Raw genomic sequence first — 71,868 nt, forward strand, 5'->3', positions numbered from 1 at the left:
TGTCCTTGGGTCGGGTTTTGAATTTGGTGGAATTGGTCAGATTTTGGAACATGATTGTTATTATCTTTTTTTTTTTCATTTTGCTGGGCTGGGTTGTTATTGGGTATTCCTGGATTAGGTCTAGATTGAATATTCTGGTTTTGGACAGTTTTGGGGTTTTCATGATTTGGGCCTTTACTTAGTTGGTCGTTGGGTTTTTCATTGGGAACAGAAACATTTTGATTACTCTTTTCAGCATATTTAGGAGAATGTATTGCTTCCTTACCCTTGTCCTTTTCATTTTTCTGAGTAGAAGCTTCGCTGCCCTCCAATTGTTGGAGAACGCTGAATCTTAGATTGATGTGCTGCAGTGTCCACTCCCCTCTGATCCTTTCCTTCTACTTGTACATTCACCTGCCTTTTGTGCCCTCCTGCCACATGGATTTCTTTGCACAAGCATCCAAGGTCCGTATGGTCCCTGGTTCTCCTCATTTACCAACATACCCTTCTCCTTCTCCGATTGTGCCCTCCAACTGCCATGGTGGTTTCCTCGGACAGTTGCTACTTTCATACTTTATCCAGCTCTACCTCAACACAAATTCTTGCAAACGTTTCTCTACAAATTTGGGAAGTGTTGGTATCTACCTTAATCTTCCCAAAATATTTTCTATCTTCTCCAGAATCATCCTATTGTAGTATTCTATGGCAAGTCCAGGGAGCCTGAGTCCTGACTCATACTACTATCTTATCTATGGACGTGTTCATAGGGTTGAAATCTGGTTGCCATAGTCTAATAGGCAGATAATGATCCAGCATCTTCCAATGGCCCTCCATTAATGCAAAATCCAGGTCCTCTGTTATAGAACCTTACCAAAAAGAAATCATTTCCAATATCAATGACATCAATGCTGCCCTGTTTTGCCCACATTATCTCCAAAAAAAAAACTTGAATGTATAGCAGGTCTCAAATATTAAAGCATATAAGCCACACTAAATTTTCTGATAAATTTATTTTAATCAGATTAAACATCAAGATAACAAAGAAGATTAACCACTCAATCTGCCGGTAATGCAGGCAATACACTGATACATATATACACCCAAGAACTGATACTGTTACCTGTTAAAATATTAAATATAACTGACTCAACGTAATTCAATCTCGATCAATTCATTATAGAATACAATCCTAAACAATTACCAATTAACCAATATATTGTTTTAACTTCGTAGGTAATGAAGGACCTTGACCCCAAAAAAGAAATTAAAAGAAGAAAACTCATTTAATGGTTTCACATTTGACCTATAAAACGAGCTTTAAAAGAAGCAAAGCAGGGTGTCTGCTTCCAAATGTAAGCCTAATATCTTGGATAAGAAACCCATATCCTGGGGCCAAAAAATCAACTACCCAATCAACATGGAACTTCTCTATCAAAATTTTCTCCAACTTGCCGCAAAACTTACAAGCCATAATCAGTTGGTAAAAATGAAACGGTCAATGTCATAAGCCATCCACAAATTCGGCTACTTTCTCATTTATTCCTCCTTTGCCTCAATGTTCCCTTTACTTTTACTTTTACTTTTGCTCTTTCCTTTCTTAACCTTTTCCTCATTTTGATTTCCATTGGAAAAGTCATGAGCACGATCTTCCACACTCCTGCAGTAGAATTTTTACGAAGATGATTGCAGGGAAAAGGTTAGAATTTGTCACACATTGGAGCCATTCATATTCCCTCAACAAGATATAGAATAAAGGGTATCCTTAACAAATTTAAAAAGTAAGAACAATTCAGGTCATATTACTCATAGAATTTGCCAATTTTATGTATTGTTCAGCACTGAAATTTACCAAAATCATATTATTACTTTGCAAATTCATTTTTCCCACAAGTTCAGTTTAGCTTTAAAGCATGATAAAGTGTATTGGGCTGCTATATCGAAATATAAGGAAAACAAGTGGACTTACCCTTCACCAAGATGTGAATCTTTGTTTCCTTGTTCTTTCTTTCTCTTCTTTGTTTTAGCTTTTCCAGCATCCTCTATAGTCTCGACATCTCTGTTAATTTGCCAGTCCATTAGATGACAAATTTTGTTTAAAAACCATTTTGCATTACTAATAATACTAAATAAGCGTCTCTGTTTTGCATAAACAGAAGGATAAGTGAGTTGATGTTGCATATGTACAAAGCATGAAGGTTATTATCAACTTCTCAATGAATGCATTCAATATGTTGTGGGTTTATACTAACAAAAAAGTGTACTAACTAGCATTAATTATAAAACAATGGATAAAGAAAAACTCACTCATTATCTGTAGGTTGTTTGATGTGTTCCTTTTGCTGCTCTTTCCTTTTCTTCTTGGGTTTTTCATCTTGTACATGACCAACCTCAGAGGAGGGCAGATTTTTATCCACAGTTTCAGTTTGTTTGCTTGATATACGTGTCAGAAAAAGATCAACAACCAAATCAGAAACCTTTGCCTCTAAGACAACAAACCTAAGTACACGGAAGACATAAGAACTCACTCGTCATCAGCGCCATCCTTCATTTGTTCTTGTCCTGCGATAATATCCAGGGTAATCTCAATTTTTGGCTTATCTTGCTCACCTTTATCTAGTTTTATAGAACGCCCATTAGGGGAACTCTTGATTTCTTTTTCCTTCTTTTTCTTTTTTGATTTTTTAACATCCCCAACATCTTTCTTTTTGTCTGACAGAGCTGCTTCCCTGTTTCATAGAAAAAAAATCATGAATAAATTAAAAAACTAACAAAAGCTTAAAGCAGAGAAAACAAGCATGCATACAAACTATAATTTAGAATTAATGATATCACCTATGCGTCTGGCTATCTTGAAGAACATTGTTGGTTTTCAAAGCTGTTTGAATAATACTATCGCCATCATTATCATCATTCTTGGTTTCTTTTTGCTTTTCCTTCTTTTTCTTTTTTGATTTTTTAACATCCTCAACATCTTTCTCTTTGTCTGACACAGTTGCTTCCCTGTTTTGAAGAAACAAATTCATGAATAAGGTGAACACTTACAAAAAATTATAGCCAAGAAAAGCAAGCATGCAAACAAACTATAATTTATAATTGGTGACACTCACCTATCCCTTTGACTATCTTGAAGGACATTGTCAGTTTCTAAATCTGTTTGAATATTACCATCACCATCATCTTCGTAGTTCTTGTTCCTTGCATCAAATGCTCCACTATTACTGGTGTTAATTTCGTCGACTAAGATCCTTTGACGAGCTTTACTCTTGTAAACAGATGAAATCAGCAGGCTATCTTCGTTATCAAATTCTTTTGTCTGGTCATCCATACTATCATTTACAATTATCTTTTCCTCAAAACCCCCATCACCATCATCATCTGACGCTACTGAACAATACTTCTTCCTAAGCCGTCCATGTTTGCTTTTCTTACCTTCTGGTTTGATATCATCAGAAGCTTCCTCTGCAGTGACAACAGAAACAGCGATACAAATATCAAACCAAGTTTCAAAAATGTACCTACCTACCATTTGTGAATATCAAAAGACATTGGAAGAATTGTAAAGGCATTGTTTTGGCTTTGTTTATATTTAAAGTATTTCGTTTTAAGAGTGCATTAAAACATGCTTCAAATTCCATTAAAAGTACTCTACAATAGCAATAATTAGTATCTTTTACAAGAAAACTTATACAAGATCAAGTGGAGAAAAGTTGAATGAAACAGAAACAAACACAAGGAAGATAGGAAAGGGATGAACATTGAACGTGCCTTCATTGGAAATAGGAGATGGCGGGAAAACCTCCGGATTAGGATTATCATCAATAAAACTATCGTCCAAATCATCTTCATCGCTGAAATCCGACCTCTCATTCTCTGTATCAGCAATATCCTCCCCGTATGACTCTCTGTCGATAGTAGCTGAGGAAACAAGAAGCATTTTTAAAAGAAAAGGAAAAAGGAAAGGCAAATGCAGTTGGGGAGTGAAGGATACGAAGAGTCTCCATGGAAGATGGCTGTACGAGAAGTTCTGCCAAGATAGTAACCGCAGAGATGAATGCTGCGAGCTCCGATGACGGTGAAGACAACTTGATCGACTTCCTCAAGCTCCAAATTCAACTGCAATGACTCAGTGCTTCCAGGATAGAGAGAGCAGAGATACACGGGGCTGCTATTGCCTACGTTACACTGCAGCGTGCTTCTTGTGGTCGCACTACCGAACCCTAATGTAGCCTGAAAAAATGAGAATGAGGTTGCTTGAATTGGAGCAACTCAAAATATAAAGGAAGATGTGTTACCATTGATATATGGAGGCGTCCTTTGGAATCATCATATTTATGGATAAAAGGCCTTCCAGATTTGACTTCCACTCCTACATCCAGCGAGAGTCAAAACAAACAGTTGAACAGCGTCGCAATCGCAGAAAAGAACAATCAAGAGTGAATTAACTTAACTTACCCCAGAAAGCCATGTCTTTTCCGCGTTTCTAAAACCCTAAGGGTGTTTGGAATCACTTTGAGCCAGGAAAGGCTGACGGTGATGACGAAGATGATCAACTGCGACAGCGGGCCTATGGATTTTTTGTGAAGCGAGGGTTTGAGGTGATCGATTGATAAAATTGGACGACAGTCACAAAGGAGGAGTATATAACTATATATATATCGCGCTATGAAAATGTATTTCCCGCACTCGCCTTAGCGGCTGTTATTTCAATCACTCTTCTCAATACGGTCCGGCTCAAATAGCCGGCCCAACCAGATATCTTGAATTTTATAATTCAAGCTTGAGGGGATATCTCTAGGATTGGGAGTTGTCCAATCCACCAATCAAAAAAAAAAAAAAAAGCTTGAAAGAGATATCAGTTAGACTAATTAGTATTTTTAAGCACATAGTTATTAAAATTAGTCATTAATATATTTGTATATAAATATATATATAGTTTAACTTAGTTTTAATGTATATTTCAGAATTTATATTTTAACATGTATTTTATATTGATGATTAATTTTAGTGTACACATAACATAATTCTATAGATATACACTATAAAAAGTAAATGAAGCATTAAGTTTTTTTTTTTTTTTTTAATGTAGTACACAAATTCAAATATTATGAATTTACGATGTTAGTTATAATTTTGAAAATTAATTTGAATCTATCAATCGAACCTATCAAATCGAAACTATTTAAAAAATTGATTCAAGTGACAAGAAAAACCACCAATTTTAAAAATTGCTGTTGAATTGGTAAAGTAGCTAGAAATTAATAATCAAACTGAAACTCGTTAGATTTTTGAGAAATACTCTAATTGATACTGTTTTGCGGTTAAGAGTAAAAAAAAAGTTAAAATAAAAAAACATTCCTAAAATAAAATAAGAAATCATCAACTTCCCTCTTAACTCTTCGTTTCAAAACTCAAAAAACAACCCTAAGTCTCCATCTACCCACTCTAGCACCCGTCCCTTTATGCTCCAATGTCCAGCCATTATTGTCTCATTATTCTCCAACTGTCGACGCCACCTTTGCTCCATTTGCTGTAAGACTTTTAGCATGTAGTTGGCAAGGTGGACATCTTCTCTCAAGTCGGTTGCATCTTTCTGTAAATTCTGTAGAAGCCAGTTCGTAGAACTTTCTTTGTCAATGAGCTTATTCCTTGATAATTTTCATAGATTTATTATGATTTTCATCTAGGACTTCTTCCATTTTTTAAGTCAGGACGAATACATTTTAACAATAGTGTAGATATCCTTCTTTTATAGAGGACATTATGAATCAATGTGTAGTTTTGAGCTTCTCTTACTAATCTTGCTTCCTTTTCTCCTTAAGGAAGGAGGTCAAATTTTAGGTATTCTATGATGAGAGTCATCCAACCCAAATTCATGCTGGAAACTGTCAGTCTATCCGACTTGTTGATTTCTTTCACTATTGATGGTGAGTACAACGTTTCTTGGATTAAGTTTTTATTATTGTCCCCCGACTTTGTACTGCTAGTTTGGATAAGGCATTAGCTCGACCATTTAATTCCTAATATACATAACCTCAGCCTCTTGAAATTTAGCCAATTGGACTAACATCTTCTCTAAGTATTTTTTTTATATTGGGATCTCTGACTTGATACTCACCATTTACATTTGAAGTTATTATTTGAGAGTTACTAAAGGCTATTAATTTCAAGGCCACGACCTCTTTAGTTATTCACAAACCAACAAACACTACTTCATATTCACCTTGGTTATTATAGAGGCCAGGATGTTGAACTTGAGGGAGAGCTCTAACCAAGTTCCTTTTTCATTTTCAAAGATGACTCCTGTTCCGCTATTAACTTTATTTGATGAACCATCCATGTACAAGTTTCAAGTAGTGGGCTCCCTTGTTGTTCTCCTATGTATTTTGCTAGAAAGTCGACCAAATATTGCGATTTGATGGTTGTCCGAGTTTCGTATTTGAAGTCAATGCGGACAGCTCAACAATCTATTGTAACATTCATCCCGCAATATGTGTTTTCTATAAGATCTACTTAATGGATTGATTAGTTCAAACTTTGATGGTGTGAGTTTGGAGGTAGAGTCACAATCTTCTGAAAGCCAAAACAAGGATATAAACAAATTTCTCAATTCTCTTATACTTCAATTCAGCCCATTGCAACATCTTACTTGTAAAGTAAATAGGTTTTTGTCCTGCTTCATCTTCTTGGACAAGAGTGAAAGCTACGGCTTGTCAACGACAGCTAAACATTGCACGAGTTCTTCCAACCTTAAGTTGGGTCAGAATGGGATGGTGACTCAAAAATTTCTTAAACTATTAAAAAGCTTGTTCACATTATTGAATCCATTAGAAATTGTGTCCTTTTTTAAGGATGACAAATAATGGTAGCAACTTCAATCTTGAGTCAGTTAAAAATTTGGATAGAACTGCCAGCTTGTCAGTCAATTGTTAGACTTCTTTCAAATAAATCAAATTCCTCATCTCCAAAATTGCTTTGCATTTGTATGGGTTAATTTTAATGCCTCTCTAAGTGAACATAAATTCGAAGAATTTTTCAATTTCTACTGCAAAAGCATATTTAGTGGGATTTAGGCTGAGTTTGGTAAAGCTTTTGCTTTTTAAAAGTAGCTTATGAAAGTTGTCTTTTAAAAGATAGCTTTTTAAAAGCTGCAGCACTTGCGTTTGGTAAAATCAAATTAAAAATGACTTTTAATAAGTACAAGCACCACAATTATGTTTGGTAAAACAACTTTTAAAAGTTGAAAAAATTATAATAAACATGTTTATAACAAAAAAAATTTTTTTTCAAATTTTTTAAAAATTTATATAATATTTTAAAATAAAATAATGTTAAAATAAAAATTCATAATAAACATAAATATAATAAATAAATTCTTTTATTTTTTAACTTTAAAATTTTATATAAGTATCATAAAAATTTATTTTATCCTAAATATCATCACTAAAAATAAAAAATAAAAAAAATATATGAAGATTAGGTTGAAAAATAAAAAATATATGAAGATTGTGTTAGAATTTGTGAAGGTTAGGATGAGAAGTTAGAAATATATGAAGATTTCAATGGCAATATAATAGCGAGAAATATGTGCGGGAAAATGAAAAAAATTTGGTAAGCATAAGCCAGCTTTGAAAAGCTCCCCCATAGGTGCTTTCAAAAGCACCCCTAACTTTTAAAAGCCGTAAGCACAAGCACTTGGGGTTTTTAATTTACCAAACGCAAAATGACGTGCTTGTGCTTTTAAAAAGCACAAGCACCTCTTAAAAAAGCTTTACCAAACTCAGCCTTAGTCTCATCTCATATTCTCTTGTAATGTTAAATACCTCGACATATTGGTCAGCAAGTTGGTCTCGCTTTAAGTTTTTACAAACATATCATTTACATAAATCTCTATCAATTTTTTTAAATAGAGAAAAATAATTTATTTATTAGTCGCTAATATGTTTCTCTTGTATTTTTCAATTCGAAGGGCATAACTATATAACAATAATTTTTCCTAAAAGCAATGAAAGATGTCTTTTCTTAATTAAGTTCATATATAAGGATTTGATTATATCTCGAGTAAGTATTCATGAGGAGAGAAATTTGTATCTTGAAGTTGAATCTACCAAAGCATTAGACAGAGAATAAAGATTTTTAGAATAAATCTTGTTGAAGTTGGTATAATATACACACATTTTTTATATAAAAATATTATTTGTACACCAAAATAATATTAACCATTAAAATCAGGCACCAAATACATATGTAATTGGAAAAGTATATAAAACCAAAAGATTATCAGCCAAAAATTAAACAAAACCACATTAATTTATATTAATAATTAATTAATTTTAGATTTTTTAAATTTAAAATTTAAAATTTAAAATTGATTAAATAAACCTAATTAAAACCTATAAAAACTTTCATCTTCTCTCTCACGTTAACCTACTCACCTCCAACAATCACACACCTCTCTCTTTTTCCGTCAAGCCCTCTCTACCTCTCCACTGCGATCCACTCCTCTTTTATCACCGACATCTGACTCGTCGAATTCCAATTATGAACCTGAGTTATCTTGGTAATAGAAAACATGCTTCTGATGGCGCTGGACTCATATCTTTACACTGCATTCATCGTTCGTTTTCCTGCAGTTCATGTGAAGAATTACGGATACTCCGTTCCATGTTGCGCACATCATTTCGAGTGAGAAAATCATCACGGTTTTGGGGTCCACCTTGCTTCTGCATCACCTCTACATGGTGCTGTATTATGTTATCAAGAGATATCCCAACATAAAGCATAGACATCACTTTCTGGCGTAACTCATCGGAAATGCGTGGAGCATACATAGCTCTTGTTCCTATTGCATCTTCATCCCGTTTTGGGATATTAGGTGCCGTTTTGATGATTAAAAAAACTGCAGACTATACAATTGATCTTAACTAAAAGAAGTTTTTGAACAATTACAGAAATATAAAAAAAACATTCATTTAATATGAAAAAAAAATATCATAATACTTAACAAAAGAAATATCCAGTTATATTTTAGTAAAAATAATTAAATATCTATAAAATTTTAAAAAATTTATGAATTTCTTAAAGAAATAGAGACATTTATATTTGTAATACAAAAAAATTCGAAAAATATATAAAAGAACATCCGTTTAGTATGAAAAAGAAACATTTTGATACTTAGCAAAAGAAACGTCCATATATTAACTCGTAGATATTTTGAATTCATCGAGAGATATTTGGCTGACTTTTGGTTAATACCCTTTTGATTCCCTAGCATTACTTAATTTATTTTTAATATGTATTTATATTTTAACATATATTTTATACTGATAACTGATTTTAATAACTAATTTTAATGTATATATAATATTATTTTTTTTCATATATTAAAATTATATATTGTTATAGAGTATTCAAATAATTGTTTTATACCCAAAAGACGCATCTAGAGTTAAAAAATAAATAAGGAGAATTAAAAAAAAATTAAAAAATATAAAAAGATAATTGTGAGAGTAAAAATTTGATAAACAAAAATAGCTCTATCACATTGTATTTAAATTACTAAAAAAGATAAATAAATAGTATTTAATAAATTTTACATAATTTATTTTTTATTTTAAAAAATAAATTAGGCAATTTAGACCATAAAATTTTTTGTAACCGACTGCAAAAGTAATATTGAATTATGTTAGTAGAATTAAATTAAAATAGGAAAGAAATTAGGCATTATAGATATGATATATTTTACGCCATCGAACTCATGGAAGACAGTGGGCGTGGCCAAGGAGACAGTTGGTAAAATCCGAGCCTCGTTTGTGACATTCATATACTCTCCAGACTCTAGTCTCCACTTTCCATTCCTTTGCGGCTTTGCTTCGCTTCGATTCGATTCGATTCTCTTGCACCCTCTCTCCTCTCTGTTTCTCTTTCGTAGCAATGTGAAATGTGAAAACACACCATTCAACACAAGTCAATTAACTTCTCTCTCTCTCTCTCTCTCTCTCTCTCTCTCTTAATTTTCAACTCCGTTTCATGACGTCACTCTGCCTGAAGATTCTCCCCGGCGGCGCCACCTCATCTGCCGGTGACGTCCGGTTCTGGCAACGGAGGAGGCTTTCTGCGATTTGCGGGGTCCCCTACGTGCACTCATCGCCGGGGAGGCCAGGGATCGTGCTGCGACAGCCGAGGCAGTGGCGGAGATGGGAGGCCGAGAAGGCGATTCAGAGCGGCGCGTCTGAGTGCTCCCGCGTTGAAAGCTCAGACGGCGAGAAGGCTGGCCCGATGTCGTCATACGCGCTAGGGGAATTTACGGCGGAGGATGACCGGACAATTATGAATCAGGCGGCGAAGGTGGTAGCAGCGGCGGCGGTGACGGTAGTGATGGGTGTAGGGAACAGGGTGCTGTATAAGCTCGCCTTGGTTCCTCTGAAGCAGTACCCTTTCTTCCTCGCTCAGCTTGCTACTTTCGGGTACTTCTTTTCACTTCACCGCTTCTTTCTTCCATGTTTTCTTCTTCTTAAGCTTCTTGGGTAAATGGGATAAGTGGTATGAAAATGTTACTTAAAGATTTTGTTATTAAACCGGAATCTAACTCTGGATTGCCGTATAGAACTCTTTTACACTCACTCGGGCAGAGAATTAAGCTAAACCATTAATGGCAGGTTGGGAAGGAGTGTTAACTACTAACTTTACAAAGCTAATTTATCATTCTGTGTGGTTCTTGTGATTTCGTACGTTATTAATAGTAATACTGTTTATTTATCTTAATAACCCGAACATGGTTGCTTTTATGATTTTTTTTTCAATTATGCTATGTGGGTATTAAAATTAGTCAATAAAATTAATCTCAAATATAAAATATATATTAGAATATAAATATATATTAAAAAATAAATTAAATTATATATATTTTTATACATAAATATATTAATAATTAATTTTAGTGTATAAATATTATTTTAATAATCGGGCGTTAACTTTTTCAATTTTGTTTTTTTCTTGCTAGTTAGCATAACTTAATAAATATTTGTTTGTTACCATTTGTTTTCTAGTCAATTGGATTTAATTTTATTGTAAAAGACAATATTTAATTTCTCTCCTCGTTGATGTAACTTAGTTTTTGTAAGGGTTTTCTTTTTCTAATTTTTTATATGTATATGTTTATTTTATTCTTCCTTTATGCGTTTTTTGGTTCATGTTGATGGGTTCTCCCAGAGTCTCACTTGAACCTCTTATTGTGGGGTCCGGGCATATTATCTGCTGATGTTTATGGTTCGCCTCCTCCTTTCCAACTTTTGGTTGGCGAACATTTGTTTTCAAGTGTACGCTTTTAACAATATAATATAGTATTTTGATAAAGAATATAATATCTATTTCCTCTAGCAATATGAGAATGCCAATAACAATCGTTATTATTTAAGAACTTTTAAAACTTAAAGGGTAAATTTTAATGAATTGCCAATTAGACCAGCTATGTTATATAGAATGGAGAAACAATAAGCATGAACATAAGTTTAGTGTGGCATAGACACACAGATGAGGATGTTTAGATGCATGAACAGCTAAACATATATAAACAAAATAAGAAATGAGGATGAAAGAAAGTTGGAGTAGCGCATATTGTTAAAAAGATAGTATAATCTCATCTTAAATGGTTTGGACATGTGGAGAGAAGATTGACAGAGCATCTGAGTAGAAGCGTGGATTTGAAAGAAGATAGACAAGTGACATAAGATAGAGGAAGACCTAACGAAATTATACACGAGGTGGTTAAAAGAGATCTATGTGTAAATAATCTTACTGGAAACATAGTATATGATGGGCACAATAGCATTGTTTGATCCATATAGCCGACTGCACCTAGTAGGATAAGGCTTTGTTGTTGTTGTAGTATTATTTAAAAAGTGATAATTGATAAGTACCTAACATTTTAAAAACAAAATGACGATATCTGAGTGCAATTGATGGCTGTTATAAGAGGTCATATATATTTCTTCCACTTCTAGTTCTTAATATTATCATTATTATAATAACCTAAGACCTTACAATTGGACGTTATTGGATGTAAATTACGTGCATTTTTTACCCTGGTGAATAGTATAAATTGCAACTTAAATGGAGTGGTATTTTCTTTCTTTCAGATATGTACTTGTGTACTTCTCAATTTTGACTATTCGATATCGTGTGGGCATTGTCACTGATGAGATGTTATCAATGCCGAAAACACCATTTCTAGTTGTTGGTCTCTTGGAGGCTCTTGGTGCTGCCACGGGAATGGCAGCAGGAGGTAATGCTTGTCATTTTTCTGGTTGTTTTTAGTTAGTCTTCCTTCATTGAGTTCCATCAAATTTGTACAAAATGCAGAAACATTTAAGGGGAGGATGGTTGGTACATTGACACTGGTCATCCCAGCTTTGAATCAACACGTCATTCAACTCCTTAGTAGAATATGTTAAATATCATGATCTTTAGATACTTAAGCTGTGACAGGACAGACAATGTATATATATATATCTCCATTGTCAGCACCTTTTATTTTGAAAATTATGCTGTACAGGTTCAGTGTTGCCAATTTTAGCTCTTTTGTACAGGTTCGGCGTTTCCAAATATCAAACGGCATAGATTTTAAACATTCTTAATTTCACTTTTATCCATATCTTATTGTTCTCTGTTTCATCTCGAATTTGTGATGGTTCTATGACTGTTTCATGTCTGAGGTATTGTAGGAGATAGATACCAATATTGTTGGGCTGTTCAATTTTTGGTTTGTTTTTAGAAACGGTCATTTAATTGTTTGTTTCCTGTATGTTGTATCAGCAATGCTATCTGGGGCATCAATTCCAATTTTGTCTCAGGTAAAAAAAACCATCAGCAGTCAATTGCTTTCTTGAATTTATTGTTTAATTATCTTACTGCTGCATTTCCGTTAATGAAATATGAAAATTTCAAAATTATATGCAAATTTCATACATGAATTAAAATGAATTCAAAAGGTAAATATAACTATGTCTTTGCAAATACTATCTCTAATTAAATAAGTGTCTGCCTCCAAAACATAGCTTGTCCATAATTATTTGTCATTTTAATAAATATTCTTCCATCTTATTCTACCCTTATTAAAGAATAACTGGGCTAAGTATCAATTAAATGAGAGAACCAATGAGATTAAGAGATGAGGGCAATTTTATAGAAGACACTCTAGTCTTTTCAACGTTGAGGTCTATTTAATATTTTCATTCATTTGTACATTCAAGATTGGATACATATTCAAGAATGGAGGTAGTATATACCACCTGACCTATTTTTAGAAATCAGCTAGTAAGTACCTTGCACCGAAAGAAGCACAGCTGATGTCCTTGGATATATGGACTGCTTCATTGCTGTCTAAGTGTTCCTCAGTGTAAAACAGTTTGCTAGAAAACATGGTGATAGTGTTGGGCTTGACCCAAATCTCAATTGAAAAATGTTACTATTGGCTTACTATTTTTGGCAGATTGAAACCTTAGATGAAACTACCAGTTAACATACTTGATATATTTGAGAGAAAAATGAGACGGTATGTGATAGGATACTAAGAAGTCTTCAATGATTAACATGGAGTGTGCCATTAGTAGATTGCCATGTAAATTTCTGTGCGTTGTAAATAGCTATAAGTTATTTGTGATAAAAAGTCATCTAATCTACATAGCTGATTTCATCTAATGTGACTCACATTAATGTGACAATGCTGAGTTGTTCTTGTATCTGTATAAAAACTTCCATTTGCAAATTGTTATCTGTGTGAGAATGAGGGAGATGAAGTTATAACTGATGTTGCTGGAGGGTGTGCAGCCTTGTCCTAAAATATTGTTGTGTCTTGAATTTGTAGTTTTATCCGTAAAAAGTTGTGATGTGGGCTTCTCCAGAGTTCTTTTGGCCAAAAGTTTTAATTTGATATGGAATTTTGTTACTTCTCAACTGCTGATTATTATATTTTTAAACCACATTTAGATGGGGTGGAATATTCATTCAACAAACGGAATGTAACTACCTTGATCTGACAATCAAAACAGCGAACATTGTGTGATGCTTACTCTCTTTACTTATTTTAACTCATCTATATGTTTAATGTATGAGTTAAAATTATAGGTGCACGAGTGGATCATTGTTTTAAGTTATTCTTTTCTTGCAGACTTTCCTTGTGTGGCAAATTCTCCTGTCAATGATTTTTCTTGGGAGACGATATAAAGTCAACCAGCTGCTTGGATGCTTTCTTGTAGCCACTGGTGTAGTTATTACTGTAGCAAGGTCAGTACATGTTAGTTTCTCAGATGTTCGACTATGTAAGCCTGTTCTATGTTGTTGTTTTGTAATTTAGATGTGGCCAGTACAACTTAAACTTTGTGACTATTCTGTATCTGGAATTCCAATTTTGTATTTATTGTCAATGAAATGCAGTGGATCAGGTGCTGGGAATTCATTGAAGGAAGCTGGTATATTTTGGAGTCTTTTAATGATAGTTTCATTTTTATTCCAAGCAGCTGATACCGTGCTGAAGGTTATTGTCTATTTTTATGATTTTCCCTAGGTTTCAAATAGTTCTCTCTGGTGATATTTGGCTTTTTCATACTTTGTAGGAAGTAATCTTTTTGGACGCAACCAGGAAACTGAAGGTGCATGTAGTAATGAATTCTTTTAATGCATATATTTCTGTGATTTAGAATTTGAAGGTCATAGGATCATTTGACGCTTCTGAAGTAAGTGATTTCACTTCCGGGTTTAAAGCCTTCATAACATTAGCTGCAAATTATTCATTGCATTATCTTAATTCTTCATGCACTTGGCCTTATGTATTCATACATGATAGCCTCATTTTAATTTGTCAAGTTAAAGGATATAGTCTTTTATTGTAAAAGATTTTGGTGAAGGATTCACTACTCCTACCTATTACCTATGTTTGGGAGTAACATTCTCCTTCCTTTAAAAATAACAATGTGTTCCTTTCTTTTCTTTGGAAAGAGGGATCCCTTGGCTTTTTTTTCTTTCTTTTCTATTTTTGCAAAAGATATCCTTTGAAGCTTCACTTATCCTGTGAGAGACAAATCACTAGGCAGTGGTGATTATTTCTGTTCACAGAGGCAGGGTCGGCCATCACTTCATCGTTCATCCTGACATTTTCTTGTTAGTTTTCTTCCTAATATGAAATTTCTAGGCTCATTGTTTTCCTCAGTCGCAAGAATATATACCAAGCTCAACACAGCATATATGATGAGAATTTTTATATGGATGCCTTGGGTGCAAAATCAATTTGTGATTCATATTTGTGTGATCCTTAGTATCTCACTCTAGGACTTGGGCAAACAAAACACCCTATGATGTAATACTTTCATGATTTCCAGGTTCTTATTTACTTCTTATATTTTTTTGGTAATTATTTCCAGGAGATTTTAATTACCATGAATTGGTGTTTGTCACACAAGTCAAGTCTAAACTATACTTTCCCCCTTTTAAATAATTATTCCTGTTACTTGAGTCCAGGGAACTTGAACAAAAAATCTTCCACAAAATCCAAATATACATAAAAAAATAGGAAATTTGTTCAATGGCTGCTGCAGCCACTGTGCAAGAACAAAATCACCACCGCCTTGTGATATATCTGTGACGGAGAAGATAAGTTAAGCATCAAGGAATATATCTGAAATAATAAATCACAGTTGGGAGTTACAAATCCTGCACCGTGATTATAAAGCTTCCAAACCATGCTTTTGATATGAATGTCAATGGAAACTTAATGCTCTTTTTTATCTTTCTTTTAAAAGAAAATCTGACATGGTAATAATTTTATAACGTTTTGTATTATCTGAAGCAGGGACGTTCTGTTGATCTCTTTGTCGTCAATTCCTTCGGGTCAGCATTCCAAGTAAGTATCCAAAAATCTCTTATGAATTTTCATCGTTTGAAAGTATAATGTTAGGTTTTATAAAGATATATACAAATAGATTCCTAAATACAGGAGTATATGCTTTAGTGTAGGCACTATTCATATGCCTCCTGCTGCCATTCTTATCAAAATTATGGGGTGTCCCGTTCAGTCAACTCCCAAACTACCTCAAAGAAGGAGCCGCCTGCTTTCTGAATGTTGGGAGTTTGTCAAGTGGTAAGCTGTATTTATTTTATAGAATTTAATTTTGATACATTGTTAGTCTAACAAAGTTTAACTTTATTATTTGATCTAGCATTGTCATATTAATAAAAATGTTTGGCTTATTCAGTCTTGAAAGTAACCTATATGCATATGATTGGAATTGGTTAATAGTATAGAATTGTTTTCACTCACTATGTATCTAAAATAATATCTTTTTCTAATGTAATCATAAGTGTCAATCGAAAGAAATATCTGTAGGATAATGAAAGTATTATCCAGTGTTAGATCCTGGTACCAATATGGCTAGACTAGACATATAACACAGAGAATAGCATAAAATATAGTGTGTGGTAGAAGATAGAGCAGAAAAATATAGTAGAGAGTAGAAGGTGGAATAGAAGCATAAAGGCTAAATGATATCAGTGAGATATCATTCTTACCTCTGAAAATGTATTAAGGAAGAAAATGGGTTCTGCCCCACATAATTTCCAAGATAAATCCCTCTGTTCTCTTCTCCTCTCTTATATACAAACTCATTTTCCTCTCTCTCTGTCCTCTAACACATGATTTAGGTTTCATATCCTAATTTTATATTCCCTTTGTAACTGTTTTGATAAAAAAGAGTTCATATTGTAGTACGATCTGGTTTCAGGATGTAATGGAGCCCCCCTGCTACCTGTGCTTTTTATCATTGTCAACATGGGTTTCAATATCTCATTGCTTTATCTTCTCAAGATTTCTTCAGCTGTTGTCTCCTGTCTAGCATCAACATTTTCAGGTATGTCATTTGTTTCACAGGAAATATAACATTGGTCAGAGGAGTATTCATGAGACTCTAAAGAGTCATAGTCTTGCAGATGAAGAATATTTTTTTATGGTTGAGAAATAGTTAGTTTTGGGACATTCAGGATTAGTTTCTGATTTAACTGTATCTTCCCTGTTTATTGGGATTTCAAGAATTGATTTTGAGATGGGATACTGGGTACAATGAAATGCATTTCCTTTAAACAACTTTTTGCAAGGACTATTATTGGGGGTTAGCAGTGAAATACATGTAGATTTTTGGAGGAGCAAATAAATAGGTATAATGGTTATCAGAACTAGAATGGTCGATCAAACCAAAATTGGCCTCATGGGCTAGTGCTTGAGCCTCCAACCTGCATGGACTGGTCATATTTTGCATGGGTAAACTTTATTTTCTTAATTTAATAAATAAACATTTAGCAACCTACTAGTCAAAAAGTAAAATACTTTGAACTATCCTATTAAATTGATTATTTTGTTTCTAAACTCAACTAGTCAGCTTAATTCTTATTAATTTGCCCAACATGGGATGGGACAAACAAGGGCTTTTAATAAGAAAGAGTTTGACTTCAAATATATAATGGGAGTGTAAAATCCTGATACCAGTATAAGCTAGACTGTTGATAGCACAGAGAATAGAGTAGCATTCAGTGTCTAGGAGAAGAAAGAGCAGAAGAAAATATGGATGCATTTCAAATGTTCCTGCAATGACCTGGGACATCTGTTTCCATCTTTCTTCAAGTCACAAGTGAGTTGTTTTTGGGCATGAAAAGACGAAAGAGACCAAATATTTTGATAGTATTACTGCTCTGCCATATCATTTATCCAATTCGGATCTAGGCTATACCTTAATTTATTTCTTGTTTTCTTAATGGGAAAAGAAAAGGGAAGAATGATTTTTTGGCTGCCAGATTTTATTTAAAAAATAAAATAAAACACTTCTACATTGGTTCAATAAAATAACACAAAGAATAGAATAGAATATGGTGTCTGTAGAAGGTAGAGTAGAAGAATAGATTAGAGAACAGAGAAGGATGGAATAGAAGTAAAGGAGCTATATTATATCAGTGAGATATTATTCTTGGCTTTGTAAATGTTTTAGAGAATGCTAAGAAATACGAAAAAAAGAAGAACAGCATTCGAGAGGCTATTGCTCTCATGTAGGGTTTTGTCCTGCCTAATCTCCAAGATAAATCTCTCTAATTCCATTATTGTCTCTTACATGCAATCTCATTTCCCTCTCTTTCTATCAAAATGGCAAACTGTCAACCTAGAGAGTTAGTTACAAGGACCCCCCCCCCCCCCCCAAAAAAAAAAAACCAAAAAAAAAGGGAAAAAAAACACTGTTTATTTCTTTTTCCCAAAACCACATATGGGGGGTAAGTATCAGAAGATCTTCAGCTTTTTTACCCGTTTCATATATAAGATGTTGCCAATATCCTTTTACACATTCATTTTGGAACTATTAGGTTACAAAATTACAGATGCTTTACATTTAATTCTCAACTTCAATTAGATTATATATATATGGGTTTAGCTAACATGTGCCCTAAGGGCACATGATAAAACTTAAATTTTTTATATCTTCAATAAAAACTTTCTTGTTTTGTAATCTTAACATGTGCCCTAAGGGCACATGATAGATAAACCACATATATATATGTCATATGTACGTGTTGATTATACTTTTTTTGTATATATATACCCTTACTGTATAAATGAAAATATTGGTAGTTAGTACTTAGTAATGGTAACTGGTAAAAGTTAAACAGTGTAATTCATTGTGTTGTAGATGTAGAAAAGCATGGGAAACATTATCTAGAAAATGTTGCTCAAAGTAAGAAGGAATGTTTAGTCTATGTTTAGTGGTTATTTGTTAGTTACCTAAAGACTAGATGGGTTTGTGTCACTAATGGTAGAATGGCTTAACCACAATACCTCTTTCATTGGCATTTAAACTTCTATTTTTTGGGATCTACAATCATAATGTAGCAGCTGTTTTTGTAGTTAATCTAAATGGTAAGTGGTATATCTAGTTAGGAAATAACATATTAGGCTACAATCATTTTGGCTTTCATTTGAAGATGCAATGTATGTCTGGCCACATAAAAAAAAAGCAGAAAATAACCTAGATAATCTTGGCAGGAGAAAATAGAAATCTTTTGCTTTTCTATGTGGCTGTGATTTTCATTCACAATAGAATATCTAATCACTTGCTCTATTGGAAGTGTTTTGTAAAGTCTTATTTAATTAAAGCAATCATTTTAGCCCTAGGAGGTTGTTCATTAACTTTGCTATTCAATTAAGCTGAAGGATGACAGCCTGTAATTTTTTGAATATCCTACTATCCTTCCATTCTTATATATATATGTATAATATCATTAAAACTTCATGCTAACTTGAAATTTCGATCTAAATCCAACTCATGCAATATTGTTTCTGTGGCAGTCCCTATATCCATCTATGTGTTCACGTTGCCATTGCCGTACCTTGGCGTTGCCTCTTCTCTTCCAACAGGCTTTCTTGCAGGGGCTGTCATTCTTATCACAGGCTTACTAGTTTATGCATGGACCCCTTCAACTGGTTCCTCCAGTGCTTCTTTAACGGCTTCTACCTAGAGGGAAGGAATTTGAGCTTCATGGGCTCGCCAAGCATAAGGATGAGGAGTAGTACCTGGCCTTAGATGATTGTTACACCAAATGGTACAACTTGTGGTTCAGATGTAGTCTTTCTTGATTCTAACAAGAGAGGGATCAATGGAAGAGTGTTGACATTTTTGTTTCAAAAAATTGCTAAAGATGCATGAAGAAAAGGAGATATGAAGTGAAATCCTCCTGCACTTTGCTCAAGTGATAAAGGTGTGGATAGCACTGTCACTTTTTTTTCTTTTATTATTGTAGAATGAGGGGGAAAAAAAGAAACACAGGAAGAAATTTTTAGGCAAAGCCATTTCATGAACCAAGGAACCGCGTGAAAAAGAAATGTTTGGGAGAGAATGATGTTATGATGTAAAAAAGAAAAGGATAATATCAGGCGTTTATCTTGTTTTGGCTGAATGAGTTAATATAGTTTAATGTATAAGGCATAATTTGCACATTTCTTGTGTACTAGAATGAGACCGCGCGATGTGCGGGGCGTTAAATTAAAAATTGTTATGTTTTGTAGAATTAAATTAAATATGTAAACTAAAGTTAAATTTAAAAGGTATTTTATTTAAAATAATTTGTAATACAAAAGATTTAGATATTAGAGTTGTATGTACAAAATTAAATGACATTTTTATTTGATGGTTTGATTTTTGCATTTGTTTTAGTTGATGAACTTATTCTTCTTATGTGGCGCTGGTCCTCCTTTTTTTTTTATTGGTTGTTGTTAGAGTTGTTACTTTCTTCTTTCTGTGTAAGTTCTTATGAATGAATGTTCTTTATGAATTATTGAGTTATATTTACTTTCTATTGTGTTGTTTGTTTCATTTTTGCAAGTATGTTCTTCTTCTGAAGATGTATCTTGAATTTGTATACTTTTCTTTCTCCTTAATCTCTTAATGGGTATGTGATCTTTGTCTGATGATATTAGTGTTGGCGAAGTTGGTTCCTATAATCAATGAATAATTTAAATTAGAAATAAAAATAATGTCTAAAATAACTAAAATAAGTGATTTTTTTTAGTATTATCTGTTTTATTTGTTATAATGTGTGTTGAAATTTAGTGTTTTTGGTTGGAACAAATGTCTTGGTAACAAATAGGTGTTAAAATTTAGTGTTTTTGGTTGGAACAAATGTCTTAATAACAGTGTATTGTTGAGAACTTTCTTTAAGATTAAAATCATTTACATTGACTTCAAATATAATGAGGTTGTACAAATTTTTTAATTGGGGTGGTGCTTCAATGTCATTACTTTTTTGGAGTACCATTAGATTTGAAACAGTTGTACCCAATAATTTTTTTGCTTCGCCATCAAATAATACAAAAGTTGTTGTACCACTTTGATCTGAAACCTTTAATTGAATTTTTAACCTAAAATAAGTATTGGGTTAGTAACTAATAATTTGATAGATGTGATTATGAAAAGTATATAGAGTTACCTTATTGTTGGATATGGTGGTGTTTGATTACATGTGCCACAAATATAGTTATCTCATTTTTCATATGCTTTCTTCGTACACTTTTCACATTCAACATAGTTATCTTCATTGAGTAAGTTTGAGATATTGTGTAGTTCGGAAATAAATTTTTTGTGCTAAATTTGATGTAATTTGAAGGAATAGTGATAAGAGACTTATATAAGTAGTTCAAATAGTATGGAATTTGAATATTTGTAACGTAAAATTTATTATGATTAATAATATTATTATAACATTTGTAATATGAATGTTTATTATTTATAGAAATTAATAAATTAATTATTGGAGTTATAAATTTCTTGTATTAGTTACAACGGTAAGATATAATAAATATAGGAATATGAATTTAATGTCTTTATAAGTTATAAATTTGGTTAGACACTATTAATTTCTAATTATTGTCATTGGTAATTGTTATATTGTTTTTTGTATATATATTTTTTTTTGCTAATTTGAAAAATAATAGATGATTTGGCAAAAATTGAGTGGTTGATTTTAAAATTTTGCCACGTAAGCGATTTTGCTGACATGACGTTAATAGAAAAAGAAAAATAACTTAAAAATAATGTGGGTAAATTTATGTATCTACTTTTATATATTAAGAATAGATGCTCACCGTAGATTGAATAGGTGTGCTAACTTTTGACCAGTTGGATATGGCAGGGTCAGTCTAAAATCAGCCCAAGCATTTTGGGCACATTTGATGCACCATGTAATTAAGATCATTGAATTATGTTAAAAAAAATCCAACGGTTGAGATGATATTAATTTAAAATTTTTTAAAAATTAAATCAAAGGATATAATATGTTTCAAAATTCTAAAAAGACCCCTCCTCTTCCTTAGAGTAAAATGAAACCCTCCTTGCCTGTGTCTGCTAATCTGGGTAAGGCAGACTAAAACGAAACCCTACTCTATCTCTGTGTGCTGATCTGGGAAACGCTTCCTTGAACGAATGCCGACGACATCATCCCGAATGCCAGCGTTACCAATTTTAGTGCCAAGAAGGCCATGACACCGATGTTGTCGAGGACAACGGTGAAGGGGAAGAGCAAGATTATATGGTTTAGATGACAACTGACAAGAAGACACGGATGGGGATATAACCATGTGTTACCGTGGTCATTGACGGCCCGTTGGTGGTTTCGAGCTCCTTCTCGAATCTTGTAAGAATTTTTTCAATGCCAATTTCTGAGAAACCACTTGTTAGATCTCAGTAGAACTACACTCAAAATTGTAATTACTATAATATGAAAAGCAAATTCAACAAAATCACAATTGCAGATTGTACGATAACAATTTTTTGTGTGCAAAGATTTAATTCTGGAAATTTTATGCTATATTACTGGAAGAAGGTTTAAAATAAGAATTTACATAGTACTTGCATTCAATTTCTGATTATGTGGATATCAAAGGGGGCTTCATGGGTTGCAATTTTGTTGATTTTTTCATTATGATTCTATTGTTTGTAGAAGACGTTAATTACTTTATTGTGATTTTCCTCCTTTGTGTTATAATAAATTGTAAATTTCTATGGTTACCTACCTACCTTGTTTCAATAGTTAAATCTGAACAGTCAAATATGACAACAAAACTATTCTGGTCAACTCCTTTGAGCCTTGTCTTGTTTCATTCTACTAATAAACTTTTGGCACAGCTGGAGCCTGAATTCCAACCACCAATATCAGAAGTGGTTAAAGCCTTAATACTTTTGGATCTGATCAAGGAGGATCCAATCGAGGGAGTGATGTACCCGCCATACATGATGATATGTGAATGGGAATATAATCCTTGTGTCATTCTTAAAAAGAAATGTAGTTATCACTATCTTCTGATGTACTAAGAAAATGGATGAAAGAATGTCTCAATTGTTATTTTATTGAATAATTTCATTTTATTTGAGCTAAAGAGTTCAGTTTTGTTATTAGTGAACTTAGATGATTCTTTTTGTTCCATTTTTTATTTTTTATTATATTGAATTGGTTGTTTATGATGTTATGTGTATAGCTGAATTCAATAAATTTGGATAACTTTTTTCTGTTGGCCAAGAAACTTGCTCTTTTTCCTTGTCAAAATCATATTGGATTTCTTGCAACTTTGAGGTTGATATCTGAAGAATTATTACTTTCATGCATATATATTAATGACATCTTCCAAATTTTTGAGCTATATTCTTCAGGTTTTCATGTAGTTAGTAGCTTTGGTTTAAACGAATCTTTGACAGACATAAAACTTTCTTGTCATGAAATTGTACGTAAAAAGCTTTTGATTATTGCATAACTGATTTGAATGGCAATTTAGCATAGCATAAAGCTTCGGTGGCTGAATTGGAGGTAAAATATTAACCAAAGTTTTCTTGATATGGTGTAAGATGTAAAATCAAAACACAAAAAAATCATACAAAACTGTATATTGTAAGTATAAAAAGAATGGTCAAGTTTCTTCATCAATTTTTCATCATTTAGGCTCCACGAAGGATTCAATATAAAGCAATGTTGAAGACTTGCAATATGATTAACTAAAAGTCTAAAATAGATTATTCATTCAACGTAACAACTTAATGTATAAAAAACTACTTAAAAGCAATTCGGAAAAGAAAATATCAATGATACATCATACTTCATCCAAACTATACCAGCATCAAATCTTATAAAAGAAGACAGCATGGTCAAACAATGACTATATGCCAAACTGTTTCATATGCAATGCCTTACTCTAAACTAAATAACACCACTAAAGCATGAATTCAATTGCAGGCCTATTAACAGGATCGTGAGCCAAATGCAGCAATCTCTTGTGCATAAGAACATCCACGGCTCTCTCAACATTCACATCCAGTGCTTACCTGCATTCAAATAGAAACCATCATAAGATTAAAAAAAATTCAAACATGATAGCCATGCATCCACATTATTCTATAGCCTTCTGAATGATTCCAGCTAATGATGGGCTTATGCTATACCAACCAATAAAGGATCTTTTCTTGCCTCACAAAGTATGTTCAACATGCCAAAATAAAAACTCTAGCAACAAAAAGTTCTGTTCTTGCCTTTAGTGTGTGATGTAGCTACTGAGAAGAATTTCAAAAGCTTCTATATTTTTTACCGATCCTACTTTCACCCTGCTATTATACACAAATGCAAAATTATATCTCACTATAGAAAGATAGCTAGAAAAATGCAAAACTACAAAATAGGAGAGAAAATAAACATATTTAGCATAACCAGTAAAAAGCATTTTTCAATTTTGATCATCAAGTATCGACCCCTTTTTAAATGTCATCTTCACATGAAGTCCTTCTTGCTTTGTTGTCCCTATCCCAATATGCAGGCATGTATTTGTCAAGAGATAGCTTCCCACTGAATGATTCAAGTGGCTCTTCTAACAGAGGACCGCTGTAATGGTGCTGCATCTGCAAACTCGTGTCCATGACCATGTCACCGTTCAGTATACGAAGAACCTTGAATAAACAAGCAGAAATAATTTTTGAAACAGTTAGGCACTTAGGCAGAGAACACAACCTCAAATGTCAGAGTTTCTATCCTGTCCTATAAATATTCTGCCGTCAGAGATCCGACTACTATGGAAAGAAATCCATAGGAATAATCTAGTTCCAAACTACACATTTTGGTACACTGCTAACTTTGCTAACAAATTTTGAACTACAAAAAATTATTAAGAATATGTTTATTATATAAATCAAACACAAGATTGAGTCAGGCCAGTTCAAAATTATTCTGTTACATCACAAACGGACCAGGCATAACTTTAAAGAAACATAAACAAAGGAATTTAAACTCTTCTTTGATTGATGCAATGGATGGTTCTGCTCTGCCTCATCATTATCATTTGCCCCTGAGATTTAAGAGACATAAACACAGAAATTGAACTAGAACATCATGAACAGAAACATAAACACAGAAATTAAAATCAAAATCATAAAAACAAATACCAAAATTTTTTAAGCCTCATAAACAGAACCCAAAAAAATTCAAACAACCAAATAATCAGAACAAAACAAATAATTGAATGAAATGAATGAAATAAACTCATACAAAAAACCTTAACAAAAAAATAAGTATAACAGAAAAACAATTGAATGAATTCAACGAAACAGATTCATACAGCAAGAACATAAAAGGAACAAAAAAAAAATGAAATCAATCAATGAAGCAAATTCATATATACCTAAGTCTGAGGCTCCATTGAAACTCTGGAAGTAGAGCACCACAACGCTGACGAGGATGCTGACTCGCTGAGACCCACGCCACCACTCTGAGGCTGAAGACGAATGACGCGAAGAGAGAAGAGAGATACGGAGAATGAATGAGACAATGAAGTACTGGGCTGAGGAGATACAGAAAAATATCACAGCTTCTTTCCACCATTTTTTTTAATTGCTTTAAGTTCTTAATTGAAAAATTCTATGCAATTGACAAATCCAGGAACTCATTGATCAAAGCCTAAATCAACTTCCAAACACAAATCACACTATTAACTCTACATTGACAAGTAAAAATATGATTTTTCTTTTCATAACATCGAAAAATCAAGTTAGAAATGAAGCACAATATTGAGAGAGGAAACCTGAATTATAGCTCCAGTTGAACAGAACAGAGCTTCAGGCGGCGGCGGTGAAGAAAGACGCAGTCACGGTGGCAGAGGATGGAGAAAAATGTGGACTTAGGGTTGAATGGAGTGCATACAAAGAGAAGAAAAAACGAAAGGAACTTGTGGTAAATGTAAAAAAATAATAATTACTATTAAAACCCCATATGAGGCATATTTATAAATTATTATTTGTGCCCATCAGAAAAGCTCATAAGACTTGAGCTTATTATAGACAAACCCGATATGGCAGCAGTCATATATGATAAGAAGAACGAATTTGAATCAATATGAGAAAACACTTATTGAGCGAATTGTGCTCTTTTCAAGAGTACTAAATGGTTCGAATGGATCTTTTCAATTGTTCAGTAAAATATAATTTTTTATCTTACACTTTTTAAGTAGAATCAAGAAAAAATATACGAGAAAAATTTTACTCAGTTTTGTAGAGTGAGCACTAATGCTTGAAAGTAGATTGCTTTATTTTAAAAATTTTATTTTATGAGCGAATAATGACCTTACTTCTAAACATTGTAACTTACTCTACAAAACTCAAATCACTCTCAACTTTAGTAACCTTAAACTAGAGTAAAAGTAAAGTTAATCCACAGTTAGTTCCACTAAAAAATTCATTGTGCGTTGAGAACTAAGCATGGCAAAATACTTATTATGGAGAAAAATCCTTCATAAACTAGAATTTTCTACAAACCTTAAAGATCAAGCCATATTCAGCAAATAAAAAAATTGTGTGCTAAATTCCAGTTCATCTAACTTCATTTAGCAGGGGATAAATTTACCAAAATACCCTTTCTAAGGAATTAGCCAAAACTCAAGGTTTTGAGTTTGCTACTTAATGAACGTACAATGACTAGTAGCACAAATTAACTCACAAACAACTTTCTAATAACTACTATAGTCCCGTGGTCTCACTCAAACTCATCTAATTAAGCTAATGAATATTAATTTTCTAGATCAACTAAGTCTCAATTCGTATTTCACACTCATACCCTCAAATTTGAACCAATTAAGTTCAAAGGAGTGAAAAAATCTCAAAAAATTCAGCCATAACATCATCGAATAAACATGAAAACTAAGATTCAACAGTATGCAATCATGTATATTAATTCTATACCACATGCAAGCTCATAAACTAGTATTTTTGGGTTTGCTCTTTGGTATTCATTAGGTACTAATAGATCGGATTACAAGCTTGTATATAAGGGTTTTGTGATATAAATAACATATTGAGTTTTGAGCTTCAAGATGTATTCTAAGTTGTAGGAGCACTCAATAATTTTCAATTTGGTTAATATGGACGAGAAGAGGGGAAGGATTGTTAAATTGTAGTTTGAAATATTTTTGAAATCACAAAAACTTTAAGAGCCTATCAAGTCTTAAGACTTGGGAACAACAAAAGATATATAAGTTCAAATTCAAGTCTGAAAATTAGGTTCAATTTTAAATACACTATCTGAATAAGTGTTTACAAGATATTCTTTTTTCAAGTCTTCTTAGACTAAGCTTGACTCCAATGATCATGAATCCAAGAATCGTGGACATTATCGCCTAAAGCCTTGCTAGGCTAAACTTGACTCAGATCTCGACAAAGAACAATCACTATTAGATCAAAGTACAATGAATACAATAAAGATGTATATGAGATCCTTGTTCGAAGATTTTATGAACCGTAAGAACTACTCAAATATGTGTATGTAAGTATGTTAATCTAGTATGACATATTACAAAAGGTAACCTATATTACATACAACTAGAACACTTTTTCTAAGATTTGAAGACAAGTTAATAATTAAAATGCTCTCTAAAGTTGCACTCATGACTTAATTTTAATTTACTCAATTTAGTTCAAAAAGTTGACATTTGTAACTCACGTTAATCCCTCGACTTCGATGACTTCTTAATTGCAACTTGACAACTTTATACGTCATCTGAAGTATTTTGCCAAACATTAAAAACCTCTATATATAACCACAAACGCAAAATTGTCCAAGCAATGCCTAAATCTATATTATACATGCTACATGGTGCTATACTTTAGCAAAAACTGTTTGAGCAAACCTAATATAGTAGAGAACACCCAAGGAAAAAATCAACCAACTAGCTGGAAAATTTTGAATCAGAGATAGATTCATGATTCCAGTGATCTATCTCGGGGTCCATCTGCAAAAACACACATTTACACTCTCCTCTTCCACTTGCTGGCAGGGAAAAAGAGGGCTATTGGGTAGTAGCACCCTTAGAATCATCAACACCAGGTTTACCATTGCCCCTCTCTAGATTCAGTTCGCTGTTAGATTTAAGTCCATAAACATGACCCATTTTCACACGCTTTGTCTCCAAATATCTCCTGTTTTCCTTTGTAATAAGTGCTACCAAAGGAATCCTTCCAGAAATTGTCAAACCATAACCTTTGAGTCCAACATATTTTGCTGGATTGTTTGTCATCAGCTTCATTGAACGAACACCCAAGTCCCTCAGTATCTGTGCACCAATTCCATACTCTCGAGTCAACAGGCAATCCCAACTCTTCATTGGCTTCTACGGTGTCCCGTCCATCATCCTGCAGGTTATAAGCGCGAAGCTTATGACCCAATCCAATCCCCCTTCCCTCATGTCCACGAAGATAGACCAATACACCTCTACCAGCAGCCTCAATCTGCTGCATTGCAATAGCAAGCTGGCTCCCACAGTCACATCTTGCAGATCCAAATATATCTCCCGTAAGACACTCTGAGTGTACTCTCACGAGAACATCTTGTCCATCTCCAACGTCACCCTTAACCATTGCAATATGCTCCACGCCATCTATAAGTGATCTATAACAGCAAGCATTAAATGGTCCCCACATTGTTGGTATAACAGCAGCACCAGCACGTTCTACTAGTTTATTTCTCTTCCTTCTATATCTAATCAAATCAGCAATAGATACAATTTTCAAATTTGTGCGCTCTACAAACTGGCGAAGCTTAGGCAATCGTGCCATGGAACCATCCTCATCAACAATTTCACATAAGACTGCTACTGGATTCAAACCAGCAAGCATGGCAAGATCAACCGAAGCTTCTGTGTGTCCTGCTCTCTTCAACACACCACCTTCCCTGTATTTTAGTGGAAAAATATGGCCTGGGCGATTGAAATCACTTGGTTTAGAATCACTCGAGGAAAGAGCCAAGACTGTTGTTGCTCGATCACGAGCTGACACCCCTGTTGTGGTTCCATGTTTAGCATCCACTGTCACGGTGAAAGCCGTGCGCAGTTTTTCATCATTGTCCTTGCTGTTTACCATGAGTGGAAGATCCAGTCTCTGGAGATCTTCCTCTTTCATGCTAATGCAGACTATGCCAGTTCCATGCTTAACAATAAAAGCCATGGCCTCAGGTGTTACTAACTCTGCTGCCATGATTAAATCTCCTTCATTCTCTCTGTCTTCGTCATCTACAACAACTACCATCTGAAGGTTCACACTAGTGAGAGCGAATAACCTAAGGTTAAACTAAATTGAATGGGCAGAGAGAGAGAAAGAAATAGGAACCTTTCCGTTGCGAATGTCTTGAATGGCCTCCGGGATGGAAGCAAAACCTTGTGTGGGAGTGTCAAGATCAAATTCATCATCTTCATCAGAAAACCGATTGATTCTCGTAACTGATTCAACCTTTTTGGCAGCATCAGAGCGTAGCGAATTAGAATGCAGTTCTCCCCCTACAGCAGAGAATTTAGAGGAGAGTCGGAGAAACACAAAATCGGACGCATGTCCATTTGTACGGCGCAATCCATTGAACAATTTGAAGCGTTGGGATGCAGAAGCACGTGGGTGGAAAAGAGGTGGTGCGGAGGAATACGAGGAGATATTGATAGAAGAAGAAATAGAAGAAGCCATGGAAGTACTATGTTTTGAATGGGAGGGATTGGGTTTGGGTTTGGGGTTGAGGCAAGTTGGTTGGAGACAAAATATATCTATTTGTTTGAATCGATCTGATGTTCCAAAAGAACGTATATGTTGCTGGTATGTCTAAAATGAGTACAATAAATATGTGTTTATTGGATGTGTCATGTTTATATAGATTGTTAAATTTTATTAGATAAAAATTAAAGGTATTATAAAAAAAGAGTATTGATTGACTCTACTAAATACAAAATATCTTAATATATAAATAAATACTTTAAATGATAATACTTCAATATACAAAACTTTAAATAATAAGAAAATCTTATTTTTAAATAATTAATTATAAAATATATAAATACAAAATATATGAATATTTTTTATTCATTAAGATTAATTATTATTATGTAAAAATTTTTTATAATATTAAAAATTATATTAAAATAATATTTTAAATAGTAACATAAAAATATAAAATAATTAAAATTTTATTTTATATTACTTAACAAATAATTAAATATTATATTTAAAATTTATTAGCTAACTAATTTTATTAAAAATATCATTATATAATATAATTTTTTATTAAAATATTTTTAAAATATAATTTATTTAAAATATTATATATAATACATAAAAATATTAATTTTTTATTTTTTTTTAATTTTTTAAACAAACTAAATAATATAATTTTAAATACATATTTGGTGGCCAGTAACCATTTGAGTATATATGTATTTGTCTGTTTATTTGTTTTTTTTTTTTTTCTTATAACTAATAAATTAAAAATTTAAAATTAGTTTTTAAATTTAATATTTATAGTTTTGTATATATAATATTTATAATTATATATTTTAAATACATTTTTAGTAAACTAAGTTTTAAATATTGTGGTAGCTTCGTTCAATGGAGTGTACCTAGTAAAGTGCTAAGTAGTGAATCTTCTCTCGTGAGGAAAAAAAAAGTTGATTTTGTGATAGCTAATAAATGCACATTATTGGATATCTATATATATACATGAAGATTAATTACTTGGTGAACTTGTGATAGATCTGTTAAGAGTGGCGACAAAGAATAATGAATTATAGATCCTTGAAACCTACGTTAATAATTAATCAAGTTATGTACACTCAAGTTCTTGAAGTATATGACCAATAAACTCATCATTTTTCACTGTCACCGAACTATACATATATATATATATGTTAGGAATATAGAAGAGCCCTAGGGGCTAGCAACTTTTGGTATTTGTAGTTATTAAATAGTCATCAATGATTATTTTAATGGTGTGAAATTGATGTGAGATTTTATCCAATAGCTCACTTTTTCTTGCTAGTTATATACTGGCCAGAATTTAAAAAAGTTGCTGACTCCTTAAACTTTTCCAATAATATAAGTAGGGGAGATCTATACCTTGATTAGATGATGCATGCATGTGAAATTGATATTCAAATCCTGTACAATCAGCAAATTTATATAAATGTTAATTCATATAAATAATTAATTAATTATAATAATAATGCATGTGGTCTCATTTTATTTTTTATTTTTCAAAAAAATTAAGATAACAATAATAGTAATAATGCTTTGTTATGTGCTTGAATAATGTGTGAAGGAAGAAGAAATTAAAAAAAACGATAATGTTAAGAAGATTAAAAAAAATAAATTTATCTTATTTAATATTTATTAATTTTATTAATAATTAATAAATATTAAATAAAATAAATTCTGACTATTTTTTTATTAATTTTTTTATTATCAAATTTTTAGTGTAAATATATTTTTATATTTTCAGTGCATCAGAATTTGACACATACATCATCTATAATACATAGTTTTTTAAGTTTTAATTTAAAAAAATATATTTGCATTAAGAGAACAAAATTAAAATACTATTTATTTTGATTAATCTCACATTATTACTATGTATTGTATATATTTAATAAATAAAATAATGAATTAATAGACACTCTAAAAAGTCTATTAATTTATTATTTTTTTAATAATATAAATTTTTTAATATTATTTTTTAATTTATATTATTTTTAATAATAGACACATGGAAGCATTAAAATAAAATAGCATTGACTGTAATTGACGCGTCAACAATCAATAAATATTACAACATGCATAAAAATGTAAAATTCAGTGATTATATGGTATAGATTTTATTCAGAAACTATCTAATATAATATAAATTTATTTTAATTTGATATCTGGTCAGCTACATAGGAAGATTTCAAATTTCAGAAATTGGTTAGTAGTGGCACACAATAATGTTAACACGCTAGTGTTCATTCATGTCAACACGGTTTGTCTAACATAGTCTTCATTATTAGAAGTTTAGAACTTAGTTTTATGGTACATTCATTGATTTTGTCTAACATAGTCTTCATTATTAGAAATTTAGAACTTAGGTTCATGGTACATTCATTGATTAATTTTTATTTTAAGTATAACTGTGTCTCACTATTTAAAGCTAAGGTAACATTTTTCCTCAAACAAAACTTCACTACCAAAAAGAAGGGGTTTAGCTATGGAAAAATCTGTGGCTAAACTCCAAAAAAACTGTGGCAATTATGCTTTTGCAACAAATGAACATCCGTGGCTAGGGAGGGCGACGCGTTTTTAGTTAGCCACGCTTTTTACTCCAATAGCCACAGCTTTAATACCCGTGGAGACATTTGGTTAGCCACAACTTTAGCACGTTTAGACACACTCTTTTCCGTGGCAAAATAAAACATTTACCTGTGATAAAATTGACCAGGCCGGACTTTTTTGCCATACTTTTTTCCGTGGCTAATGATAGAAGTTAAATTAAAAAAAAATATCATAATAAAAATGCTCTTTAATATAAAATTACATCATATAATATTAAAAAAATTAATCACATTCCTATACGTATTATCCATAGTATAAAAATATAAAATTAACAAATACTTAGTATTGAAAAGCAAATATCCTAGATTAATGGATTTAATGTTAAAAAAATATTCAAATAAAACTATTACAAAATAAATATCAAACTTTGCTAAAATGATACAAATCTTGAAAGTATCAAAATAATGAATTTATCAAGCTCTCCATTTCTTGTTACACAGACAATCCACATGCAAAAATATTTACAGGTAAATAGTAAAAAATACATATAACTTCGGCCACTAAATTATACACCACTGAATTATACATCCTGTAGATACTCCAGTTGCTTTGTGTACTCCAATAAAATCTGTTAAGCAAAATAGAGATCAAGAATTAAGCTAAAAAATTAATAGGTTATGATTTGACTCCTTCGAAGATGATAAAAAATTAAGGTACAATACTTACTTTCGGATGTAATTTGCAGCTGCTTTGCGGCCTTCAATTGTCAGTTGCATAATATCTTTCAAAATGCCAATTGGTGATTTAGAATCTATCTACAACCAGTAACAAAAGAAAGAATGCATGTTGGAATAAAAAAAAAAAAAAAAAAAAGTCTAAAATTAACTTTCATTGTTGACTAAAAGAAATATAAAAAACAAAATGATGTCATGAAAATCTTCTTCGCGATTCGGGTTTACATATAGAATTCTGATTCCACCGATTTTGCTTGCTTCTTCGGCGACTCAAACTGACGTTACTCGAACTGCAAATCATGGTCCCTGCTCTTTCACAGAACGTCCGGTGTGATCGTACCTAGAACCTAACCAGGAACGTCTTGAGCGAATTGCTCTGAAGGTTAGCTGAATTGATCTGAGTGCAGGAGTTAAGAAATTACGACCGGGAGAAAATGTTATTAACGAAAAGGTTGGCTGCATGTTATCAAACTTGAATCAATTGCAGGAGCTAACAAACAGGGATTTTGGAAATAGTGGAAGGAAGTTATTGTTAAGACTGGGTGAGTGGGCTACTTAATAAAAGTTGCGCTTAACATTGCCGCTCAAAATTTCATTCATCTTATTATAGATGTTAATTTGAATTTTGTTTAGTGAACTAACTATAACTTTTTAATTTAGAGTAAAATTTAATTTTAATAAAAAAATCAAATTGTAAAATTTACAACTTTAAATTATATTCAAAAATTTCACATATTAATTAGAATTTAAAATTTTTACTCGTTGAATTTAAAAAAAATGGCATCAATAAAAATTAAAATAAATAAACTTAAAACTTAAGAATTTGATACCTTTAAATTGAAGAAAAAAAAAATTTGTACATAATTAAAAAATGAACTCCCATAAAAATAATTTTAATTTATTTTTTAAATTAAATTAATAAAATATAGGTATAAAACTAATATTCTAAATTTTAAAAGTTAAAATTCTGTTTATTAATGTTGCCATAAATTAAGAGTGAGTAATTAAATAATGAATAATTAAATTAGTTATTATTTCAATAAAATCATAGTTAGTATCTTTTACTTTCTAAAATTAGTTAGAACTATTTTATCAAAAATAAATATGTACTCTTTTTATAAGTACTCTTTTTTATAATTTTAACATTTATTTTTAATTGAATCATTTTATTCTATCACCAAAGTCTCTAAATAATACATACGGTAAAATTGGACACTAAAACTGCATTTGACCAAAAAGAACACGCACAAAAAATGTAACAACTAAAATATAAATATTGAAATTGTATGTATATAATTTAGTCTTTTTCGTTACATTACAATCTGATTTAGTAACAAGTAATGAATAATACAACCACGTTAAAAAACTATAGTTAAATCAAAAAGAAAAAATTAATCAAATCAGCGCATAGCTAATACTAAGTAAAAAAATACATGATTCAGAGATATGGCTAAATTTAAAGATCATACGAAGTGAGAAAATTGTACATCATCAACAACATCTAAAATCAAACCATTAGCATACTTTATTAATTTTTTATGGCAGCACTCAAAAGGAGGGAGAAGAATTCAACAATTGAAGAATTGGAAAAGTCTGCACATGATAAATCGAATTTACCTTTAAGTTACGGTTTAAATTTTGAAAAAGTAAAAACTGCATAAAAATATTTTGAGAGGGATGGAGGACAAAACTAAATTAAACGCGGAATTTAAAAGTGAAAATCGTTCGATTTTGCCACGGTAATCATTGAGTCTGTGGTCATTGAGAGAACTCATCTCAAGTTAGCCACGAACAAACAAAATCGTCAAAAAATTTCACAAAATTTGGCCACGGAAATACAAGACGTTGCAAGTGATTACCACGATCATATAAATTTGCCACTCTTTTTAGTTCGTGGGTATCTTCCCGTTGATAATGTCCGTATTTCTGGTAGTGCTTGTACCACACCAAAATGAAAAAGGTTCAGATGTTTTAAATATATGGTCTGCTTAAATTTGTTTATGATACTTCTTTTGGTGAATTCATCTACTTATTACTAAGAATTTTGTGTTAAAATTTTGATTAATATATTAATGTGGTGTGACTCAATTCCACGCAAGCTAGATACGTACAATTTTTTAATTTATATTATTAAAAAAATAGTAAATTAATAGATTTTTTAGAGTGTCTATTAATTCATAAAAAAATAAATTAACTCACATATGTATTTATACACAAATATATTAGTGATTAATTTTAGTGAATAATTTAAATGTACAACAAATAACATTTTTGATAAAAATATATAAAGCCTCTAGGGATATGTCCGGCTTCAATGCAATTTTTCACTCTAAAATTGTTTCGGTCTATAAGTTAGCATGAGAGTAATAGAGTTTTGTAACTCATTTATGTCTATCTATATTCACATGATTTTTATATAAATAAGTCGTAAACTCCATTTATGTCTATTTGTATTAAATCCCACAAATATAAATAGAATTTACGACCTATTTATATAAAAGTCATGTGAATATAGATAAACATAAATGAGCTACAAAATTTTACTACTCTCATGCTAACCTATAATGTCTACGATTCTTGGATTCATGATCATTAGAGTCAAGCTTAGTCTAAAAAGACTTGAGAAAAGAATATCAGATAGTGTATTTAAAATTAAACCTAATTTTCAGACTTGAATTTGAACTTATATATCTTTTGTTGTTCCCATTCCCAAGTCTTAAGACTTGATAGGCTCTTAAAGTTTTCGTGATTTCAAAAATATTTCAAACTACAATTTAACAATCCTTCCCCTCTTCTCGTCTATATTAACCAAATTGAAAATTATTGAGTGCTCCTACAACTTAGAATACATCTTGAAGCTCAAAACTCAATATGTTATTTATATCACAAAACCCTTATATACAAGCTTGTAATCCGATCTATTAGTACCTAATGAATAATACCAAAGAGCAAACCCAAAAATCTAGTGTATATTTCTCATAACACTCTAATGCTATTTATGATAACATACATGATTTATATTTAATGTCTTATGATAAATTGGACTAAAACTCTAAATTAATATAATATAATATAACTTTTTTTCTTAAATCCAAATATAATATAAAATATAATGTTCCGTACGTACACAAACATGAACAATAGTAATATAAATATAGAGAAAAACCCAAAATAGCCCTGACAATTATCTCAAAAGACAACGAGGCTCTTGACAAAAAAAAATCCAACTCAGCTCCTAACAATTACCTCAAAAGGACAATGAGGTCCCTGTACCAAAAAAAGTCAATGTTATTTTTTTTAGTACAAGGACTAATCAGTCCCAAAAAAAAAAAGATCAAAAGCCGAATTAAGTGTTTTTTTTTCTTGGGTTCTCGTTGTCCTTTCGAGATAATTCTCAGGGTCGGTGGGTATTCACTCAATAATATAAGTTGTTGATATTACTTATCTAACTTTTGGAAGTTACTCTAGAGTAAGAACATCATCATCTCTAACAAAAGCTATAACAACTTACTGGCCTTTGTGATTTTGAAGTTATGAGTACAAATGATTGTTTTGTTTTTCTTATTCCGAAAAATCATCTTAACCTTGTCTCATTACCACGTAATAGACACGCTAAAGACTTTTTCAAACTGCAACCTCTAAACTCCCTACAATCTCTCACCATCAATACCTTCCTCTAATTTTATTAACATTCCAAACAATGAATCAACCTATATTGTCACATTTTGACTTGTTCGAATTCCCCCCCCTTTTTTTTTATTTTTTATTATTATTTTCCAACTAGTCTTTCTTTTTTGCTCCTTAGAATTCACCATTTTGCCACTCCCAAACTATATCCTTATTTCCCCTCTTTTTTTCTCTTTTCTTCTTCATTTTCATATTTATTATATCTTATTTTGTGTCCCCCTTCCTCCCTCCCTTCCTCCATGGGCAATTGTTGCTCCCAAGGCAACGCCGCAGATGCCCCGGAGGCCGACAATGCGGCCACCGCAACCAAGGGAGACTCAAACCAACAACAAACCACAGACAATGATAACAAAAATAATAATAATAATAACAATGAAAGCCCATCCACAAGCCCTCCGGCGGCCAGCAAGCCTCCACCACCCTCAACAACATCTCCTCCGTCAACAACAAAACCTACAAAGCCCGGGCCTATAGGGCCCGTGCTGGGGAGGCCAATGGAGGACATAAAAGCGTCATATAGTCTGGGTAAGGAGCTAGGTAGAGGCATGTTTGGGGTAACATATTTATGCACACACAAGGCAACAGGAAAACAATTTGCATGCAAAACAATTGCGAAGAGGAAGCTAGTGAATAAGGAGGATATAGAGGACGTTAGAAGGGAGGTGCAGATCCTGTACCACCTGTCAGGGCAGCCTAACATCGTAGAGCTTAAAGGTGCCTATGAGGACAAACAATCTGTTCATTTAGTGATGGAATTGTGTGCGGGTGGTGAACTCTTTGATCGCATCATTGCCAAGGGCCACTATACCGAGCGTGCCGCTGCTACCTTGTTAAGAACCATTATGGAGATTGTCCACACTTTTCACTCTCTTGGTGTCATTCATAGAGATCTCAAGCCTGAGAATTTCCTCTTGTTGAGCAAGGACGAAGATGCTCCCCTTAAAGCCACCGATTTTGGTTTATCCGTTTTTTACAAGCAAGGTTTTCTTATTATTATTTTATCCTTCTTTTTTCAACATACACTCTTTAATATGTTATTACCAAAGCACCGTATTTTTATTTGTTTTGTCATACTTTAAATAAAGATAATATTTTTATAATATATAAAAATTAAACTCTAAAATCTATCATCTAATGCTCAAATAAAATATCTTTATATAAAGACAATTATAATTTTTTTTTTAATATAGACTCTTTAATGCAACTTCATATAAAGGCTTTATAATTGCCTAATAAAGATTTTATAATTGTCTTTATATAAAGATATTTTATTTTGACCATTGAATAATAAAAATTTTAGAACTTGATTTTTATGTGTTATAAAAATGTTACTTTTGTTTAAAGTGTAGCAAAACAAATAAATCATACTTTTTAAATTAAGATCATCATGAGAAAATATGTTTTGACATCTTTATTGGAGTAGTTGCCTTATGAAAAAGACAATTACTCTAATGGACGGAGATATAAAAAATATCTTTTTATGATAATCTTTGTTTAAAAAGTGTGATTTATTTGTTTTGCCACACTTTAAACAAAGATAACACTTTTATAGCATATGAAAATTAAGTCCTAAAATCTATTATTCAATGATAAAAAATACAGTATTTTTATATAAAGACAATTATAAAATCTTCGTTGGAATATCTATTTATGAAAAATATTAGATAATTAACACCTGTTCTTTGTATTTGCTTTATATTTGAGCAAACACTAAGTCATTATAATAAAACTCGTAAATTTAATATAATTCATCTTTTCTAAAATGTTTCATTTTGATTTTAAGTCAAAATAACCATTTTGACAAAAATATATTAACAATGGACAAAATTATGAAAATGTTGGTTACAAGGAAATACTAGGAAGATAACATCATGTTTAATTTATTGGGTATAATTTTAATAGCCAGAGAAAGTGCTTCATTTTTGTAGGAGATGTTTTCAAGGACATTGTTGGTAGTGCATACTACATTGCACCTGAAGTATTGAAAAGGAAATATGGTCCAGAGGTTGATATATGGAGTGTTGGTGTTATGCTTTACATTCTTTTATGTGGAGTTCCTCCATTTTGGGCAGGTTTTCATTTTCATTACAATCACTTTATGATTAATTTCAAACCATATAAATGCAGTCATGGTAGTGATGCTAATTACTTGAAATAAAAATATGCCAGAATCTGAACATGGCATATTCAATGCCATCCTAAGAGGTCACGTTGACTTTTCAAGCGATCCATGGCCTTCAATTTCACCATCTGCAAAAGATCTTGTACGAAAAATGTTGAATTCAGATCCTAAACAAAGGCTTACAGCTTATGAAGTTTTGAGTAAGTATAGCTTCAAAATCATAGATGATTCATTATTAGTTGCCATGTTTTGATAATAATTAAACAATTTGAATTTGTTAATTTTCAAAATAGATCATCCTTGGGTTAAGGAAGATGGAGAAGCACCAGATAAGCCTATTGATAATGCTGTGCTAAGTAGGCTCAAACAATTCAAAGCAATGAATGAATTCAAGAAAGTTGCTTTAAGGGTACTTGTACTATTATTTTCTAATTTATAATTAATGTTTTTCTATTCACACATTACATTACATGCTCGGAAATAAAAAATATTTGATAATAAAAAAAATTTAACTAAAATCAGCGAGAATTTACTTTATTTTAGGGTGAGCACGGGTAGCGGGTACCCGATTACCCGTCCGAACCCAAACCGAACTAATTGAATTAGTTTTGGAACCAACGGGTAATTGGGTCCAACCCGAACCAAACTAATAGTCTTTGTTAATGATTGGTTTGGATATCGGTTCTAGGGGTGCGGAACCCGAACCAACCCGCGAACCCGATCATATATTAATTAAATAAAAAATATATAACTTTTTTATTAGACAAAGATTATTCACTATTAATATGTTTGGATTCTAATGAGTTTAGTTTTTAATGTATTTGGTGTTTAACATGTTTGGATTATTTCTATTGATGTTACATATTTATTATACTTGTTGAATTTTTAATATAAAAATTTGGTTTCTTCTATGAATTTCAAAGTCATCGGGTACCCAATTACCCAAATTGAACCAATCCGTTTTTAATCGGTTTGGTTTGATTCGGGTACATGTACAAAAAAACACAAATCCGAACCAATTATATTTTGATCAGTTTGATTCTAATTTTACCATGAACCCGAATCAAACCGACCCGTACTCACCCCTAAGTCTTTATTTACTATTTATTTATTGCTGTAACAATTAATGAATGCTAAATAAAGTAAGTTCTGACTTTTTTATTTTTGTCTTCCTAACATTACCGCTAAGAAATATACGTACTAAGCATGATGACATTAAAACTTTCCAAAAATGAATAGGTTATTGCAGGATGCTTATCAGAAGAAGAAATTATGGGGTTAAAGGAAATGTTTAAGGGAATGGACACTGATAATAGTGGAACCATTACAATTGAAGAACTTAAGCAGGGTCTTGCAAAGCAAGGGACAAAGCTATCAGAACAAGAAGTTCAACAATTACTGGAAGCAGTAAGTTGTTTTATCTTTTCCCTTTTAAAAGGAGAATCAATATGATTGTTTTTGCTTTTTCTTTATTCTACAAATTGCAGGCAGATGCTGACGGAAATGGTACCATAGACTATGATGAATTCATCACAGCAACAGTGCACATGAACAGAATGAACAGAGAAGAACATCTTTATAAAGCCTTCCAATACTTTGATAAAGATAATAGCGGGTAATTATCAAATATATTATTGACCCCATCTTTCTGCTACATATTTTATTACCTTCTAAAAATAAATTCCTAATCTCATTTTTATACCATATAAAAAAGGTTTATCACCACTGAAGAATTAGAGCAAGCTCTCCATGAATATAACATCCACGATGGAAGAGACATCAATGAAATCGTTCAAGAAGTTGATGTAGATAACGTATGTCATATATTTATTTAATTATCTATTTTGTTGATGCAGAAAACGTTTTTTTAAGGATATTTTTTAATAATTAAAATTTAACATATATAATCACTTAAATTATATTATTTTTGTCAAAATTAGATCAGACAAATTAATTTGATAAAAAAATAGTGAATCAAATTTTGAATCCATCTAAATTAATATTATTTTTTATAAAAAATGACTACAATATCTCTATTATATAAAATGACTAAAATACTCTTATTATATATATTAATTTTGAAAATCCTAAATTCTAACCCTTTTCTTCTCTATCGTTATAGGGTTAGAATTTAAAATTTTCAAAATGAATATATATATATAAAATATAAATATTTTAGTTGTGTTTTATAATAGGGATATTGTAGTAATTTTTTATAAAAAATATTAATTTATACCGATTCAAAATTTAATTTATTAATTTTTTTGCTAATTGATTTGTCCGGTCTAATTTTAATAAAAATAATACAATTTAATTTATTTTATGTGTTAAATTTTAATTTTTAAAAATCATCTTTAAAAAAAAGACGTTTTTAACATCTTTATTTAAGTGGCTCCCTTTTATTAAAGTTCCTCTCTCGAATATACGTAAAATTGATTATGCTACGTTGTATAGTAAAATCAGCCACTAGTATAAAATACATGTTGAAATACAAATACACATCGAAAATAAATTAAATCACACGTGCATTTACATTAGTGGCTAATTTTAGTGTACGAATAACATTTTGGATGTAAAATATGGAGAGTAATATTAAGGAAGACATGTTGTTTGTGCAGGATGGTCGTATTAACTATGAAGAGTTTGTGGCAATGATGAGAAAAGGACAAGCTGAAGCTCATACAAAAAAGAGACGTGAATCACTTCATTTGCATCCATAGAGGGGGATATACGATATCATATACTTGAAAAACGATTCATGATCTGTTTTCAGCCCTGCATGTTTCTTCATTGATGGGTGAAAGATCATGGACAAGATTATTACGTCGTAGGCTTTTGTTGTTTGGGAGAGGATATAGGTGAGAGAACTGGTCTAAGGTGGAAACAATTATAAGAGAAAAAAAAAAGGGGGGGGAGAAAAAAAAAAAACTAACCTTTGATAAATGTGAGCATATGCTAGGTTTGCCTTTTTCTTTTCCTTTGGTGTGAAAATTGTAACAAGTTATGTATACACATTGTTGTTCACTTAGGAATTGAAAAATGGATGGTTGGATATGTATATTACACTAACTTATGATGATAATGTGAACTAGACATATGCTTTATGTAACACCCTCATTAACATAGCACTATGCTATGTCAAAACACTATATTAGCAAAGGGCATTACTATTACGTTAACTTCCATTATGAATCCTATCAATATATAACTAGCATTATATTATCTCTTATTAATTAAGAGTTTGTTGTAGTGTTTGAGTTTATTAACTTTGTTAATATTTTAATGTCATCATTAAATACATACCAAATGACAGCATACAAGGTAATACATACGAATAATGCTATATATATGTACACTAAAATCAGCTACTAAAGTCAGTTATCAGTATAAAAATGTTATTTGTATACCATTTTCAGCCATTAATTTCAGTCACTCTATAAAAAATATTGTAGAAGGATACGAATATGGATACAGAGATAATACAAAGAGGGTTCTCTTCTTTGATTGCGATTTCAGTCACTCTATGAGCTTCTTCATCACGCCACTGTTCCCTTCTTCTTCGATCGCGATTTCTTCTCTTCTCGGTAGAGGGGTTCCAATGCATGCATCTCACTTTTCTTCTCTTCGATTGTGCCACTGCATGCACCTCACTCATCGCTTTCTTCTCTTTCCCACGCTTCCTTCTCCTCTGATTCGATTAGGCACTTCACAAAAATTCTTCTCAGTATTGTTTAACTTCGGTTCTTGTTATCTTAAGATTTTGATTATATTTTAAAACAAATCACTGCTTATTAATTTATCCACAAACTCGAATGATGAGGTTTGTGTTTTATTTATTTCGTATGTCAATTTTTTATTCCTGATTTGATTTCAAATTTGTTATTATCCATTTTTTATTCATGATTTGATTTTAAATTTTTTTATTATTCATATTTTAGGTTATTCCAAACATATCAGAAAAGTAATTACTCATAGTGGGAGCAGATTCCAATTCTTTCAAGGTGCATTTTTTCATATCCATACTTGTAGTATAAATTTTGCTAATGCTTTTAAAAATTTTGAAAACATCACTGTGTTTCACCATATTTAGTTGTTACTACACTGCATTTTTCTTCGTCAAAGTTCTGAACTCTCGTTTCAATTCATAGAATTCTAAATTATTTGAAGTAGCAATATCTTTTAATTGGGTTGGATTGATAGGGTAAATGACCTGCTGGATCGTGTTAAAAAGATTTTTAAGGAGTTGGATGAGTTTCTTAAAGGAGTAATTGAAGAGCACGAAGATCATAATAATAGAAAAAAAGGGGAGGACATAGTTGGCGTGTTGCTTGAGCTGAAGAAGCAGGGTAACTTGTTCATAGATATCACCAATGATCATATCAAAGCTATTACCATGGTCATTGACTCATTCTTTATAATAAAAATTTTAAGATGAGTGAATAAGAATGTTAATATTATTAATTGTCATTCAATGATAATTACAGAACATGTTTGTAGCAGCATCAGATACAACTGCACAAGTTGGATAATGACAATATTGATGAAGAATCCACCCATATGGCTTTATATCTTTGTTGAATTTAATGCAATAAAGTCACTATTTAAAAGAATAATAGTTTTATTTCTTTTGTAATAGATTTGTTACATGATGCAATGAAATTTTTACATTTTTTTTTGTAATAGTTTTAATTTTGATTTTACATGTGGTTAGTGCTTTTGTACTCAATATTTTGAGTTATCTAAAATTTTGGATTATTATTGATTCATGAAAAATGAAAATAGCAAATTCTTAATTCATAGTATATAATTAAACATGCTGTAATAACCTGTTTTAAAATTAGAGTATAATCAAACTCAGCATATAACACGATGTTATAAAAATATTATTATAAGATAAATTAGTCTTCTATCAAAATCACTAAAAACGTATCTATCTAACGAACTTATAAATATGTAAATTTTTCTTGTTTAGTTTGATGCTATAATTAGGTAATCAAACTAGCTCCAAATTATTTTATAAAATCTTGTTATAATCAAACACGTCCAAAATAATAATCAAATTCGAGAATACAAATCAAATTTTAAACTCATGTTACAATTAGATTATAATCAAACATGTCCAAAGTAATAATCAAACTTGAGATATGCAAATCAAAATTCAAACTCATGTTATAATCAAACACACTTTAAATCAAACTTTAAATCACACATATGCTTTCATAATATTGACTTTTAGGCTCTCTAGTCTTTTGAACAGACATTAGCAACTACAATTCTAAATTAATATAAAGATCATTAAGCTAATCAATATCTTAAGCAAATTTCATAACACGCATCTATCCGAGTTAAATACTAATTCTATTATACAACTATAAAATAACATAGAATTTTTAGACAGTGTCAAATTGTAAAGAACCTACTGGTTGGTTAACATTATACATGAGTTTCTTTATAGAGAAAAACTTGATCAAAATGCCACACACCTGCAAACAACAAAGAAAAAAGATTAAGCATTGTTAATTGAATAACGATTAACTTAATATCTGCTCAAGATATTTGAGTTCCATGTGTTCACAACTAGAGCAAATTGAGCTAATAAATCATACAAAAGCATATCACTAAAAAATTTTGTAATTAATTGCCAAAACAATTTTTAAAGCTCCAACAAAGTAAACCAATTTGCGAATAATAATCAAATCCAAATGAACCATTTGTAAAATGTCATAAAAATTCGATAGTATTCAAATGTTCAACCATTTTTCTGTGATTCTTTTCCAATAATATTAACATATCTTTCGACTTCCTTTAAATTGATTTTGGAAAAGCATACTTGTTCGATGATTCAATGATACTTTAATGCAACGACAGTATTGATCCACAATTTCTAAACTTATCATTTTAGCATCTATAGAATATTTCTTTTATACTTGAATACAACTCACAAAATTCAAATAAATGGATGAAAAAAATATTCAAAAGAACATAATCACTAAATACCTATCTAAAAATTTAATTATGATCAAATATCAAGATCTAAATCAAAATTTAAATTCATGTTAATCAAGCACATAAAAAACTGGAGATTATAATTATTAGAAATGTCATGTAGCATGTAAGTGACTAAGTGCATTAGTATGCATTTTGAATCTTGTAGCGACAATTGTTGAACCCGTGTATTTTTTTTAAGAGTAAAGTATCGTTTTTTTCTCCAACGTTTGAGGTAAATCCTATTTGTATCTCTAACATTTAAATCGTCCTATTTGTATCCCTAACGTTTGTAAAAGTGATTCAATGTTATCCTGCCGTCAATTACACATCATGAGCGCTTTAGTTTGAGTTTTAAAAATCTCTTCTTGAAGTTAGAATACAAATGTCTGTAATAGAATCGATTATCTACTACGAAAAATAGCTCATCAAATATTGAAACTAATTCCTACAATATTTACATAATTCACTCTTCTAGAGACATAATTGAATCTAAACACAAATAGTGGGTATAATATTAAAATCGAACACATCCAAGTGAGACCTAATTGAGAATGAATACATTCAAGAGAGAATAATTGAAAAATATAATATGATTTGTTAGTATAATTGATAGTAGGATAATACTAAATCACTTTTATAAACGTTAAGGATACAAATAGGACGATTTAAACGTTAAAGATACAAATAGGACTTACTCCAAATGTTGGGGACAAAAACGAGACTTTACTTTTTTTTTTTTTTTTTTTAATTATAGGGACACATTCACCCACTCACACGAAAGACTTTATAACCACAACTCAACTATTGCCGGGATTCAAACATAGTGTGGTTATCTAGGAGGCAACTCAACTAACTTTGGATCATGAGTCTTAATCAGTTGAAACCGTATCATGTCATAAGATTTCAAGATGCTGAGCTATTCAATTTGATCTGGAAAACGAATTTAGTGGGCTCATTGGCTCATGTCAAAACAAATCAGATGTTATATGTTATAAAAAAAATGATAATGATTACACATAATAAGATAATGAATTTAATTTTAATACACTAACAGTGTAAAATATTTTATATAATTGTATAATTATATTTGTATTTTTAAATGATCATTTATGCGATTAATGTAAAAAATAATTATTTTTATTGATATAATATTACATAGTTAAATGTATATATAAAATTTATATACTGCCAGTATATGAAAATTAAATTCATAAGATAATAATAATCGAGTACATAAAACAAAAAAGTTGGATAAATAATAATTAGTTAATTAGAATTTAGTAAAATTATTCCATCTTTCTATGACAGTATTTAATGGAAGTGTATATATTTTCTGGATGTGTCTTTTATATATGTATTTAAAATATAATAATTAATTATTGTTGACAATAAATTGACAGATAATATATTAGTACCCTATACTTTTCTAAAATAATACTATATTTTTTTACACAAAAATCAGTTATAAATTGTAATAAAATATTTTATATAAATTTAAATATATTATTTTATATTTTTAATATTTATTTTAACATAACATATTTATATTAATAACTAATTTTACTATAAAATATACATAATTGATCATTGATTTTAATATATATTCAAAACACAATAGATTAAAAAATAGTCAATACATTGTTAAGGCGTTGCTGATACTTATAACTAATAACTAATGCTAAGCAAAATTTTATTATTTTAAATTTTATTATTTAATTTAGTTAGAAGTTGATAAAGGACTTATGTGTCTCCATATTTATACCTTTGTTTATTATTGTTTAATTATTTGTAACTTATAAGAAAATGAAGCTTCATGTATGTGTGTCGTATCTTGAGGAGCCACGTGTAGCGTGGGTCCACGTCAACGTGCCGGCAAGGAAGAATCCATGTCAGCAATTAAGCATCATTCATCAAACATTCATACGATACGCTCCACAACAGGCACGCTTCCAGTTTCTCTCTCTAAAAATAAATTCCCTCTCTAAAAGCAATCATCATTCATCATATCGTCAAATCTCTCTCTTCTCTCTCTAAATCGGGTTCGGTGCTGCACGTTTAGATTCATAACATCCCTAATTCACCGAATTCCGATCGATCTTCCGAGACCGGCAACAACTTTCCTCTTTCAATTCCCAATTCTAAGGAAACACTCTGTCTTCAATTTTCTCGAGAAAATTATTTAGGGTTACGCAGGCACGCGCGCGCGCAATCCTCTAGAGAGAGAGAGAGAGAGAGAGAGAGAAATTCAATAATATAGAATGAGCTTTCAGGATATCGAGGCCGGCCGGCCGTTCGCTCCCCGCCGAGGCCACATCAACGGCAAGCAAGATCCCACGCAGGCGGTGGCTGCCGGAATTTTCCAGATCAACACCGCGGTCTCCACCTTCCAGAGGCTTGTCAACACCCTAGGAACCCCCAAAGACACCCCCGAGCTCCGCGAGAAGCTGTGAGATCAAGTTCCCCTCTTTCTCCCTCTTATGTGCCTTGACTGTTTTGGTGTGAATTTTTTGTGGTTGTGGTTTGTTTTTTGATTGGATTTGTGTTTTGTATGATGCTTTTGAGATAACAATTGGATCGAGGTTTGCGTTTCTTACGGCGTTATGGACGTTGCAGGCACAAGACAAGGCTGCACATTGGACAATTGGTGAAGGACACGTCAGCGAAGCTTAAACAAGCTAGTGAAATTGATCACCAATCTAATATCAATGTAAGTTTTTACCTCAATTGCATGTGCAGAGAAGGTTAATTGTTATGATCCATGGAATTGTTATCATGAGTCTCTCCGGAAATTGTGTTTTTTGTTTCCCAGATTGTTTTGGGGGATGGTTTCGCTGGGATTCGTTTTTGAATGAATGTTTTTTGCTGGACATGTTGGAGATAGTTTTAGTTATAATTATATGTTAAATGTATTGGTTGATATGACCCTGAGTTCTCTTACATTGACCAGAATAAAATAAGAGAGGCATTTAATGTCTTTATTGTGTGTGTTTGCAGGCAAACAAGAAGATAGCAGATGCTAAACTCGCGAAAGATTTTCAGGCCGTGTTGAAAGAATTTCAGAAGGCACAGCGACTTGCGGCAGAGAGGGAAACAGCTTACACCCCATTTGTTCCACAAGCAGCTCCATCCAGGTGACCAGTCAACCATTAGTGGAATCTTACAGTGGAAGACTGTGCTTATTTGTGTGGCTTAATGCTTATGTTGATACGATTTTATATATTGAACTCATTCTTAAAGAAGAATATGTTACTATTGGTGATCAATTTTGCTTCTCTACTGGCTGCCATCGATGCACATAACACTTATTATTTGGGCTTTTCTTTTTGCAGCTATACACCTAATGAAGCAGATGCTAATTCTGGTAAGACTCCAGAACAGCGTGCCCTTCTTGTGGAATCCAGAAGGTAAATTTTTGTATATTACATGAAACTAAAATACAATTGATAGTGAAAAGCACATTCTTTTTTTTTCCCTTTTTTTCTTCTGGTGCTGTGGAGGAATTTACATTATAAATGACAAGACTGTGGGAATTTGATGAAAATCTGTAAACTTTAACATGAATAATGTATATCAGATTACTTCTTAAATGTAACCTATTTGTCATCGGAAATTATGCTATAATCACGTTGATGCTAAAATGCATCTTTTTTCTTTGTTATTTTCCTCTTCCCACCCCCGACCTCTCTCTCTCTCTCTGTGGCTCTGTGCGAAGAGTTGATGAATCACTGGCAAGGTTCTGCTACAAGTTGTAAAATTTGTTGAAAAACTTTTTTGGTGATTTAGTGTTAATAGAAGGCTGCCCCTTTGAAAATGAGTTAATTACATATTAGTTAAAGAAAATCTGCTAATGCTTTCATCCCCTAAGTAAAAATATGTTGTAAGAATTTAATTATTTCGAAATTCTAATCTGTAATTAATTGAAACACTCTGCATTTCAATGATACATATAATGAATGCCCAACGCACCAAATGGAAGTACTAACTTGTTATAACATGTTTATTTTAGGGTTGCAGGTATTAGCAAATTCTTTTAGGTTTTGTTTGGAAGGGAGACAGAGACTGAGACTAAGACTAAATTAAGTCTTTGTATTGTGTTTGATATAAAATATGCCGGACTGAGTTATGTATCATGTTTGATTTAAGATAAATTTGAAAAGTTTGAGAGTATTTTTTGAAAGAAATGTTATTAAAGTTTCAGTCTTCAGTGCCAGAAATTTAATCCTCTCGGTCTCCAGTTTCTAAAGGTACTGAATGGACTGAAATTTTGTGACTCGAGATTGGAATTTTAGTTTTAGTCTTTGACCACCAAATACAATACTGAGTTTCAGTCTCCCAGTTTTAGTTTCAGTCTCTAGAAACAAACACTACCTTAGGAACTAATATTGAATTCCAATTTTCTCTTGGACCAAAATGGTATTTTGACATTTTTAGATTTGACATGATGTGATATTTAGTATCTCGGCTCATTATCTTGCTGCAGGCAGGAGGTCTTGTTTTTAGATAATGAGATTGCCTTCAATGAGGCTATCATTGAAGAAAGAGAGCAAGGCATTCAAGAAATTCAGCACCAAATTGGTGAAGTAAATGAAATTTTTAAAGATCTTGCTGTGCTTGTGCATGAACAGGGAGCTATGATTGGTAACTTTCACTTCCATTCTAATTGAGTACATCTGTCTTAATCCCAAGTTTTTTATTTGTCCAGAACTTCTCATGTGATCTGATGCCAAGAATTTATATTTTTTTTAGATGATATTGGGTCCAACATTGAGCATTCCCATGCTGCAACTGCACAAGCAAGATCGCAACTTGCTAAAGCTTCAAAGACTCAAAGATCAAATTCTTCTTTGGTAATATACATTGTGTAATATTTGCTTTAAGATTTCACCTCTCACGTGTAGTTTTAGATGTTGGATTTCCTCAATAAATTTATATGGCCGTGGAGTTCATATTATATAATTTTAGTGATGAAAGATCTTGGCTTCTACAATTGTCATTATACATGGGCTTTGGTTGCATGGTTGGTTTAGTATGCATAATGCATTACTTTCTGCTGTCCATAATACGTTCCCCCCCTCCCCCCTCTCTTTCTTTTTCCTTTTTTATTTTCTTTTCCTCCTATAAACCTTCATGTATATGTCTTAGGTAATCTCATACTTTGTTTTGATCTTTCTTTTACAGACATGCTTGCTTTTGGTGATATTTGGAATTGTGCTTCTAATCGTCATTGTTGTTCTGGCTGCTTAGTCAAAGATTATCAGTTCTGTTAACGATCAATGATATAAACTGAGCCATTGAAGTGCAGCTAGGATCTTCCATGCTGATGATCTCTCTGAGGTGATTTTCCCCTGATCTTGTCAATGACTGGGATTTCTCTCGTCTGGTTTCAGTTCATAATTTGACACAAGTACATCGTGATTTTGTCTTTGGGGTTTGTGTTGTTGTCTGTGTTGGTTTTAGTGGTTTTATGGATGCATCACAACGTACTTCTCGTCTATTTTCTCTTTTTGTTTCCTTAATAAAAGAAATATTAATTCTTTTGGGTTTTCCTTTACCTGTAAATGCAGCACCTATTGCTAAAATTTTAGCAATACCTTAATTCAGTGTAACCTTATATATTGAGTCTCTTTTCACAAATTTGGAGCTTAGATTTCTTGTGCTTGGTTTGACTGCTGTATATAAGGAAAATGGATGTATTCCTGAGAGTTTAATTGATAATTGGTGTTTATTTCTCATTAATCTTGATACTTATTGTGCATTGTTAACTGTTAAGGCAAGAAAGAAGTCATAGACAATTGCCATTTATACTTTTAGTATTTTGATTTTTTTTTTTTTTGGCAACAAAAAGTAACAAAAAAGATAACTATGGTATGAGGTTTACTCAATAATTCAGAAAGTGCGACATTCTCGGAACATAAAAACTAAAATGCTCGAATTGCAATTACCTTCGATGTTTGCTATTGTACAAGCGGTTCATAGACGGCTATGAAAATTATGTGAATAGTCTTTAGTTATTTATTTTTTTGTTATACCCAACATTGAAACTAACTTTGGATAACCAATAAGAACTAGTTAAATGGGTTTAATTTAATGTGTTTTTTAAGCAAGCATTAGAAAAGTAATTAAGCTAATTTGTAAGTTTAGGTGGATTGCTTGACAATTCGTCGTTCTCGTCATCTTATAGACTTACAGTATAAACAAGTTTGAGAATTAAACAATTGAAGTCTAGTCCAAATAATAATAATAATAAAAGTATATTTTTTGTCTTCTAAAATTATTGAAAAATTTCAAAAATATTTTTAATGTTTGATTGTTTTAACTTTATCGTTATCGTTTCAAACAGTGGTAATGTTCAATTTGGTTTTTAGATTTCTGCATGTGAATCAAAATAGTTTTTATTTTCTAGCTTTTCTAAATGATTAAGTTGGTCTTTGAAATTAAATTTTGTAATTTTTTGTTAGTTTTTATTTCAATTATCGTTAATACAATCTTGGTATGTATTGTTAAGTGTTGACTTGACATATGAGACATGAACACCACAAGTTTATGTTCAGAATGGTGTTCTAATTTGGTGATTTAGCTCATTTCAATATAGAAGAAGCAAAAAGCTTGTTCTTGTGAAATTCTACTTGTATTCTACTTATACATAAGCATGCATGTGTCGTATAATAACTTATTTACTTTGAGACCAGCATATAATAGCTTAGTAGTTAGCACAGCACAATGGACATAGCTTAGGTACGAACGGAAAAATGTAGCGTTGAAGCTGAGAAGAAATTGGTGTTCGATGGAAACAATAAAGGAATTAATTAAGAAGATGCTCAGTTGCTCACAGAAATAAAATTATGAAAAGATTGATTGGTTGTGTGAAGTGTTATATGAATCCAGTATAGGTTGCTCCCATTTGGTAGTGTTTCTAGTAGTTAGAAAATGTTGTATCATACTTTCAATGTCCCTAGTTTTGGAGAATCAATGGTTATTGACAATTTGGCTGTTCCAAGACTTGTATTTTAGAGTAATGTCTTGAATTAATATTTCTGTTTTGAATAAGGCTTGTTCAAACAGATTTATTAATGAGAAAAGGTTCAACTACATTTTGTGTTTGTTTAACCTGAGCAAGGAAATAAAAATTTGCTGATACCCCTTATCTTTTCTTTCTTTTTCAATATATAATAATAAGATGATAATTATACTTGCTAAAGATGTAACACCTAGCTTTCAATAAGTTTATTTTAAAAATTATTCACCTGAATTAAACTTTAAACTCAAATTTCATTTTACAGTGATGTTTATGTTGAGATCTGAAGAAAATGTCTAGGGCAAACTGAATTTCCTATGAATATGGAACAGGTATTTTCAAGTATGTCATGCATCAGAATCCGCTAGGTGGATAGCTTCAAATTCACCATCCAGTGTATTCCCAAAACCATAAACACAAAAGCCGAGTACTATGTTCACATCTCACCTATCTCATAATGAAGAAGAAAATAAAAAAAGATAAGAAGACTCAATAACCAAAACTCTCCTAATTAAATCATCAAAAATACTATTTGGACACCAAATATAAAAGTTATGCCAATTAATGTTTACCCTATTTTTCTCGATTGCCTTATTTGATTAGGATTTCTTTAATGAAAGACAGTTGGTATTTGATTCTTAAGCCGACTTTGTTACCTTTTATTGAAATAATGTAGAAGCATATTTGGTTCGGAAACAATCCATTATTTATTATTTAACTAAATAGAAATAGGAAATTTCCAAACAAGAAAATCATCATATCCATGATACTTGGAGATTTCCAAACAAAAAAATGGAATCAAATTCACAATCTTTATTTTGTAGCTCCTCACGGGAGAGAGAAAAAAAAAAGTCCTTATTACTTTTTTTTTTTGGGATAAATTTTAAAAAAAATGCATCCAATAGATTTAAATAAAAAAATAAAATATAAAAAGTGTATAAAAAAATACTCCAAAAAGATAGTATTCATTTGAAAAACAAATGGAAAATATACACACAAATTAAATATTTTCATCCTTAAATTTTGATCATTTTATATCAATTTTTTTCATTTTATTTCTAGTGAATGATTGAAAATCTTAAAAAATATATATATAAACAAGTCTAGAGATCAAATTTTTTTTCTTTTGGCATACTTTCTAAATGACTATGCAAATATTGCTAAAAAAGTTGAATCAAATGCACATTATTTGCCACTCATAAATACAACTCTGCTGTGTGTAAAAAGTAAAAATAATCAATTATTAATTCAATTACTCAAATAATAAAATATATATTGAAATACAAAATATTTATTAAAAGTTAATTAAATAATACATATATTTATACATAAATATATAATAACTAATTTTTAATGTATAAATAATATTTTTGTAAAGAATATTTTTTTTTAGCCATCCTCTGAGGGAAGCTGTGATGGTAGATGCTGACCTAATAACGGTTACCATGCTACAGTTACAATTTGGGCCTTCTCTGCTAACAGCAAAAAGCACCTGTGATCATTCCCCACTTTTGATAAGAGTTCTGAGATCTGCTATGGTTATGTCAAAACTAAAACCCCATTGTGAGGCTTATCCAAGTTTCTCCATATCCAATGAGTCCACTTGATAGCACCATTCTGCTTGCTTCTCTGATTTGACCATCTTGCCTTGTCCTTAGATGATCAAACCTTCGGCTATGTCTTTTCCTGTTAAATGTTGCTTCATAATAAGTACACAACATAATCGAAAGAAAAATAGAAAACAAGCGGGCTAGCCCATCCACGAAAGTACAAGAGGAAGAACTTAACAAAAGACTAAAACACAACACAGATGCATGGTACTCATTTCATGCTTGCCCTTATTTACTTACTTATTCTTTTTAAATTTTTTTTGAACATCCGTAAGGTAGTGTTTGGTGGAGAGACAGAGACGGAAAGACTGAGACGGAGAGACAGAGACTAAGAGACAGGGATTAAAATAAATCTCAATATTCTATTTTGTGCAAAATGGGAGACAGGAATTGAAACAAGAATGAAACTCTAATTTAATTTGCACAAAGGGTAAAATTGGAATTAATTAATTGAAATGAAAGTATTTTAGGTATAAAATGTTATTAAAGTTTCAGTATCCATCTTTAAAAATTTCAGTCCCATGTGTCCCTACTTTTTGGAGGTACTGAAATACTGAAATTTTAGAGACAGAGACAGAAATTTTAATACCAGTCTCTGAACTAACAAACACGATACTGAATCTCAGTCTTTCAGTCTCTGTCTCAGTACCTCAAAACAAATGCTAATTGAATAATTATGCACCTCCTTGACTTTGACTAATATTCATCCTGCTTATTATGCCTCTTAACAACCTATTTTACATGTCAAGTGTGTTAGCAATCTTATTTATGAATATGAACAGAAAACTACCCCCATCTTTGGTGTGATTACAACTTCCATTCAGCTGCATTTGCGTGACAGGTATAGCCTTTTCCTCAAGTGAATTCATCCTCCTGACCTATCATAAATGTAATATTTGCTACATCACAATAAGACTCAAATGAAGTAAATAAAATAAAGTACATAAAAAATCCACATCATTTTGTTTTTCGGCAAAAATATTACAGCAATGCCAATGAGATCCCATTTGACTTGTGAAATGTGATTCTCTTGAACGGCCACATGTCTACCTTGGATCACGGCACTGGACACTAGACATTCAGCCTTCTTAGTCTGCAACACAAATAGCTATCAAGGATGATAATGATGAAATTATAATTAAATGAATCAATAATAGTTTTATTATTGCTTCAGTACCATATTACTGTTATTTCTGTAACTATAATTATATATCTCAACATTGCATATTGACCAGGAATCAGAGACTATTTAAACCCAATGATATAGATTTGGCCCAGTTAGAATGAGAAAAGGTCAACAAATTTGGTAATCCATCAGTTAAAGTGCTATTGTGCAAATGCAAAAGCTAGTAAGTTGGCCAATGGCTTATGTATGTCATGCACAAACAAGAATCAAATGCTGTAGTTAGATATGTGATATTTCATTCTTGCAAAATATTTCTTCTGTACCAAAATGAATCTCAGATGGTAGTTGAAATGTTAGTCAAAGAATACATATTACATTTGTTAGCAAGTGGGGCAATTAGATGTATCAGTAAAATAATGATAAATAACCACAAAATAAAATGGATCTAGAAGAGTGATACAGCTAATGGGAAACACAGACGTAATTATCATTGTACTATTTTAAATGGGTTACACCAAATAGCAGTTAGCAGGCAAGTTTATTAAACTGGCATTAATATTCGGGATGTCAACTACAAGTAAAATTATGTCAAAACACATACCGGCTGGATATCATAGAAATCTTTGTACAGCCTCCTAACTTTCATGTGTTGTGCCAGTATTCAGATCAAATCGACAGATCCTGATGAATTTATCATCCGGAAAAATACCCTTTGTCATCATTTCGCGATATAGGTTATGTGCCTGATCTGTCAATCCATGCATACGATACCAAGCAATCAGCACAGTATAAGTTACAACATCGGGTTTAACTGCATCTTTGTTCATTTTATCAAACAGCCAGGAGGCCAAATCTATTCGGTTTGACTTGCAACATCCATCAATCAAACAAGTATATGTAATTACATTTGGCCAACAGCCCTCCCTCGACATTTCCTCAAATATTGCCCAGGCCTTTTTCAGTTCTCCAGCGTCAGAAAAGCCAGCTATTAAAGATGTATATGTAATCACATCCAGACACAAACCTATTTTTTTCATTTCATTAAAAATGGCATAAGCTTCATGCATTTTACCACTACGGCAAAATATGTTAATAAGAATCGTGTATGTGATGTTGTTGAAAGCGATCCCTACCTTTACCATTCTTGTGAATAACATCACAGACTTTCTAAAATTCAACTGTTTGAAAAAGCCTGATATAAGGGTACTATAATTAACAACTCCGGGAACTGTATTCCTCTTGAGCATTCTTGGCAAGAGCTCCAATGCCCTTTCTGGATAACTTTCTTTGCAAAGCCTGTACATTATTGCATTATATGAATGTGAGTTCAGGGTAACACCATGATCTGATAATTCCTCCAACAGTTTTAATGCTTCTTCCAAGCGTCCATCCCTACAATATCCATTAAGAACATAATTGCAAGCGATGGTATCTGGCGAGATACCATCTCGAAGCATGATATTAAAAACTTCAAATGCCTTATCATAGTGTCCCAGTTTGTAGAATCCTCTAATTAGAAAGCGGAAACCAAAAGTAGTATGAACCAAATTATTTATAATCATCTCCTGCAAAAGCTTGGTGGCTGAATTCTTATCACCATCCATACAAAATCCATCTATTAAAGTTTCATACACAGTTTGATCATATTCACAACCAGAAGCACCAATTCCATTGAAAACATCTATTGCACATTCCATCAGCCCACGCTTGCAAAGACCATGAATAAGGGAAGTGTAGATAACAACAGATGGTTTTATTTGGTAGCGTTCCATTTCCTCCATCAAGACGAGACTTTTCTCTACATCGCCTTCCTTGCAGAGTGCATCAATTAAAATGCTGTAGCTATAAGCATCAGGCACTACTCCAGAGATCTTCATTTTTTCTAGAACCTCAAAAGCTTTCTGAACTGCACCTCTTATACAGAAACCGCGAATTATAGCATTAAAACAATGGCTATTGAGAGGCTTGTTTCTATACGACAAATTGCAAATTAACTTGAACGCAACATCAAGAGAACCAACTTTACAAAGTCCATGAATATAAGATCTATATGTCACAACAGTTGGCCTTTGCCCACTACTATATATTTTTCCTAAAATCTCGGTAGCCCGTCTAATATTTACATCCCATCCAGGACCACCTCTACAATAAAAGTTCATCATAATTGTATAGGTGTAGATATTTGGTGATGGACCAGAGTCTTTCAATTCTTCAAAAAATGGCCTCACAAAATCCACTCTATTTTCTTCAACCAAGCATTTCAGCAAGAAATTGCAAGACATTATATCACTTTCAAGCCCAACATGCTTAGCATTCACAAACACATTGAAAGCATTTTCAAGCATAGAATTTGATGCAAATACTTTCATGAGCACATCAAACACGATAGCTGATCTTTCCAAATGGTGGGGTGAATCTAGCAAAGCCGAAAACAATTCAAATGCGTCGTACTCAGACTCATTGCAGAACTCAACAATATCCCTAAGCAAAGTAAACACCTCCAAACGCATCCCCGCCAGAGCAAATATGTGAATGATAATCCTAAAACAGTTGATTGAATGAGAAAACCCATGGCTCTCAACCCAACTCCCAAACCTTTTTTCCCTAGCAACCCTAAAATTCAAGGACTTAAACACCTTACCCACTAAAGGAAACAATTCGCTCCCTGTTGTGGGAACACGGGGAACTGACCGGGTTACCCCAAAATCCACCACAGCATTGGGCTCAAATTTTGGACTTTCATCAAACACTTGGTCTTCCAACATCAATGACCCGGATGCAGAATTATACAACCTCGATAAACATCGCTGTCCGGGGTGCAGTTTGCTTCGGAGAAAAATACATCCATTTAAACATGTTAACGACATCAACATACACCCATCAGAACCCAACTCTCACCACCAAGGAAATACAGAACAGCCCGGTACAAGAAAATAAAATAATAACAAGCACAGACTAATGGAGATATGAATTCGAACGAACCTTGAAGGGTTCACATCGAGGTATCGGAGTAGAATCAGGGGAAACGATAGAAGAACTCTCCAACCATGCGGGCACAAGGGTTTATCGACAGAGTTGTGAAGTTGAAGCGTATAAGTGAGAGCATGTATGTTGTAGAAGTGGTTGCTGAGAACGGAGATTTTAACACGAAGGCTTTTGCGGCCACAGTTGGAGAAGAAGAACCGTGTGACAGTATTGTGGAGTTGGAACTGCTCTAACAAAACACATAGTCATGTTCAAACTTCAAGCCACAAGCAGTTAAACAGTGAAACATATTGGTGGCAAAACAACATTCAACATAATAACATAGACATTAAATCTCTAACATACAAATTAAAATAAAACGAAAAAGAAAAGTTTCCAACAAAACAACATAACAAATCTTGGTCAACGATCATAGCTTGGTTTAAAATGGGCGAATTCCATATCCCATGCTCACTCATACAGGGCACAAAGAATAAATAAACTACAAAACAGGGCACTCACTCCTAATTCAATCATTCAGACCAACTTTACCCTCATTCTTACATGCATAAACTAAAAACAGCATGTGGATCCCTTTCGTTCATTTTACATTTCACCTAATCACCTAAACTCTTAAATATCAAGCAACACATTCAGGTAAAAAGTGCTGCCTGCTTCGGAAAATGACCTTATATATGCATGGTTGTTGATGGGATTAGCAACCTCAATCATCATCAATAATTAAAAGCATAGTTATCAAAACCGAATTGGGAATCGACCCAATCACACAACTGGGTCAACCAGTGAATTATTAGTTGAACTGGTTGACCCAGTCACAACTAAATATAAATATAAAATTACAAAAAAAAAAAAGAAGCTTAAAATTAAAAATTCAAAAGCATGTCTTCACAAACACATTAATAACAATCAAGTATAAAAATTCTGAGGAAAAAACAACACAGAAATATAAATCAATAAAATAATGATTAACAAACTCAAAAACTAAATTCAACTAATTATACCAAATCAATACTGCCTATGTAAGAATCAAATCTATTCTTACGGCAACAAATTCAGCTCATTGATAATTTTCAACAACAAAAAATTTAACTCCAAAGATGATTTACAGCCAAAAAAAATTGGCTAAGTGATTATTTGGGAAAGTCAGCAACAAATTCAACCCTGATGATTTTCATCAACAACAAAATATTAGCTCTTTCAGCAACAAATTCAACAAATCCTAGTTCAGTCACGATTTACAGCAACATTTAGATCAGCAACAAGGCAAATTAATTGATTAGCAATTCAGCGACATGGAAAAATACAGGAGACGGGGAAATCTGGAAAAGAGAGAACAGGGTAAGCGATGATGCAGGGACTCACCAACGTTCCACTGTCCACGGCGACTCAGCGACGGCGAGAATCCGAAAACAGAAGACGACGAGCAACGACGACCCCAAGGAAGGTGACGAAGCAAGCGACAACCCCACGAGTTGCTTCTGCCGCCGGCGAAGAGGAGCCCAGGGAAGGCCGCGAGACGTTGAGACGCCGGCGACGCGGCAGACGAACGACGAGATGCCAGCAATGTGACTGAGACGAGACTCCAGTGAGACTGAGAGGCAGAATCGAGCAGAGACAACCACGGGCGCTGCAGTGCAGGCAGCAACAACCACGGACGACGAGCAGCAACAAACACGCACAGCTCGAGCACTCACTGACGGAGGGAGGCGCGGCGAGACGCGAGCATCCGGCGGCGAGCGTGCGGTGGTGACGGTGAACTGAGAGAGAGAGAGAGAGAGAGAGAGAGATGGGGCTGGGGTGGGTAGCTTCAGAGCTAGGGTGGTGTGCCGCTTGTGAGAGTGAGAGAGAATTAGAGTGGGGGTGAGGGTAGGTAACTTCAGAACCAGGGTTTTTCTTTTCTTTTCTGTTTTTTTCAACAATAAACTATTATTTGTACAATCTATGAAGAAAATTTTAAACGTCGACAATATAACTGTTCATATCCTGTCCGAAAGCTATGGTCAGTCTAACTATGTGAAAAGGCTCAAATCAAAGGTTTGGTCTTTATCACTTGTTCGACCTCTTCAAATAGGTCAGATTTAACATGAGCTAGTAGATTCAAATAAGTAACTATTCTCTAAAATCTCTCATCCACTTTTAGAAGAGATATCAACAACTCTAAGATAAGGAGACGGTTATCCACCTTTAGAAGTAGAACTATACCAACAGTTGTTATAGGATCATCCCCTGTAAATACACTGATACACACACAGGTAAACAGAAGTTTCAAGATTCTCTAAATCTGCTTAAACTCTTGCTGACTTAGACATTGGAGTGTCTTTGCAAGTACCACCCACATTCTCTCAAACATATACAACTCGGACGGCGGCTCTCGGACGCAATGCGAGTCGGAGACCATCCTCCTCGAACGTTTGGGCCTTCCATTTGAGCCCAATCCACCAATTTCAGATTATCCACGTAACAATAACTATGAAATAATAAAATTGAAGTTGTACCCATAAAAGACTAACATCATACGATAAAATTATTTAAATCCTAAAAATTTATTTAAAAATTTTAAATTATTCTTTAACATCAATCTATTAATCTATTGTCCCTTTTTTTTTAATAACTACCATTTTTATTGTTGTTGTCAATTTTAACCACCCATACCATAGCTTCTCATAATCTTAACCACTCACTTTAACATTAATTGCGATGTCGTTATCACCACCACTTTTTCAGTTCTACAATTCTATCTTTCCACTATTATTAATCCCTTCTCCCTCTTCATATTCAACTACAGATGCACAATTCTACCATCACCAGCAAGTGTCTGCACAGACTTTAACACCCTCTGCCAACTCATCTTCTTTTTCTATTCTTCAATCATAGCACATGAAAGAAAAAATAAAATCCCAAATCCACCGCAACCGAAACAATTTCAAAAAAAGAAAAAGCTTTACCAATAATTTCAGAGTCAAGGTGGATTCGATTCCTCATTGCCTTCGTGTGGCGCCAAGGTGGGTTCAATACTTCACTGTAGTCGCGTCCCACCCGAGGTGGTTCGACTCCTCTCTCTCCTATTACGATGTCCAGATGGGTTCCTTCATCTTTTGTTAGACGCCGCAAAAGTGAATTGGAGTTGGTTGCGATAAGGGTTGATCTAGCGATAATAGATTGGTCTTTGTGAGAGAGAGAGAGAGAGAGAGAGAGAGAGAGAGAGAGAGAGAGAGAGAGAGAGAGAGAGAGAGAGGTAATTTGGAGGTTTTAGGTAATTTTTTAGGGTTTATATATTTTATAAAACTATATACCCTTAATTTTCTTATTTCATGGGTACACGAGCGTTTAGAGCTTTCATGAGTACAAATAATATTTTATTCTTTTTTTGATTAAAAATGTCAAACGACGTGATTTAGGGCAGGATTCTTTTAAAAAGAAAATCTAAATTGGTCCGGGTTTTTGAGTCGATTCACTGGTTTTCGCAAAATTCATCCGAGTCAAATCGATTTTTACTAGTTTTATTTTTGTTTGGTCCAATGCACTACCTAGACCGGTTAGATACTGGGTCGTCAATTTTTCGGTCCAATTGTCTAAATTGGTTCGGTTTTTCAACTATAATTAAAAGTTGAGGATGATGACTTTAATAATGAATATAGTATATGATAAGCTTCAATTGATGTTTGCCATTTCTAGTTTCGGTACACTTAGAAAATAAAATTATAAAATTTATTAACATAGGATAAAAAAAATAACTACCAACAACATTCAGAAACTAACAGTTTCACATTAATAGCAACATAATAACAACACAATGTACAGTAATAGTTTCAGGAGAAGAAAAAGATGAACTTGGAAGTGTTTGCCGGAGATAACATGTTTAGCAACGTGAGGGAGACAGGAGAGATTCGATGACTGCCACAGGAGAGGTTTAACGACGGTAACGGGAGACCTTCCGCGACAGGAGACCTCCAGCGACAGTGACACACAAGAACGACTAAAAGTTTAGACTTCAGCGACAGAAGATGGTGACAGTGTGGTTGAAGTCGGCGATGACGTAGTTGGTATCGCCGATGAAGAGGGGGGAGGGCTAGAGTGTGGTTGAAGAGAGAAAATGTATAGATAAAAGAATATCGTACATCTAGAGAGAGAGAGAGAGAGAGAGAGAGAGAGAGAGAGAGAGAGAGAGAGAGAGAGAGAGAGAGAGAGAGAGACGAATTCTAGTATAACTATACTATGGTGGCTGGTGACTATACAAGTGTTGTTAAAATTAAAATTATATTTTTTTTTTATATTTTGGTAATACTTTTTTTAAGTATTACTTTAAAAAACATTGTTAACAATAAAAAAGTATTATTTAATTTCAGTCACACTTTTTAAAACATTATAGTCATAGTAGTCACCATAACATAGTCATACTAAAATGATCCGTGTATAAAAGAGGATTATATAAGTAATTCTACTTTAGTGGAGATTTTGCGGGTTCCCATAAAATGGGTACCTCAATTCTCGTCTCTGTTTCTGTTTATTCACGAGGAGAGTCCTCTTGTCCCGTGAGAATTTTGTGAATCCTCATTTTTCTTTCCGTCACGGGTAAACTCTAGGAAATGGATCCTCTCAATGTTTTTTAACAATTGAGGGAGTAAAGTATGTCTCACCATTAATTTTATAAGTGGGACCAAGAATAAATATAAAAGAGAGAACAATGAAGGGTTAGAGATAACACTTTACACTCTCAATTTTTTTTAACAATTGAAAGGATTTATTCCCATAAACTCTGTGGGTATCCACGAGTTCGGATTTTTTTTCCATCCATAGGTGCATGTGTATGCATAAAGAATGGAAAAGTATAGGTAGATAATGAAAATACTAAATAATGTGAATAATGGATATATCGGATGTTCATTTCACTAGGTGTGCGAATGGTTATTCTAATATTAAGATTTAGGTGGATAATTTAGAGATATAGTGTATTTTGATTTGATTAGTAGTTGTAGTGGTTGTTCATATTGTTCAACAAAGTTATTGGTTACCTAGAATTACCATAAAGAATTAGTTATAAAGGAACCTGTTTATTGGAAATGCCTTAATTGATATGTATACAAAATGTGAGGTTAGAGAGAAAGTAGTTAATGTGTTTAATCACCTGCATAAGAAGGATATAATTACTTGGAATACAACCATTAATAACTTCGCCGTGCATGAAAATGCTGTAACAACCCGGTTTTTACGAAAAAAGTGATTTTCGAATATTTTACAATTGAATTTCGCAAAAATTCAAGAATCACAGTTTATAATATCTTGTCATTTTTTTATAATATGTAATGCATAATATTTTGTCATTTTTTTAACGGTGGTCAAGACATAAGAGTTGTCCTCTTAACAATGCGTATTGGTACACGAGTATTCTTCAAGAAAGATAATGAGTGTTACCCAATCAGGACAAATTTCGGAATGGATCTCTAGTGAAAAAAAAAATGGATGATGTTAATTGTGATTTTTCATCTTTTATTGTTCTCTCTCTTATATTTAATTTTGGTCTCACTTATAAAATTAATGATAAAAAATCACACTTCATTTTCTCAAGTATTAAAAAAACTGGAGATAATTCATTTCCGAACAAATTCTCCTCAGGATATAGTTAAGAAAAAGTCTAGGGCCAGTAACTTTATCAAATTCTGTCCAGCATGTAACCATCAAAGAAGAGTGAGCCATTGGATGAAATCTCACACTAATTTCATACCATTAAAAATCTCATTGATGATTATTTAATGGCTATAAATCCCAAAAATTGCTGCCTCCTACCATTTCTCTATAGTTAAAGTCCTGAGGACAATGTCCCTAACTTGTGCTAGTTAATAACATTAATGCTATTGATTGGCACAGTTGACATGACGAAATTTTCTATATTGAAGAACCAACATTATGCAACGTCTAAGCAGGTTATAGAATTTCAAAGATTAAATACAAAACTGGTATATGCTTCCTTCATGACATGGTGATGTTCATTACTTCCAATTTAAATAAAAAATTCTGAATTATGTTTTAATAAATACAAAAAATAAATAGATTATCTCTAAAATCATGCATAAAAAAGCATCTAAAACTATAATAAATCAAATTTAGCCAAAATCCAAACTTGTTCTATTTGAGTTGTTGGAAAGAAAAGAACCATTTGCCCTTGATTTATTTAATTTGAACTACAATCATCCTTATTAAAGAAGAAATTCAAAGATAAATGAGATTGAGTAATGACTTCAAAATTGATCGAGTAACGGATTTAAGGATTTTAATTCAAGAGAACATAAGTGACAAAATTATGGAGATAATGAGTTGAAATTTGAAGAGATTAAAACAACAGGATTATGAAAAGGTGAAAACTCAGGTGAAGTTGATTTCACGTGAAGTTGATACCTGAGAGTCGTTGGATGAAAATTTAGTCAAATCAGTCAAATCATCTAACAGCTCTCAGGTATCAACTTCACGTGAAGTCGACTTCACCTGAGTTTCCACCTTATAAAAAATGTTTATTAAAGTTTTTGTTATGAATGTTAAGAAAACAAGGATTTACGAATTTTTTTGGTATTAACGTTAAGAAGGCTTTCCGAAGGTTTTGGACTATTGGTTATCGTCTAATTTAGTTCACTTGGTAAAAAAAAAAAAGTTTGGTCACCCAATATTTCTATTTTATTTATTTTTCTTTCTATTCTCTACTTATGTTGAGCCTTGCAAATACTTGTATTTTGTGGGAGTTTTGGATTAAATTTACAAAAAAACCTTAATTGTGTATTATTAGTGTACACCAAGTGGTTGTGAACCTAACATTTCTGTTTACCATCTATATTGTGCGCATCTAAACTAACTTTGGATATGGTTTTAACAGTTCATAACAAAAGTAAGTTAAAGGGAGGAAAATATGGTTTTTCTCCTATTTTTACTTTTATCAAGACATGTCAAGAATAAATATATGAATCCTATTAACCCTTCGTTGAGGCTAGGACATCTTGAACACTAATCACAAAACATAAATTTTCAGTTGTCTTCCTAGTTTTCCATCATTCATCCTCTTCTATTGGAAGAATCTTAATTGAAGCTTTCCATTCCATATTTGAACCTTAACTTTTGATGATCTAGCCATGGAGAGACGAGAGGTAAGTTCCTAAATCTGCATAGCATAACAGAAATTGGATAAAATCCGATCCAATAAATGCTTCTAGCCTATTAATTTTCTTGCTATCTTGGATCAGATTGATTATGTGTGTGTTGGTTGATGATTTAATTTATCGTTGTAGAATATGCCTAATTTGAAACCCTAGAACGTGTATTAGTTAATGTGTGTTGGTTGATGATTGGGGGTGTTAACCAATACACGTTCAGGGCATCATAAAACAGAGTTTTTTTTTTTTTTTAGATAGAGACTTGAACCCGCAACCTCTTAATTGAGTATGAAAAAACTATGTATTGATTTTTTTAATTATGTTGCAGAAGAAAGCAGTAAAGGCAACGGTGCCGAAGTTTGGAGCATGGGAGAAGAAGGCAGTAGGAGCGCCTACAGATTATTCAATGGTGTTTGGTCAAGTTCGTGAAAAGAAGAAGAATCAAAAGACAGATTTGAGTGAAGTGAGGCGTTTAAGCCTTGGGAATGAAACAAATCATCACTTCCATCCCTATCGTGCACGTGCTCTTCTTGCTAGTGAAGATCCTCCTCTTCCTCCTCCTCCTACTGTAAGTACTCTCACAATAATCCTCTTTAATTTTGTTTCAGTGCTTCACCTACCTTTGGTCCATACCCCCTAATCAAAACACACATGGATCATTGTTAGGTAAAGTCTTTGATTTTCTAATGAACCTATGGGTTAATCATTGCACGTGGGATACATGCACCCAAAAACTAAAAGTAAAAACAGAAACTCAATTTTTAGTATTTTTTTATTATTATTTTGTCAGCACAAATGCTAAATTATCTTTAACAAATAAATTTTATTAATTTATATATACAAACTCTAAAAATACGAATACAACTTGTATTAATTTATGTGTGTAAAATTCTAGTAAATTTATGTACAAATTATATGTTTATTGGGTAAAACGTTTGTAAATATTTGTGTAAATTATTATTAACTAAATACCGGCTAAAAATGATAATATTTGCTGGTCATGTAATATTGTTCAAATAAAAAAAAAAAGAGTAAAGTATCGTTTTTGTCTCCAAAGTTTGGGGTAAGTTTCAAAGTTGTCCCTAACGTTTCAATCATCTTATTTAAGTCCCTAACGTTTCAAAACTGACTCAATGTTGTCCTACCGTTAGGGATCCTTGACGGAGGGACAAAATTGAGACGATTTTGAAACGTTAGAGACTTAAATAGGACGAAAACATTGGAGCAAAAATGATACATATAAATAAATTTTAATTTTATCCTTCAATAATTTCAATTTTTTACTATACATAGTATTCAATTATTTTTTAATCACATCTAAGTAAATTATACTTAATCATATTACTTTTATTTTAAATAAATTATTTTTTTATAATTTTACTCTTAAAAATTTTTAGTTATCATGAAATGCTTATAGAATAACTAGTATATAAACTTGCAGAAAAGAAAAAAATAGTATATATTCAATAAACATGCAAGAGAAGCCTAAGATTTCTTTATGTCTTTAAACTTTATAAAATTCTTTAATGTTTGCTGGAGTTATAATGCAATATATATTGTAAAACTTCTTTTTTTTTTCTTTGTATACAATTTTTTTTCAAGGATTTAAAGTGTATGGCTTAAAGTATATATATTGCAGAAATTTTTTTCTTTAGAATCATTATATGCAAATATAACTTATAATCATTCATTAATTTAGAAGCGATGCACTCCTTGCTGGATGGCTAAATGATGTTTGTGATTTTTTTTTTTTGGCAAGATATGTTACAACACGTATCTATTTATATTGGATTTGGACATAGGAGTTTATAATTTTCTAAATTCATATAATATGCAACCAAACGAAAAAATAAATTGATTCAAGCTTAATTTTAATCTTTCTATTACGTATACCTCTTTAATTTATATATGCTTGTCCTAATATTAAAATATAATTTCATATTTGCATTAGTTGTTCAATACATATTTAGCATCACTTGTTCAAGGCATCGGTATTAATTATACCATTTAATTTAGCAAATAAGTGTATAATTTGAGTAGTGTAATGTTAGAGAAACTAATAAAATAGTATATAAATAAAACTTGAACATATTAAAATTTTAAATAAGGTAAAATGTTGTTTTAGTCCATAGTATTTTGGTTCAATTTTAATTTCGTTCCTAAAAATTGAAATGTTCTATTTTTGTTGGAAGTGTCTTATTTCGTCTAATTTTAAAAGTTTGATCAAAATCAAAATTCTTTCTTCCAAAAATATTCTGATCATTTTCTCCACTCTCATCTTCTACATTATTGGGGCAACACGCCTAGTTATAGTGGTGCTTCTAGTAATTTGGTAGTGAAAGTAATAAAAAAATAACAGAAAGAGAAAAATAACAATAAAAGACAAGTAAAACAAAATAAAAAGTTTGTGACAAAATATGACATTTCAAAAATTAGAAACGAGATTAAGATTTAGTCCAAATTTTGGGATTTAAAATAATGTTTGACCACCTTTATAATATAGCATTTATGATAATAAAAATTTAAATAATATCACATATTAAGAAAAGAAACTTGAATATTTAGTTTAATATATTTTTTTTGATCAAGTTACATCAAGTAAAACTCAAATTCGAGATTTCTAAGTAGGAGAAAGATATATGCCATGCCATTTGAATTATGGTTTTTTGGCTAATTTAGTAAATTATTAAATATATAAAAAAATTCTAACAAACTATACAATAATATTTAGAGTTCAAATATTAGTTTTGGGAATTGTTTTTTTTTTTTTAAAGTTATAGAGTAACAAATTTTTTTTAATATTTTACATTAAATTATTGCAATAATAAATTATAAATAAATTATCATTTTTGTCCCCAACATTTAATTTAAATATTAAAATTGCACCTAACATTTTAAACGTCATATTTAAATTTTTAACATTTTAAAATGGTTACAATATTATGTTACCATTAACTTTGTTAACAGTTATGTAATAGAGATACATACGTGGATATTATAATCTATACTATATATGATAAACTAATCTCATATTATACCATTAGTAAAAAAATAAATAAATAAATGAAAGAAAAATAATACTAGTAATACAAAATTCTAATTACATTTCGTTCTGTCATATGCTAGTATAATTTTTCTTTTATTTATTTAATTTTTTATTTTTTTATTAACAGTAATATGAAATTAGTCTTTCACAGTGGATTGTAACATCCCACCAATGCATCTTGATTATAGAATTATTAAAAAAATTGACGATAAAATAATATTGTAATAATTTTAAAATATTATAAATTTAAATAAGACGTTTAAAAAATTAGGTACAATTTTAAAATTTGTCCAAATATTAAGAACAAAAATAATATTTTACTCAATAAATTATTTATAATTTTTTTTAAATGAAAGCTACTCAACGATCTTTTCCTTCGTTACCTATTATATTTCAATGAAAGTTAATAAGATTTGTTTCTCATAAAAATATTAGAATTCTTTTTCTAATTAATTCTTTCATTTTTTTTATTTTTCTTTTTTTTTCCCAGAATTTGCAGAGGAGAAAAAGTGGTGTGAATAACTATTTCGTTTGCTGCTCATCAAGTCCTGATATTGTACGTCCTTGAAGTCAATCCTTGATTATACAATATCTCGAAATTAAATCTATGGATTATATAAAATGGACTAATGAAGGGACAAATCCAATGCCAAATCCTACAATGAGAAGGGGTTGTGCTTGCAATACCATGGGCTAGGAAATTCAATGGTGTACCCTTGGACTATAACCTTTTTTTTTTAGTTTAGCTAAACTTTTATAATACGGTTAAAATTATTTTTAACCACATTTTTTTGAAGTTTAGGTAAACTAAAAAAAATATTATATTGCACTACCTAGAAGAAAGTATGAATACACTTTCTATCCACCATTGAATATGCTTAAAAGGATGGTCTAAAACTCAACTCTTGCATTGTGTATACATTGTAGGTGAATTATAAGGTAAAGATGTAAATTTACAGATTTTTTCTTTTATGTGATGAAAGAGAGATTAAAAATATTGGAATTCATATTTTGAATATTAATAAAATAATAAAAAATAATTATAAAAAGAATTTAATTCTTTTTCTATACAACCCTAATCTGTACAGTAGAGTGTTCCTACATTGTATACTATGTTGTTCAAGCTTGGTGAATTAAGATGTGGAATTGTTGAATTAAGATGTGGACATTAATTTTTGTGATGACAAAAATAATTGATAATTTTTTATTCTAACTAATTTGTTATAATGAGCATTGTAGAAAAAAAAAAATCAAAGATGACCAAACAAGCAAATTTAAATTGTAAAAAACAGCAATAATAGAAATAATATCATTAAAGATCATATTAAGTTGTGTTTGAAAAGTTGTTTGCACATTACTATCAAGGTAAACAAGGAAATGAATCTCAATCAAGCCAATAGCTATAGCTATAACATTGAAAGGTGCAATCGCTATTTTTTTTTTTTCTTTTTTATCAAAGATATGAGACTCGAACCCGCAACCTCTTAATTGAGTACGGGGAGACTATACCATTTAAGTTATTACTCATTGGCGTGCAATCGCTACTTTAATAAATAAGAAAATGATTCTTTTATTGAAGAAGAGATTAAACTATTATATATGAAGGAATCATTCAAGAAAAAACGCAACCAAAAACACAACCTTTAATGATATAGCTTTATTACTTATTATTTGAGTATGTTTCAATAACTATATTGTCTATAATTAAGTTTATACTAAGACATACAAAAAGTAAAAGAAATTGATCACACACAAATCATTTTATACTTTTATTTGAATATTTATTTTTCAAAAATATATTGAAATTAGAGTGCACTTAATTTCTCTTGCTTAAGTTGGGTTAGTACTTAAAAGTTACTAATTTTGAGTTAGCTTAGATAAATGACAGAGTGTAAGTCTTTTGAAATTGGCATTTATAATCAATATTGATTATAGTAAAAATTCTATCATAATTTTTAGTAAAAACTGAACATAAGTCACATTATACTTCGTGGTCGAAACAAAATATATCGTGATGTCACTCATTCTCTATATATCTATTATATTATCATTTTTTGTTCTGCTACTTTAAAACGAGACAAAAAAAATAAAATAATTTTCTATTTCATGAGTTCTGTATATTCAATTTTATAAATTATAAAAAAATGCGATTCTTTGCTTCAACTTTTCTCTTCAACTCATTTTATAACTTTCAATTTAAAATGTTTAAATTAAGCCAAAACTAAATTTACCATTTTAGTGAACTGTTGGTCCTTTTTACCTGACATTTGCCAAGCCAGATTGACTAGTAGAACTGTCAAACGGGCTAGTCCGGCCCATTTAGATTTGGCCCGTTTAAGCCTGCTTCATTCGCGAGCTATAACTTTTTTAATCTAGACCATTTATAGTCAGTTTGATGGGTTAAACGGGTTGGTCCATTTATCATTTTATTTTATTTTTTGAAAAATATTTTGACAAAAAAAAATCACTTTTAGGTCAAAAACCATAAACAAATAGTATTTTTTTTTTAAATTGATGGGTTAGATTTTCAGGTCGGATCGAGAGAAATATTGGCTACAAGTGCTATTTTTTTTAAAAATGTAAAAAAAATAAACAGGCCACCCGTTTAGCCTGGAACTAACCCGTTTAATCCGTCAATTTTTTCAGGTTAATCAGACTCAGCCCATTTAACCTGAAATTTAGACGGACTTAATTTTAGAGACAAAATCCATCCATTTAAATAGATAAACGGACTGATCCGATTAATTTGGCCTATTTTAACGGCCAATGTAACAAGTTAATATGTATGTTGCCAACACATTATGCCATTAACGGAATAAGGATTAGCAAAATACCCGCCCCATAATAACGTTTCCCCCCTTCCTCGTGACCAACCCACAAACCCTTCCCCCATACCCGCATCGTACCCTACCTCTGCTCCTCACAATCTCCTGCCGGACTCTCGCGAAATACCGTACGCGTTCCGGCTCCCTCATGTGTCCACAACCGTCGCACACATCCATGCTTCGTCGCACCTCCCTAACCGCCGCCCGCAGCCCAATCTCGTCACGCCTCCATTGCACCGCTGCAGGTAGCCCAACTTTGTTCTCCATGCATCGCGTCGCACAACCTTACGGATATTTCTTTTTATTGTACATGGATGTTTAATTTTTATTGTACATGGACGTTTCTTTTAAGTTCGATAAATGTTGTTTTTTATTGTACATCACGTATGTTTCTTTTTTTTTTTTTACCAAAGATAGGAGACTCGAACCCGCAACCTCTTAATTGAGTATGTGGAGACTATGCCATTTGAGCTATTACTCATTGGTAAAAAATTTGAAAAGATAGAAGACTCAAACCCGCAACCTCTTAATTGAGTATGGAGAGTTTATGCCATTTGAGCTATTACTCATTGGCCACGTATGTTTCTTTTTATTGTATATGGATATTTCGTTTTTATTGTACATGAATATTTTTTTAAGTTCGATGGATGTTTTTTTTTATTGTACATAGATATTTTTTTATTGCGGCGGTAAGGTCCAGCATTGCCGGCGATATTGACAGCATAATAGGAGAGGGAGGAGTGGAGTAACTGTGGTGAAAATAAGGTAATGAGAAAGGAGAAAAGTGTAATTAAGAGTAAAGATGGATAATATATTTTTTTCAGGTTTAATGAACCTATAATATAATCTGTTACTTACATTGATTACATTTTTTGTTGCCTACCCAACAGAATTGATTTACTTCATTAACTAATAATAAAACTTGTAATCCAACATTAATACTTATACGTCCACTACCCACTTATATATAATATATAGCTCATAGAAAAAACGACACATAACCCTAAGTTAGTCACTTTTATGATTATATATCTACATATATAGACATATGTTATTATTATAATTTTGACTAAAGTTGATTCATTTAGTGTACGGGGATTTCATAATGGGTTCCATAAGCCACGTCTTCCACTTCACCCTCCAAAGAATAAAAGGTTGTTTCTACTTTCATAGTGTTAATCGTTAAAGGACTCCTCTGTGCTACTGCTTACAGATTAGCTTTCCCTTATTTCATTATTGATCACTTTCAGTGGATAGCAGCTAATTATTATATTATCACAATCAAACAGAAAGTTCTTTATTTATACATTATTTTACCCACATTAATTATTTTGTTATGTTACTTTATTCCTCACGATTCATTTAGATATCTTTTCTTTTGAAAGTTGCTCCATTATTATATATTTGTTGCCACCATGCATATGTATGTGGAATATACTATTAGATGTGAAATACAATAATA

The 71,868-nt window shown here is 31.8% G+C and overlaps 6 protein-coding genes, 1 long non-coding RNA gene and 1 pseudogene across 18 annotated transcripts in view; 4 read left to right on the forward strand and 4 right to left on the reverse strand.

Moving 5' to 3' along the window:
• Window positions 1-960: 960 nt before the first annotated feature.
• On the reverse strand, window positions 961-4,684 carry LOC112740814 (uncharacterized). Its single transcript, XM_025789448.3, has 10 exons — window positions 4,432-4,684; window positions 4,272-4,345; window positions 3,968-4,206; window positions 3,745-3,881; window positions 3,087-3,438; window positions 2,812-2,979; window positions 2,505-2,705; window positions 2,284-2,409; window positions 1,946-2,035; window positions 961-1,636 (listed from the first exon to the last, which is right to left on the reverse strand). The coding sequence occupies exons 1-10, from the start codon at window positions 4,442-4,444 to the stop codon at window positions 1,516-1,518; spliced, it is 1,521 nt and encodes a 506-aa protein (XP_025645233.1). The 5' UTR covers window positions 4,445-4,684; the 3' UTR covers window positions 961-1,515.
• A 5,017-nt stretch (window positions 4,685-9,701) lies between these two features.
• LOC112740815 (protein CLT1, chloroplastic) lies at window positions 9,702-20,151 on the forward strand. 2 transcript variants are annotated; one of them, XM_025789451.3, is made up of 10 exons: window positions 9,702-10,442; window positions 12,114-12,259; window positions 12,790-12,827; window positions 14,144-14,259; window positions 14,410-14,509; window positions 14,589-14,624; window positions 15,821-15,871; window positions 15,985-16,108; window positions 16,749-16,874; window positions 19,349-20,151. In XM_025789451.3, the coding sequence occupies exons 1-10, from the start codon at window positions 10,006-10,008 to the stop codon at window positions 19,516-19,518; spliced, it is 1,344 nt and encodes a 447-aa protein (XP_025645236.1). In that variant the 5' UTR covers window positions 9,702-10,005; the 3' UTR covers window positions 19,519-20,151. The 2 variants fall into 2 exon arrangements, with proteins under 2 accessions (XP_025645236.1, XP_025645235.1); XM_025789450.3 differs by having other exon boundaries at window positions 9,734-10,442; window positions 15,818-15,871.
• Window positions 20,152-23,507: 3,356 nt separating this feature from the next.
• LOC112740816 (uncharacterized) lies at window positions 23,508-25,888 on the reverse strand. 5 transcript variants are annotated; one of them, XR_011870500.1, is made up of 5 exons: window positions 25,610-25,888; window positions 25,211-25,369; window positions 24,288-24,482; window positions 24,072-24,143; window positions 23,508-23,867 (listed from the first exon to the last, which is right to left on the reverse strand). It is a non-coding gene; the product is annotated as an uncharacterized lncRNA (long non-coding RNA). The 5 variants fall into 5 exon arrangements; XR_003171298.3 differs by having other exon boundaries at window positions 24,247-24,482; XR_011870498.1 differs by having other exon boundaries at window positions 25,211-25,303; window positions 25,610-25,865.
• A 1,696-nt stretch (window positions 25,889-27,584) lies between these two features.
• Window positions 27,585-29,643, reverse strand: LOC112740817 (bifunctional riboflavin biosynthesis protein RIBA 1, chloroplastic-like; annotated as a pseudogene).
• A 7,001-nt stretch (window positions 29,644-36,644) lies between these two features.
• Window positions 36,645-41,784, forward strand: LOC112740818 (calcium-dependent protein kinase 2-like). The gene is made up of 8 exons (XM_025789453.3): window positions 36,645-37,534; window positions 38,482-38,625; window positions 38,723-38,875; window positions 38,969-39,084; window positions 39,915-40,082; window positions 40,163-40,290; window positions 40,390-40,489; window positions 41,294-41,784. The coding sequence occupies exons 1-8, from the start codon at window positions 36,793-36,795 to the stop codon at window positions 41,393-41,395; spliced, it is 1,653 nt and encodes a 550-aa protein (XP_025645238.1). The 5' UTR covers window positions 36,645-36,792; the 3' UTR covers window positions 41,396-41,784.
• A 4,781-nt stretch (window positions 41,785-46,565) lies between these two features.
• LOC112740819 (syntaxin-22) lies at window positions 46,566-50,399 on the forward strand. Its single transcript, XM_025789454.3, has 7 exons — window positions 46,566-47,109; window positions 47,277-47,370; window positions 47,658-47,794; window positions 47,993-48,067; window positions 49,144-49,301; window positions 49,410-49,510; window positions 49,842-50,399. Exons 1-7 carry the CDS (start codon window positions 46,922-46,924, stop codon window positions 49,905-49,907), a joined length of 819 nt encoding a protein of 272 aa, XP_025645239.1. The 5' UTR covers window positions 46,566-46,921; the 3' UTR covers window positions 49,908-50,399.
• A 2,522-nt stretch (window positions 50,400-52,921) lies between these two features.
• LOC112740820 (uncharacterized) lies at window positions 52,922-59,335 on the reverse strand. Of its 6 annotated transcripts, XM_072215370.1 has the most exons (6): window positions 58,762-59,335; window positions 55,548-57,623; window positions 55,016-55,438; window positions 54,274-54,381; window positions 54,079-54,161; window positions 52,922-53,364 (listed from the first exon to the last, which is right to left on the reverse strand). In XM_072215370.1, the coding sequence occupies exons 2-3, from the start codon at window positions 57,285-57,287 to the stop codon at window positions 55,421-55,423; spliced, it is 1,758 nt and encodes a 585-aa protein (XP_072071471.1). In that variant the 5' UTR covers window positions 57,288-57,623; window positions 58,762-59,335; the 3' UTR covers window positions 52,922-53,364; window positions 54,079-54,161; window positions 54,274-54,381; window positions 55,016-55,420. The 6 variants fall into 6 exon arrangements, with proteins under 6 accessions (XP_072071471.1, XP_072071470.1, XP_072071469.1 ...); XM_072215369.1 differs by having other exon boundaries at window positions 54,339-54,381; window positions 55,016-57,623; XM_072215368.1 differs by having other exon boundaries at window positions 54,079-54,166; window positions 54,339-54,381; window positions 55,016-57,623.
• A 4,871-nt stretch (window positions 59,336-64,206) lies between these two features.
• Window positions 64,207-71,868, forward strand: part of LOC112740822 (uncharacterized) — a 27,653-nt gene continuing 19,991 nt past the window's right edge. Inside the window, exons 1-3 of one of the 2 annotated variants that reach the window (XM_025789462.3) lie at window positions 64,216-64,529; window positions 64,864-65,103; window positions 68,072-68,654. In XM_025789462.3, coding sequence (XP_025645247.1) covers window positions 64,515-64,529; window positions 64,864-65,103; window positions 68,072-68,149 — 333 coding nt within the window. In that variant the 5' untranslated portion in view covers window positions 64,216-64,514 and the 3' untranslated portion in view covers window positions 68,150-68,654. Of the gene's footprint in view, window positions 64,530-64,863; window positions 65,104-68,071; window positions 68,655-71,868 lie in introns of those variants that run through there. The other variant, XM_025789464.3, reaches the window with a different exon arrangement.

Source organism: Arachis hypogaea, chromosome 14 (assembly GCF_003086295.3).
Source record: "Arachis hypogaea cultivar Tifrunner chromosome 14, arahy.Tifrunner.gnm2.J5K5, whole genome shotgun sequence".
NCBI classification, from domain to species: domain Eukaryota; kingdom Viridiplantae; phylum Streptophyta; class Magnoliopsida; order Fabales; family Fabaceae; genus Arachis; species Arachis hypogaea.

Coding starts and splice junctions, on each gene's coding strand:
- LOC112740814 (XM_025789448.3), bottom strand. Junction 2,036..2,283: donor AAACAACCTACAGATAATGA/GTGAGTTTTTCT, acceptor GCAAATTAACAG/AGATGTCGAGACTATAGAGG. Junction 1,637..1,945: donor GATTCACATCTTGGTGAAGG/GTAAGTCCACTT, acceptor ATTCTACTGCAG/GAGTGTGGAAGATCGTGCTC.
- LOC112740815 (XM_025789450.3), top strand. CDS start 10,006: ATGACGTCACTCTGCCTGAAGATTCTCCCCGGCGGCGCCACCTCATCT. Junction 10,443..12,113: donor GCTCAGCTTGCTACTTTCGG/GTACTTCTTTTC, acceptor TCTTTCTTTCAG/ATATGTACTTGTGTACTTCT. Junction 12,260..12,789: donor CACGGGAATGGCAGCAGGAG/GTAATGCTTGTC, acceptor ATGTTGTATCAG/CAATGCTATCTGGGGCATCA.
- LOC112740818 (XM_025789453.3), top strand. CDS start 36,793: ATGGGCAATTGTTGCTCCCAAGGCAACGCCGCAGATGCCCCGGAGGCC. Junction 39,085..39,914: donor TCAAGAAAGTTGCTTTAAGG/GTACTTGTACTA, acceptor AAAAATGAATAG/GTTATTGCAGGATGCTTATC. Junction 40,490..41,293: donor AAGAAGTTGATGTAGATAAC/GTATGTCATATA, acceptor TTGTTTGTGCAG/GATGGTCGTATTAACTATGA.
- LOC112740819 (XM_025789454.3), top strand. CDS start 46,922: ATGAGCTTTCAGGATATCGAGGCCGGCCGGCCGTTCGCTCCCCGCCGA. Junction 47,795..47,992: donor CCACAAGCAGCTCCATCCAG/GTGACCAGTCAA, acceptor TTCTTTTTGCAG/CTATACACCTAATGAAGCAG. Junction 49,511..49,841: donor AAAGATCAAATTCTTCTTTG/GTAATATACATT, acceptor TTTCTTTTACAG/ACATGCTTGCTTTTGGTGAT.
- LOC112740820 (XM_072215369.1), bottom strand. CDS start 57,287: ATGTTGATGTCGTTAACATGTTTAAATGGATGTATTTTTCTCCGAAGC.